The sequence below is a fragment of the Strigops habroptila genome, chromosome 8, assembly GCF_004027225.2.
Source record: "Strigops habroptila isolate Jane chromosome 8, bStrHab1.2.pri, whole genome shotgun sequence".
NCBI lineage: Eukaryota > Metazoa > Chordata > Aves > Psittaciformes > Psittacidae > Strigops > Strigops habroptila.
Genome location: NC_044284.2, coordinates 37,483,774 through 37,555,862, shown reverse-complemented (window position 1 = coordinate 37,555,862; position 72,089 = coordinate 37,483,774). Strand labels below are relative to the sequence as shown.

General features: G+C 44.8%; 1 protein-coding gene across 8 annotated transcripts; it reads right to left on the bottom strand.

Annotated features, from left to right (window-relative positions):
- Nucleotides 1-14,260: 14,260 nt before the first annotated feature.
- Nucleotides 14,261-63,753, bottom strand: IL1RAP (interleukin 1 receptor accessory protein). Of its 8 annotated transcripts, none has more exons than XM_030495344.1 (12): nucleotides 63,568-63,753; nucleotides 63,341-63,487; nucleotides 47,262-47,329; nucleotides 34,906-35,191; nucleotides 33,958-34,150; nucleotides 31,961-32,126; nucleotides 30,909-30,980; nucleotides 29,627-29,756; nucleotides 28,518-28,666; nucleotides 26,071-26,220; nucleotides 24,988-25,131; nucleotides 14,261-15,521 (listed from the first exon to the last, which is right to left on the bottom strand). In XM_030495344.1, exons 3-12 carry the CDS (start codon nucleotides 47,326-47,328, stop codon nucleotides 14,797-14,799), a joined length of 2,082 nt encoding a protein of 693 aa, XP_030351204.1. In that variant the 5' UTR covers nucleotide 47,329; nucleotides 63,341-63,487; nucleotides 63,568-63,753; the 3' UTR covers nucleotides 14,261-14,796. The 8 variants fall into 8 exon arrangements, with proteins under 8 accessions (XP_030351204.1, XP_030351207.1, XP_030351210.1 ...); XM_030495347.1 differs by having other exon boundaries at nucleotides 63,341-63,403; XM_030495350.1 differs by having other exon boundaries at nucleotides 14,261-22,262; nucleotides 63,341-63,753.
- Nucleotides 63,754-72,089: the final 8,336 nt, after the last annotated feature.

The window sequence follows — 72,089 nt, the reverse complement described above, 5'->3', positions numbered from 1 at the left end:
TGTTTCCGACACATATACTGCTACTCAGAAACTTCCAGCCAAATTGGTTGGAAAAAAAAAAAAAAAAGGAAAAAAAGGGCCTTCAGGTCTGTGAAGAACAACAAAAGGCTTTTTAAAGCATTTCACTAATAAATGGAACACTTTGGATTGAAGTTTCTTTTGGTCAGCAGATCTTGAAGTCTACCATTTATTTTAGAAACACCTGAACATTTCTACTCCTAATTTCAGGAGCCATAATATTCATCCAGATGCCAAGAATCAGGAAGTTCAGCAACAAATCTCAGGTTTACAGAGTCAGGGCTTCTTGCTACCTAAGCACTCTCCAAAGGCATTTTAGTAGCCACTAACATGCAAACAGCTTCCTCTGGGGACAATATCAACAGATTTTACCCCTACACATGACACACTTGAGGTTTCATTGGCACCTTTTATTATCCTGGCTTAGGGGCACTCTCTCAATATGCTGAGGACACAGCCATGAGAAGAAAAATGTTCTGTTGCCCTGCAGGTGTCATCTCTAAGTTTCATTCTCTCAACGTCTCCTTCTGCCTTCTCAGACAATTTTTCCCTGGTTAGCTTCATAGTGAATTCAAGGGGTGATTCCTGATCTACCATGCAGGATGAATTACTTAATAAGTGTCCAAACCACTGCATACATTAGGCATTTTCACCCCAGAAGAAGGGGGTGTGTGAAAATAAAAGCAAGAACATGGCAGAGCTACTAAAGTCACAGTGGGCTTGTCAAGGATGTAAAGGTGGCTTCAGTTTGCAGCCTCTGGAATCTGCTTGGGGGGACATGGTATGAAGCAACCCAGCAGTGTGTTTGAGGGAGATAAAAGGAGGTATTTTTTCCTTGCAATGCCCAAATAAACTCTCGGCCTTCTGAGCAAGAGCACTGCAGATCCGTAAGAGCTACTGGGATGCAAAAAGCAATCAGAAATTCAAGAAAATTACATATTATCTACAAAGGTCTGAGCTCTGCATCCTGAACTATCTGATCCACAGTTGACTGGAAGGATATTCTGGGGAGAACAGGTCAATGTATTCTTCTCTTGGCATCTCCCAGCAGCAAGATGCATGACTGGATGGATTCTGGACTACAAGAACCCTAACCTTATAAGATGCTCTTATATAAGCAAAACAACATCAAAGATTCCAACATTGTGTTCCAAAAGCAGAAATACATGAGAATAGCTGTCTCTGGGCAAACTTGACTACGTCCCAAACCTGGTAAATCAGCAGTCAGGCTGTGACTGTCAGCTTTATCGCTGCAGACAGGACTCCACACCAGATCCTCAGGAGCCAAAGGCAAGAGAAAGGTAACCTCCCTTTGGGCTGCACGATTGTCTTACGGAGACTTGCTTTGCCCTCTAGTGACTATGAAGCATAAAACAGGGAATATTGCACCATCTATTCCATTCAGTAAAAATCCAGTCCTGCTGTATTTGCTGGCTGGTAGACCAGCAGTGGGGTTGTTCTGACTTTGTTTGACCTAATTGAGCATATCCCTCTCCTGGTCACCGCTGTCTCGGAGGCATGTGGGATGGAGTAAGGGAAGGAGATACTATTCTGAAAAGTTGAGAACAGACACCCTAAATTGGGGGATCAATGTCTGAGTGAATTGTAAAGGAAAATCCTCTCCAGGGCTGATGCTATTTCTAGTCGGCACATGCCTTGGAACTGAAAAGAGGCTATTTGGGGGAAAAAGGAATAGATGAATAATGGAAGCAAAAATAGATGCTCCACATTCCTTTCCAAAGCTGTGTTGCCTACAAACTCTTTGGAAACAATCAACGATTCATCAGAATATGAGCTCATATTTTGTGATCTATGGGGCCATAGACTTTGTGATCTATGGTCTGTGTAAGTGACTATTAAAAGAGCTCTTGGTTGGAAAAATAATAACAACACAGATCTTTGTTTAAACAGTAGCAAGGGAACAGAGATATCTAGATATTTGCAATTGCTGAGCTGTATGGAAAGAAAATCCTTTGAAAACACTGTATAGAATTTTTTTTCCTTTAGGCTTAAGAAAAAATACAAATATTTTATGGTTCTAAAATGCTAGTCCATCTTTGCTAAATTAGAGAGACTTTTGCTACAATCCAAGATAATCCAAGAAAGCAAATGGAACTAGATTCCTTAGTACCACAGAAGTGAAATCAAATTTCCATTTGGAAACTCTCATACAGTCAACTTTTGTGGTCAGAAAATAGGGTTATGATCAAGTGGTAGAAAAATTCTTTTTGTGGTTTTATATATAGAGTATTTTACAGAAATTCAAAATCCATCTAGATGTTTTGATAAGTATTAGCATTTTCTCAAATACTCAGAAAAGAACATTAAGACAGACAGTTTGAATAGTAATGTTAACTAAATTGGAACCATAAATGAATTTTAAAGGAAAACTGAAGCCCATAAATAGTCTTGAGCATCTGTGCAAAGATTAACAAAAAATGTTCCAGGCAGGCTGGAAGCCACTCTTTCACACCACTGAGTAGAATGAGTAAAAACCACAACACACAAAACACAACAACATGCAAAACAAACAAACAAAAGTCCATCCCAACTGATTTGTGGAAGATGCGAGACTGCATTAAAGGCCTTGCTCAGTTGCTGGTTTCAAAACTTATTTTATTTGGATATTCCAATACCTACAACTGCATCTAAGAACTCAGTCTTCATCAGGATTTTCCTCAAATCAGTGTCATTAGTTGGGATACTGTTGGTAGGGAGGGAAGTTTGGCTCTGGTTGTTAAATCACCTATACCTACTGCAGAAGGATTTGGAAGAAACTGGGGAAGACATGAAGTCTGTAAGCATGTTTGAAACTGCTCTCTGGCTGCCAGCTCCATATCCATGCTGGATATCGACAGCTAATTAGCACCTGTTTTTTTAAGGATGCTTCTTTTCTGTTTTTTCCACAGAAAATTCACTTTCAGAAATTGTTTCCTACTGGGCTTTTCTAGGCTACAGCTGGCCAAACTGCTGAGCCATGTCTGTGCTGGGCTCTTCCATGGATTCAGTGGCTTGATTAATGGCAGCAGATGATTAGGTGTGGTCTTACCTGATTTTTAACTTTATGACTCTAAGAATAACCATTACTTGCAGTGTGTACATCCCAAAAGATGGGTTCTTGTATAAATTTTGTGCTCTTATCTAAGAGCTTCTGCCCCAAGCAGCCACTAGAGACAGTATGCAGCAAGGTGAGACAGAGGCAGTTCAGCTTGAGCATGGCCCTGCTCTTGCTAAGTTAAAGAAAGGTAGGTACAACCAGAAGGTATCTATAAAACATGGGCTGCTCTTATATGAGTAAACTCTATTTACCTGCATTCACTGTCAATTACAGTGCATATGGATGTCTATCCACACTTCACTTTACCATCCCACGGACTATAAACTAATGCAGACAGGTCTTCCAAAATCAGGTCGGCTAAAACTATGATTTTGAGGCTTTTAAAACATCTTCCTGCTTTTTTGACCCTTTAGAGACATAGAAGTGTCTGTTCCATAACAACGTGTTCAGTGTCTTGCTTCTGATAATAATCAAGTGCTATTGCTGGGCAGACCCAGCTATGCAGGGCTGCAGGATAGGCTCGGACACAACTGGGGAAGCATGAGGCTACTCTGACTCTTTGGTGGGAGTTCCACAAATGCTGTTCTCCTCAGCCTGGGGGACCCAGATAACATAGAGACAGGTTTGGTTGAACACTGCTGTAATCTACCCAACGCAGATCTAACAGTACTAAAAATAGCAAGCGCATAACAGCACACAAGCTTCCTTTGGAGTTGTCCACCTGCACCCAAGTGCTGCTGACAAAGTCCCGGAGTCACATGAAGATTTTTCCAAGAGCAGACAGGTGTTAGCATGTACATCCCACCTGATTCTCCATCCCTGAAGGTTTCTTTTGTGTCCTTTTTTCTATAGGGAGTCCTGAGGAGGCAGCGCTTTGGCCTGGCCATCGACAGGAAGGGAGGTGGAAGTGCGAGACAAAGAGGAACCGGCTGTGACAAAAGATGTTACCAGCATCTTAATGGGGAAAAGAACCAACAAGGGAGAGAGAGGAGAAAAAACCCCACCCAAACAAAACCAACCAAAAAAACCCCCAAACCACCAAAAAACCAAAAAACAACCAAAACAAACAAACCAACCCTCCAACCCCAAACATGACAAAGCTAAAGTACTCAAAATTAATTTTGTTCTATTTTTCAGAAACGAGTAAATTCTAATCAAGCAATTAAGATGGTTAACTGTATTAAGGGAATAGGTTACTCTGAAGGAGCATAGTGGAAGAATGATTTACAGAAACATCCAGAGTTAGAAAACCCATGTACTCAAGCTGGCAAGGGCTGCTGCAATTCCCTTTAGAGTGCTTAAAGAATTAGCTGAACTAAACCTCTGAACCATTAGTGATCACATTCAAGGAAGCAAAGAAAACAGCAGAGTCCTGAAGGAGTGGGAAAGGACACAGTATCTTAAAAAGAGGGCAGAGAGGTGCTCTGGGGACTAGCCTTTCCAGAAGCCAGGACATGCAAGTGGTTATAGAGTACCCCATCATTAGTACAAAACATAATGAAATGATAAGGACCTGCCAACAGGGATTTGATGAAAACAAGGGTGTCAAACCAATCTGAATTCTTTGAGAAGGCAAGTGGCCTGACAAAGAAAGGGAAACCCATGTATGCAATCCTAGCTTGAGATCAGTAAGGCTTTCAATGCTTTTTCCTCTCTGCCATCTCATAAGCAAACTGAGGAATTATGTTCTAACCACCACTGACTCATGGGCACTGGTACTGAGCAGCTGGGCAGGGAAGTGCTAATATTCCTGTCATTCCTCTAGCACATTTGCATCCCACCAGTGTCATTACATTGAGAGTATCTTCTGCTTTCTTACCTGCATAAGCTCACTTCTTATGTCCTTACCATAATAGGTAAGGCTGGAGATTTTAGTACAGACCTTTAAAGATCAGCACCCATGAGGCCACTGCAGGCCATAAATGTAATCAAACAAGCTATATGAAGGTGAAGATGGTCCAGAACAAAAGGCTGGATCTCCCTTGCACTCAATTTTGAAGGGGTTTTTTTGTTTTGTTTTGTTTTTTAGTAATGGTTTTATAGACTTTCCATACCTTATTAGCTTGAGCCAAAAGTCACCTAGACTAGATACGCACTCCAGCAGTGAAGTGCATTTGTGACCTGAATCAGATTTCTGTGTCCAGCATGAGCCCAGTGGTAAGTCTCCTTCCCCTTCCACAGACTATCGCAATGCTTTCTACAACATGTAGATAGAGAAAATAATCCTAACCTTGAACTGAATTCCAGCTAGGAAGATGTGCTTTGCCTACCCCCTGCTTTCTGGGAGAAAAGTGCACTACTCACGCCTTGGAGTAGTGCAACATTTTCTGGTCCTCTCTAGTAGAGTCCCCTTTGAATTGGAAGGCTTGAGAAAGCAGCTTGGCAGAGCCTGCTTGACAAGTTTTGACATCTAAAATGAATGTCCAGGCACCAAATTCATTGGATTTGATTGAAAAGTCAATAGGATTGCCTCTTGGTAGCTTGTGGGCTGTAAAGATGGGTGTGTGCTCCTCCAGATAAGGGCTTTTTTGTGTGGCGTTGTGTAACGGCTGCCACAGGGTTGATGTGGGCCAGGCCATAAATAACTTCTGCATAAATATTTTTAGCAAATACTTTCCACTCTCTTGAGATACACTGGACAGCTTGAAGTGTATGCATCTGCATGTGAAGTAGGTGGGGGAAGCTAGAAGAGCTCCCATCCTGAACATAGAGCAAATATCACAGCACTCCTGATACGCACATTAACACAATAGGAGCCGACGCCTCTATGCAGGAGCATCCAGGGCAAGCAAGATATCTCAAAAGAACTGCCTTATTGGGATGGCAGAGTGTGTTGCCCTGTGGTAGAAATGTGAATGAACCCAGTGCCCATGAGAGGTGGATGCCAGCAGAAGTGCTTTGAGCAGGACAATCCACGGCCAAGCCCCATGCTGCCATCCTACCTGAAGGGCATCTACTGACCTTTTTGGCATGTGCTTAATGCAGAGAGAAGTGCAAACTGCTGGTTGCATTTCCTGTGAGGATAACCTGCCTTTTAGGCTGCACCTGAAGGGCACTGTCTGACTCCATCTACAGAAAACACCACTAGTCTCTGTAGATGATTGTCCAGCCTTGGAAACACAGCAAGGGCTAACAGGGAAGCACAGTTGCTAGAAGGGTCCAGCTAAAAGGGAAAAAAATGGACCCTTCACCCTCATATATGAAGCTATATATTAGAAGCCCAAGCATCTCTGAAAATACAGATCAGGACAAAATAGCCTGCTCACATTCCTTCCCCCCATGCTGCCCTCCTACACACACACTCCACAGGTGCTCCGGAAAGGTGTGATCCACTCCCAGTTTGTGAATCAACCAGTACTAGCTACAGCTGATTGCACAGTGGGAAAGGTACAGACTGGCTGTGGATTTCACATATATTTATCATTACTGATTATCCAACTACTTCTGCACAGAGGAAGTCATGAACACAGTGTCAGGCATTTGAAAGATTCTGTGTGCATCTCTTCAAAACCAAATGGGCCAGCAGAGAAGGAGCAGTGAACAGTCAGGGAAAAGGAAAAAAAACATAACATTAAGAGGAAAAAAAATATGGTGTGGGTTGAAAAAGACTGAAATTGTCCAGAATAGCCTGTGCATTGCAATAGCTAGTCTAGGGGAGCTTCATAAAAAGCGTCAACTTCACAAAAACGTGGAAAGGGAGAGTGAACACTAAAGACTACCGAGCTCACTAGTTAAAACATCCATTTGGCATGTAACGGGACACAAAGATACATAGGAGAGAGCAATCTTGTCTAGTCAGCTTTGCAAGTACTGGGAATCTGGATTCCCAAAACCTAAAGGAGCTAATTTTGAAAACAGCAGGGAAGCAGCAGCACATTTCCTTTCAGTTTTTCCATAGAGACAATGCAGAATCTGTATTTCAACTAAGCAGACTAAGCCTAATGGTGGCAAAATTTATCTCTCTGCTCTATAATGAAGTCTCTGTGTAACCAGGGGCAATTATCTAGAGTAAGATATCCGGAAGCACTCACATGTCCACTTCTCATTGTGTTTCCTGAAGCAAGAGCTTCTGACTATCCCTAGTTAAGGGGAAGGAGGTTACAGCATTTGGTATTTAAAAAGAAAGGCCAAACACCAACCTGAGAGGAAAGAAATGAAAATCAAATAATGCAGTAGTTGCTCCAGTTGAGTGATAAAGGTGGCAGCAGCTAATAGTGAATGCTTCTAAGGTGTCAGCCAGGTAGCTGTGGATTCTCAACAATAGTCCTTGCTTTCGGATAAGTTGCTCTCTTATTTTAGTGTTTCTGTAAAAGCTTGGCTAAACAGAGAAAAATAAAGGTCTTTAGTCTGTGAAATGAGTGGCCACAGTTTCACTTTGTAGTACTATAATGGAAAGCTGCTATTTGCCTGCCAAGTACTGTATTCATCTCCCCCTCAAAAAAAGTTAACTCTATCATAAAGTTCAATTGAAAATGCCAGGATGAATACATTTTTTTATTGCAATCATGTAATCTATTTTCTCCGCCGCATCTTTCCTTGTTCCATCTCTTTTCATAACATCACCTACTAGAGACTAAATATACCCACCAAACTGAAAGAGTCGGTGACAGGAAGTGACACCCTGCAGGCTGCTCGGATCTGGATGCTCCAGCGTTACACTGGTAACTGGCGGACGGGCATCTGTACACAGATTTTGACCATGCTTGCTGATGAAGTCACTGCTCAAAAGCATCTGTTGTGTTGACCCCTTCACTGTATGCAGGGCCAAACTGGGGAGACTTAGGGTACCTTCAGGAAGTTTACTGTCAGGCTATCTATGGCAGCCAGGATCATACAATATAAGCATAGAGCCTCTTTAGAGCAAAAGGTGTTTCCTGACATCTGTGTAGCACCTGGCACACGCTTCCTTACCCATGGAGGATGGAGAGGAAGAATATGCTGGAAACAGAGTTGTCCAGATACTGTTATAGCAGAGGGGTATAAGGGCAGGAGTTAAGCTGCTGTATTTTAGTGAGGAATAAATGAGAGAATGAAAGCAAGCAGGTAGGCTGGAGTACAGCCAGATGGTGAGTCCCAATCACCTGCCAAGTCTGTCTCCCTCTAATAAGCTGGTGTGCAGAGCAGCTGGAACTATTTGGATGCTGATTGTGTGCAAGACAATACACAGATACAGACCAGCAAGAAAGAAGGGTATCTAAATTAGAAATGAGGATAGGAGGCTAAATCATCTTGATGTAGTTTACCTTGGGTCATTCATGCAAGAGGAGTTGCAAGCAGTTAAGCCATTCTGGGCAAAGCATTAGGTTTGAAGTGACCTCTGGGCATCTTCCCAGTGAAATCTGTGTGTAAGAGTGAGAGGGAGCATGTGGAAGAAGTCTGGCTTACTCATAAGAGCAAAGCAAAACAGAGGTGTGAGGTGTCCCCAGGGAAAAGGTAACTTAGCCTTGGGTCTATTTCTATACATCCCAAAAGAAGCAATAATAAATACTTAAAATTACAGTGATATGAATGGATTCTGCTGACATTATTGGCATTTATTAAACTATATCCTTAAGGACCTCAAGGGGAAAGGGAGCATGAAGCCAAGCAAGCAGAAAACTAGCACCCAGTATTAATAGAGCAGCCCTATATGGGCTCTGATGGTTATTTGAGGAGCTGGGTGGTAACTAGATGTTGACATAACCCAGCTGCCTTCACTTTTTCCTATTCGGGTCCAGCTTTGTGCCCCAATGCTGGGCAAAAGTAGACCAACTGAGCATTTATAGTTGTTTGGGTGAACCAGAACTCTGGCAGGATTGCGCTGGTGAAGTGGACGAAACCAGCCATAATAGATGTGGATGTGAGGGGACAATAGGCAGATACTTGTTTTGTGGGGTTTGGGGTTTTTGGTTTTGTTTTATGTGTGCCAGTCTGAAGGATATAATGACTGAGTTTGAAATACTGTCTGACTCCATTAGGATGTTAAATGCAGGTAAATGAACATGTGCCGGTGAGGCTGACACTGAATGGAGTGTCATCACGAGTGGAGCAGATGCTTTCAAGGCAAAATTGTGAAACAAAATGATAGATGTTACTCTTGCCTGCCTCCAGAAAGGAGCATGCGATTAAAATGTAAGTGTGAATGGAGCAGAAATTTCTTTCACTGGCAACAGTGTGCATCAAAAGAGCATGAGCAAAGCAAAAGGCATGGATTATTGTCTTCAGAGACATTTGTGTTGGCAACATATAGGAGGAAAGAGGTAGCAAGGCATTATCCACAACCAAGTTCTGGGTCCTGATACACAAATATGAGTAAGATTTGAGGAGCTGATATGATCTGATATGCAAACATGTGGATTTTTTCCAGCTAGCCGTTGGAGGATTTTCAATTGCTAGAGGGCTGGTTGAGGAGCTCATGGCATCACTGACCTGATTCTTTAATAAATCTTAGAAGACTGGGAAACTGCAAATACTGAAAACTGAGAGTGCTGGACCAATATGCAGAAACTAGCAAGCCTGATAACCAATGCAGATCTGATGGTGTCTTTAAAATGAAAGCTGCTTTTCAAAGGAAAACACTGTTTTCATTTAAGTTGAAAAGTTATAGAAGGGACTAGTCTTAACAAAGCATGTTGTAAGCAAAACAGGAGTTAAATACCAACATGTTTTTGACACTTTTGGTATAGCACATTTTGAGCTTTGTTTAAAAACTTTTCAAAACCTGTTTAAGTTGAAGAAAATAGAAGCTAAAATGAGAATCAAATGTTTTCCATTTGCTAAGGATATAGATTGCTAAGAAAATTCCATAGAAAATTTTGATGTCATCTTGTGCTGTTTGTGTTCTGTTTGACAACAAGAGAGGAGAAAAAACAAAACAAACCAAAACAAAACAAAAAGCAAAACAAAACAATGTGCTTTCTTGTGAATGAGAAACTCAGGTTCTTTGTGAATCTGTATGGGTTACTGCAGGCTCATTTCCAGATGGGTCAATATGGAATTGCCCACATGTGGAATTTCAAGGTGCCAGTGTAATTAATTAGTAGCTAGTGAACATGGCTTGATGGGAGCAGATATTCCCAAATGACCTTTTTCCATCAATAGTAACTGTGGGTATATGGATGTACTAGTGTTTTGTAAGCACTCCATTGTGCACATCAGCAGCAGGGTTTTGGTTCTTCATCCATTCACCTATAGATCTCAAAAGATGAGAACGTGTCATTGAATGTGTTTCTAGTGGGAGTCAGTGTTTTCATGGCTGATCTGGAGATAAATAAAACATCATTAGCTAACAACTGTGGCAGATGGCACAAAGATTGTCTGTCATCGCTATTTCCCGCTTCACCAAGCATGCAACGTGATCTGGATTGCTTGATGAACTGGCCCCAAGCAGATACACTGCAGCGTAACAAAAAAATTCATCTCTAAGATTATGCCAGTAGAGTGCTGGGGGGCACCTCAGTCATAACACCTCCTTGGAAAAGGTGTTGGAGCGGATGAGCAATGAAGTCTGGTTTCACCTGAGATGTGGTGGCATGAAGGAAAGTCAGTGGGAAGCAGTGAACAACCATGGGTCAGGGACTTCCCCTCCTTGTGCATCCCAGGCAGCAGGAGAGACATTTCTGCCACCCACAGTCTGAAAATGACAGCAAAGGAAAGGAAAAGAACCTTTTGGAAAACTTGAGAACAAACCTATCATATGCAATGGATTGCCACATGATTTGGCAACAGTGTGCAAATGCCCCCATGGACATCAAAATACATGAAAAGTCTCTTTGCTGCAGCAGAGAAAGGTAGAACAAGAACTCTATCTGGAAGCAAAAGCCAGGCAAAACAACAATCAGGCATGAAATTAAGGGCGAGGCTGATTATTCACTTGAACAAATAGTGATGAGTGGGAAAACCCTTTGATGTTTCCAAGCCAAATAATTTTGTGGCAGATATGTTTTAGTAAGGTACAAATCGTTAGCCTGATTACTGGCATATCAGTGTAAATGTAGTGTCGCCTGATGTCTGGCCATTACCGTGTCTGTTATTATGAAGAATTAAAGTCATATTACTCTACAAACCGTTCTGCAACATTTATGTGTCTCATTAACATCTTTGCAAAAGGGCCTGAGTGGTGCAGTTATTATGCCTTTTTAAAGCTGCAGCCTCTCCCCAGCATAATCTGTAATGGTATATAACATGACCAAGAGTCAAACCTTGCTGCTTTCACATGGATTTGAGTAGGCAGCTATGGGGTCATTCACTAGTGTTTCTCCTCACTTCTGCCACAGTGGTTTAACTCATGCATTTCCAGAACAGCAACACGTTTTTCTGGATGCCAGGTGAAGCCAAGTGGTGATGAGCAGGCTTATGTTCCCCAGGCTGTGGCTCTGTGCTGTGGGTGTACTCTCTTGCATACACTTGCCTGCTTGATGTGGCTCTGGGTAATACTCTTACACTGAGTATGTCACACTGGGCAGACACCATCCTAGAGGTGTTGCAACACTTCAAAGGTATTATGGTGAATCAACCATAGGGGGAAAAAAAAATATACAAATGTGGAACAAGGATTAAAGGTCTGAAACATTTTTTCCCTGTTTCTGGAATCTGTTGATTTCTTCACAATCTTGACATTATTTGGGAAAATGTCTGTTATACATACTCTTAGATCGGATGCTCTAAGATCAGCATCTAGTGTAATAGATGAGAATAAAGATCTTCTTGATGTTAGGAAGAAAATTTTATTAAGTTCTTGCAGGTTAGTGATTCATCCAACATTTAAGATGTGAGGAGCAGCCCATTATTGGCATGTCCAGCGGAACTTGCTAGGGAGAGACCTCCTGGCTGCCAGAGCTTTGCAGTCACTGAAGTAAAGACAGACTGATGTTGAGATGGACTAACTTGCCTGTGTTCCCTAACTGCCTAGCTAGCTCTGTTCAGTGTCTCCATGACACCACCAGCCTTCCACAGATTAAAAACTTCTAGGTAACAGTGGAAATATTGCACAAATTGCTGTGCACATTATGACCTGGTTGTCTTGTACATGCCATAAGTAGAATATACAGAGTTGTATCAATGTTTTTGTATTAGGATAGAGTAGAATTTCTCCATATATACTAACTCTGCTCCCATCTGAACAGTTCTCTTGAGAGGTCTGCGTGGGGTGAAGGGGATTATAGTATTGTTCTGACTGTTAACTTTGGAGATGATTGCATTTTTATATATACAACTGGCAAATACATGTGTACCGGAGAAGAAAGCAGTAACTACAGACCATCTGCAGCAGTTAGTGTCAGATGGGACATGAACAAGTTTTAACTGATTTTCAGAGAACAGAATTCAACTCTGTGAAGAGTTTGTTCTAGTCTTAAAGCAGGAGCTCATGCTGGCATTTGTGGGTATTTCTAAGCAATGTGCTTAGGATGAGAGACAAATACAATGGAAATTGGTTCTAAGATTTGGTCCCTGTGTCCTTGCTGAGACATCTCATCCAGTACAGTGTGCCTTTGGGCTCTGGGACCTTGGCCTCAGGGGGCAAAGTCTCTGCACGCACTGAAATCCACCATGTCTCAGTATTTGTTAGGAGAGCAACCAAAGCCCTGGGTCCATCTGGTATGTAGGAAACGAGTAGTAAAATTGTACTAGCTCTGTTGAAGCAACAGGAGAAGCAATGGTCCTTACCAGTTTACATTTGTTCTTTCATGAAGAGATGACAGTTTGCCCCAAAAGGCTGGATTTGGGCATTCTGTATATCTGTTAGAAGCTCCAGCTGTTGCTTCCTGCATCTTTGGATTACTGTAGTTGACTGAGACAACACCATAGTCAAATAAGGGCAAAGTCTAGATAAAAGCTGTTTAAATGCCAACGAATAACACATATGCTGACTCTGGAGGCTGGCTGATTGCAAAGTATTTATGTTTTGTAGATTGTGTTTTCAGCTCTACCAGACTCAGTGAGTGCCATCCCATGTCTAGTTGTAAGCAACTGGAACCATTTAACCATTTAATGGTATTTTGATTACTTCTCACAAAGCATTCTGCAATTTATCAGCTTACTTCCTAAATATCTCATTTCTGCTTCTCTTTGATCACTGAGAATGGCCACATATGGGCAAAACTTTTCTCAGCAATTTACAATGTGACTGCTTAAAATTACAGAGAAATACACTCCTGGAGAGTTCTCTAAAGTCTAAATTTCTAATTCCTATAACCTGGTAGGGGGGTTTTACCCTGATTTTATCTAGAGTGACTCAGCACCAGTTTTTTTGGTTCCTGTTTTCTTGGTCTGTTGCAGCACAGGAGAGCCATCAGCTGTGCTTGATCTCAGAAGGAAAGCACCAAAAAAGTCTGGGCAATACTAGGGAAAAGGGGCTGCTGCGGGAAGAAAAGTAATGCATGAATTATAACTGGGCTTCAGCAATATTAAAATGGGCGAGATGTCCAACAGATTCACTAGGGCTGCACCTAAGGGACATCAGGTAAGGGTCTGTCCTGGAGACCACAAACCCTGTACCCCAAGGGCTCAGTTCATATTTCCAAGGCAGAAGAAAAATAGTTACTTGCCAACCTGAGAGGCAACAACTAGACTGACCATAATGGTGAAGGAGATCCTTTTTCGTCTCAGGAAAAGAAAACACATGCAGTGTACTACCCTGTCTGGCATGTCTGATCATCAACAAAGGTGAGTGGCTGACTCCCAGGATTAGGACACCCTTCCTTGATGGGGAGAGAAGTCATTGTACAAAGCAGAACAAGGCAAATGAAGTTTTCATTGCATCAGTGGGAAACACTGATGACAGCCATCTCAGTGGGCTGATGAAACAGCAGCCCCAGGGAGACTGTTCAAAGGCTCTTCCGGTTATTTAATGAAGTGTGGTTGAGTTTTGACCCCCTCAGCTTCAGCCCCTCAGGTCTTCCGTGAGCGTTTGAGGTCTTGCTCCTATCCCTGAGCTCATTGACTGCTTCGAGGTTTTTTTAAAATCACATTTCCCTGGATTTTTAATGGTTTTCTTTCTTGCTGCTTGAAAGGTCATGCAACTGACAGAACAAATTCATCATATGGTGAAGCTGGGAGAGGGACCAAGCCCAGGAGCCCATTGCAAGCACTGGGAACAGGAGGGGACCTCAGCCACCTTGGGCAAACCAGCTCCCCGGGCATCACCTGATGAAACAGGTTCCAGCATTTAACAGTTCTGATGGTACTCATAACAACAGCAAGTTAAAGAAATCAGTTTTATTTAGAGAGAAGGGACTTGTCTTAAAACTTTTGACCAAGTTGTTTTAAACCACAGTGCATAACACACCATACTGCACAGTGCACTCCTGCCCTCATTAGCAAAGTTTTATCCTTTGCAAAATGCACTCCCTTCTCCAGAGGTTAATTCCAGGAGCACAGCTTCTCTCATCTCCCTCCCTCCCAACCCCTGGCTGGGGACCTGCCCTCCCACAGCCAACCCCAGCAGCAGTCTTGGGGCAAACACAACCACAGATGAGGAAAAGCAATGCCAGAGAAACACATTTTCAGCTCCACTTTACAATTTAAATTAAGGAGAGGGACCCAGGCAGGCAGCCCCTAGCCACTGCTCTGTGTGTGGCTGCATGTCCCTGGCTCACATCACCAGCACCGGTGATATTGCTGCAGTCCTTGTGCTGACATGGGATGGATGGTGAGAAACACCATGTCATAAAAGTATCTTTGCTGAGGCTGCAGTGAGTTCCTTTTGCTGCCCAGCACCTGTGGTACCATCAGCCACTTGGCTAAAGTACATAGAAGTCATTGTTGTTTGACAGGTCACTGTAATGGCATAGGGCAAGACCAGGAGCCGGTGCCGATGGGGGCTCAGGTCGACTTCTGCCCTGAACCCCCTGCGCTGTGGGCCTGCCTGAGCCCGGCTTGCAGAGTTGAGTGTCCCACCTGTGCCCAGCCACAGCCCGATGCTTGTGCTTGAGTCTGCTGCCACCATTGCAATAGGTCCCACAACACCGGCATGTCAAGAAGTGCTTGGCTCGATGTTTGGCCTTTGACTTGGGGGCTGCGGCTGCCCCTCTGGGAGCAAGAGTCCCTGCTGAGGCACCCCGTGGGTTAGGCTGACCTTTCAACCGGCTCCTTTTCCTCTGGATGGGGTCCAGGCTGATGTCCGACTGGGAGGAGCAGCTCTCGTTCCAGCCAGTGCCAGCATTCAGGCTGCGCAGCGGCAGGGCGAGCCGCAATGCCTTCCAGAACTGGGAGCCGGAACGCTTAGACTTCTCTCCCTTCCAGGTGACAAAGGAGACAGACTCCTTCAGCTGGAGGATACTGGGGTGGGTGCACTGCAGTGGCCTGTACTCCACCACGATAAGCTTGGTGGCGATGGCATTCTGGCACATGATGCCCAGCTTGAACTCCAAGAGGCTGATGCTCTTCTCTGTCAGGTAATCGGGACTCAGGACCACGATCATCCTGCGGCTCCTCTGGATGAAGTCAAACACCGCTTCAGTGGTATCTAAAATTGCAAGGGCAGAGGAATTGGGGTGCACAAGGGGAAGGAGCAGGAAGAGAAAAGCTGAAGGAAGGTTTTTGGTGGCATACCTGCACAGATCCCCCCTTCCCACAGAGGGAAATCTGGCGCAAGTCCAGTGACTTTCAACTTGCCTGTGATCCTGCTGGCAGGGACTGCAGGAGTAATAGCAGCATTTTTGCTTTGCAGTGGGTTTTTGAGAAGGCTGAAGTGGTAAATAAGAAGCAAGGATGGCAGGATATGCCAAGACATACTCTTGACTTCTGCCCTGCACAGCATCACTCCTGCCCAGTGAAGTGCAGGCATTTTGATAAAGGGCAGGTCTTGTTTGGGAACCACCTGCCCACAGCTCTAGCAGCCCTTTGTATGGGGGCAACTAAGTGAAGCAATCACGTCATCATGCCACAGCTTGCACTGCTGAGTCCCACCACTCTCCCTCTCATGCTCTCTCATCCAGAAATGGAAGCCTCCAAACTTAGAAAGCAAAAGTCAGCCGTAAGCCTCTCCATCAGTTCCCCTAGCCATCATGGGGAGTGAAAATACCATCCTTCAAAAGCATTTCTTGGGATTAATTGTAGTTTGTAAAGCTCAGCAAGATGCTTAGCTGGAACGATGCCAGGCAAGGGCAGCATCTCTTTCATTATGAATGTTGAAAAGCAGCAAACCTGAAGGATGACCTTGGACTTCTATCTATGGCTTGGGCTGCGGTAAGCATATTGAAGATGTTATGGCTAATGGGTGAGCAATGGAAAGGATGTGAATTAATAGGGCTGTGGGGTTTAGCAAATTAACCCAAGCTGATTAACAGAACCATAAAAACTTAAAAACCCCACCCACTTAGTGAGTGGGGTGCCTGAGATGGAGGGGACTTGAGGACAAGGTGGTTCAACCAAGACAGGGATCATTGGAGTAAGAGCTCTTGCACACTCAGAGAGAAAAAACTCCCTGTAGAATGTCTTGCAAAAAGCTGTCCTAGGGAGAAGGGCTACCTGCTGCTTCCATTGCCTTTCACACTAAATGCTAAAGCCTTGAGTCCTCTATCTGGATACTCATTTCCCTCCCTGCCAGTGGAACAATGGTCTTTTGTATCAATAAAAAATATTGCTCCTTCCCTACAATGGCAATGCCCCTTATTCTTCCAACACTTGACTGTCTCTTTCCTTATCTCATAGCAGAAGGTGCACTGTGTTGCAGCTGGATGCATCTTATTTTAATACTATAAAGAACAATACTTTTTTTTTTTTAAATTATTTTCAAAGACATATGACTAGCTGTAAAACTCACTGTCACTAGATTGTGTGGGGACCAAGAACTTGCAATAGGAAAAATGGCTGTACAGTTATATCCTGGGAGATGGATGGTGAGTGGCAGTGGAATAGAGAAAGTAAGGCACTGTCTGGTTCTTTAACGTAATGCTGGAAATTAAATCAAGCTATTTGGAGCATTTTCTCTTGTACACAAGGTTTGGCCGGATTTCCTTCGACACACACATGAAAACACTGATTCATTGAAACCAAAAGTAGATGATAAAGTCAGTTCTGTCAGAATTGTCACTTAACGCCGTGAATCATTCTTAACACCCTATTTCAAAGGCACAAAGAATTGGCAGCAATCTCCTAATTTACTGAGTCCAGACCTCATTCAAACCTTTCTATAACTGGTTGAGATCTATTTTGAAATCAGCCAAGCTTCAATGTTTTGTGAAAGAAAAAGCTTCTTTCCTGGCTTGAAAGGTTTCTTTTTGAAACTGGAATCATAGAAATCACAGTGAAACGTAGGCAGGAGCAGCCCCTGGGAGGTCACCTATTGTACCTGCCTGCTCAAAAAGCACAAGTTCAATTAATGCAAATGATCCCAACACTGCTGAAATTAAATGTTTTGATTGAGCTGACAGTGACAGTTTTCTTTCATCAATTTTGAATTTGCAACACTTTCTGAGACTTGACATTTTTTTGGCAGGGAAAATGCTCAAATTCCCGAAGATAAATTTTATGTCTGAGAATGGGATGCATTTAGACTTGGCTGACCAGGATAGCTTGAGATGTTCAGTTTACACTGTAATTCCAGCTCATGAAAAATCCTGAGTGGCCACTTCACAGTGCGCAGGGAGGATGGCCCCTCTCGGACACACCAACAGCACAAGATGGAACAGGCAGCAGTAACACTGGGGATTTGGGTACCAGTGGAGCTTGGAATTTGATACTCTTGGATATCTGTTTATACTGAAAAACTCCCATGTTTACTACATGGTTACAAAGGACACTGCATATTTTTTTCTGTTTACTTGTGTCTTGCCTAATGCACCCCAGAGATGTAACAAAAGACTATAAAAGCCATACTTTCGATCCAGCCCAATAAAAGCTGGGGGCTCATAAGTCCCATACACATATCCCGTAGACCCCAGATCCATAGATTATCTCAAGTATTCATTTTGCTAGAGGTCTGGAAGTGCTAGGCTCTCTTTCAACGTACCTGCTAGCATACAAACAGGGAAAAATACCAGCAAGTGGCTTGGATGAGAAAATACAAAGCTGAATGAACCTTTTCTACCCAATTATCTGGAAGGTGATGGGCAAAGCAGACGAAGAGTGAGTTTGATTCCTGTGGTTAGGGCAGTTTTCCAACATTCTGGCTTGGTCTCTCAAGCCAAGGGATGATGTCTCCTTCCCATCTTTCTATCTTGTGATCACCAAGTGAGTGCTCTTTGGGTCAGTGGCTTTCTGTGTGTGCATGTCTGCCACTGGATGACACTTGAATGCTGTGTGTCACTGTGTTTCCGCTTGCATGGCCCTGGTAGCAGTGGCGGTGCCTCAGGATAGCTGCAGGCACACCATGACACAGACAAAAACATGCCCCATTGCTAAGGAGGTGTCCCCAAATGATCCTGATGCTTGGACTACACAGCCATCTTTCTTTAATGGCCTTTTGCAGACATAATGGGGAGGAAAATTATGCTTATGAGAAATGCACAAGGACTGAAATGCAAAAGTGGAAATGTTTTATTGAAAAGCAAAATAAAATAATACTGACACTTCACAGACCAAATAACAAAAAGGCAAAAACATACAGAAAAAAGAAGGGAAAATTCTGGAACAGCTGTACAACATCAAATGGCATGGGGAAGGTATTTTTTGCAATTTATGCCACACTGCTTCCCCATGAAATAACAATGAGGAACTTTGTATGAGCTGCATATTGATAAATGTTAGATTAGAGCACAGAAACTCGAATGAATCAACTGAAATAAACATGCTGTGACAGAATCCCACAATGGAAACCACACATGGCATACAATGAAATGGCAGGCATATATGAGGTGCTCTGCAGATCTGCACTACAGCTAGGACTGGGCTATACCCCTGGCCTGACAGCTCCCAGCAAAGCCAGAGGTAAAGCTTCCAAGGGAGTGGAGCCTGCTCCAGCAGTATTCCTTCCACGCTGCTCCCTCTGGACCTCTTAGGCTCCCTTAAGACCATCACACCTTTTGCCTTGTGAGTGCTCTGCTGATGTATCTCAGTAATTCTGTTCTGGGGTTGCAATGGCACCAAGGATATAGCAATGTATGCTGGAGAAAATCCTGGTCTATCATTTATTTGGAAAACCCTTTGAATAAAATCAGCAAAACAAATGAGGTGGATTTAACCTCATTTAAAATTATTTCATTTATTTATTTTATTTAAAATAATCAGACTTACTAAAACATCAGCAGTTCTCTTGGTACCTCAGCCAAAAATGAGATGTGATGTGGTGAGGTCTGGGATGTTAATTGAATTTACGTGTATTTTTGAGTTATTTTTTTAAAAATCAAACTGGAATCTAACACAGTTCTGCTTTGGCCTCAGGGCCTTCCCTCTGCCTGCAGATTGGGCAGCTGATCACAGAGATGCTGAAAACACAAACAAAAAGGTGAAGCTGGGCAAAATGACATGGTTGCAAGGGATTCACAAAACTGAGCATGGTTTTGGGTGTTATCTAATACAAATGAAGCTTTCTATAGTGTGGGAGGCATCTCTTTCCCTCCACAGATACAGTAGAAAAGCTTGTAACAGCAAAGCTTTTAAGCACCTCTGAGTATCTTCAGTGAAGCTAACTGCAGTTTTACCTACTTAAAGCGAAGCTTACTTGGGGTGGGGAGGATGAAGAGGGTGAGAAAGAAGCTCTATGTGTTCCATATTTGTACAGTACCTGCCCAATGCCAGCTCCCCACTGCCCTGGAATAACATTATTAATCATAGGATGCTAAGAGCAAGAGGCTTCACTGATGCCAGGATCCAGCCCCACACCTTTAAGACTGTGCTGTTTACTGGGATGCCCTCAAACCTTCCTGCTCAGCTGGGTGAATAATCTGTAGACTGCAAATCATAGTGCTTTTTAATGCCGTTATGAATGGATATGCTTCACCTGATGGACATCAACCGAGTGAAAGCGTGAGTCAAAGGTAACTCAGGAGCAAGCATTATCAATAAAAAATAAGCATGCACTTAGTGTGCATAATACTGAATTCCACAGTTAAGTGGGCAGGACCTTGCACTGGGAGCTGTAGGAGTATGGAGACACCCCCAGAGCTTGTAGTTTTATATAAAAATATTGTCAACAACAATACCAGTCAATGCCAGGGTCCCGCTGTGCTTTGGTCTGTCCTACAAGGGAAGGGACACTTCCCTCCTTGGTCTTGCAGGGGTTAACTCACCAGATCTTCTCCTGTGCCTGCTGCCTCCCACTGAAGCAAGGACTGGTACTCAGTGGTTTTTATATTTACATTTTGTGCAAAGGTTGATGAACCTGAGATACATCCCCTATTCTGCAACTCTGGGCTTGAAATAAGACAGGTGGAGATTTGCTTTGTAAGGCTAAGTATAGATTAAACCTGAGCCCTGCATTATGAATGGTGACGTTTTACACACACAGGCAGAGAGCACTGAATCTTCATAGCATCATAAAATAGGTTGGGTTGGAAGAGACCTTCAAAGGTCATCTAGTCCTACCACCCTACAATGAGCAGGGATAACTAGACCACTGGATTGCTCAGAGTACCATCCAACCTGATCTTGAATGTTTCCTGGGATGGGGCATCTACTACCTCTCTGGGCAACCCATGCCAGTGTTTTACCACCCTCACTGTAAAATTTTCTTCCTTAAATCTTGTCTGAATCTCCCTTTTTTTAGTTTAAACCCTTACTCCTTGTCCTATTGCAACAGGCCCTACTAAAAAGTCTGTGCCCATCTATCTTATAAGCCCCGTTTAAGTACTGAAAGACTACAATAAGGTCTCTGGCCCTCTCCAGGCTGAATAACCCCAGCTCTCTCAGCTTTTCCTCATAGTCTTACACAGCTGGATAGAGCTAGTGTAGTTTTTAGTAAGTTCAAACAAGTTTTTAGGGTCTCCTGGGGTGTTGGACACACATCCAAGTGTCATTCCAGAGGCCTTGGCAGCACCTTGCATGATGTTTTCCCCCAGCCAGCAGCACAGAGACAGCGGGCAGGTTCAGTAGTAAACTGGGGTTCCTTGCAGTACTTGTGAAGTCCCTGAGTTTAGTCTACAAAGGCACACCTCTCAGACATGCTCCATGGCCTGTACTAACGAGAGATTTCCCCTGGATTACAAGTGTTATAGCCCTGAAAGATCTGAGATACTTGGGAGACTGTGGAGTCCCAGAGACTGGCCACTTATTAGTAGAAATGCTATAACACAAATAGAGCTTTTTTTGGGGTTTGCTTTTTTTTGGGTTTTGGGGGTTTTTTTTAATGCTTTTGTAACAGTCATTTCAGATTGCCAAACCATCTGAATGCACCTGCTCCTTCAGAAATGTGGGGAGCAAAGATGAGGAGACTCGAGAGTCTGCAATCCTCCCACTGAAGCAGAACTGTGATCTTACGCTAATCAGGACTACGTATAGCTGGGACATGTATGAAGGGCTCTGTACTGGAGCCATCTTTCAAACTGTTCCCCCCAGCCTCTGCAACAGGGACCAAAGACCAGGAAGGAGTGAAGCCACTTCAGAGAGAAAAGGAGTTCTGTGCTGGAAGCTAATGAAGGTCCCATAGGACTTGGATCTAGGAGTATACTGGCCTATACAAATACCATGCTACCACAAGGTACCGGCTGCATCCCACCTGGGTAGCCCAAATTTCAACCTTGAGCCCAGGTTTTTCATGGTTAATGACAAGGACATGCATTTGCAGAGAGGAGGTGTATGCATCTGTGGTGTCTCTACTGCCAGGGCAGTAGAAGAGCAGGAGGGAGGCATGACTATCCTCTGAAATGCTTCGGGGCAGTCCTTCATGGCAAAAAGTCTGAGTTCCTTCCCACTCCCTGGCCTAACTTGTGGATTTCTGGGGTTTGTTTTGTTTTGATTTCTGATGGTGTTAAACATTTTTCAGGGATATGTATGAGCCCATCAAGGCTCAGACTCCTGTTAATTTTTTTCACTGGCATTTCCACCCGCAACTGGTTCCAGAACCTGCCCTTTGGGAATTTGGATTTCTCGCCTTTCCATTTAATGACAGTCAAGGCAGCCTTGGCCTGCTTCAGCTCCTTCAGTTTGCTCTTCTGGATGGCTTTGTACTGCGCTAGAATGACTTTGATGTTGCCCTTGGAGGCCATATTCTCCAGACCAGCCTTGAGCTCCAGCAGGGCCTGTGTTCCCTGCAAGACGTAGTTGGGGCTCAGGACAACAAGGAGACGTTGACTTTTCTGGATGAAGCTCAGGGTTTCGTCTGTGACAACTGGGAGAAAGAAACATTGAGGTGGTTAGTGATGGCTGAGAACATGCTGCTGAGTTCCTAGTGTGACCCCAGTTGTCTCTTGAAGAGGACAATCAAATCCCTTGGAGGCACTCTCTAGAGACTATACTGGTGTTTCCCAGCCCTGCAAGTGATTCCAGGTAGGGCCTCCTACACCATCACTGGTACTCACTGCCCCATACAGTGACATCTTCAGTGACATCTTCTACTCCCAGCCCCAGGCTGCCTGCATATGTGTTTCTTCCCCGCCATGCCACACAGATGCTTGAGGTAGCTACATTTAAAAGGCACTGCACTATGTGTCAGTGGCACCACCCAACGCTACATGAACACTATGGGGCCAAGAGGGCTGCTCTGGTAGGCTCAGATTTAGCTTCCTTGTAGTGAGAGTGGAAAAAGAGGCTCTGGAGCAAAACAGAAAAATTGCCAGCTGGAAAAGTCTCGGCCTGAAGAGGTGTCAGGAAACCCAAATGCCTACTTACATCCTCCTCTGGCAGATGTCCAGAATGACTCTGGGTTCTCCCTTCACTCATCTTGCCTCAGTTTCCCTACACCAAACACTAAGTATTCACACCCTCCCTGAGTGTCTTCATGGGTTAAATTGCTTTGGAAATACTACCTTCCTAACTCCTGTTACCCATCCAGCTATTCCTGTTTCTATCATTAATGAAAGCAGATTTGAGTGTTTCTAGAAGTGACAAGTAAACTGCTCTGAGGACTTTTAATGAAGTGTCCCAAAAGTGACACCCTTCGAGCTGGAGACGTCATGGTTACTGTGAATCCTCTTGGATTTTCTAACATCAGCAGGTAGACTGTCCTTAGGCACCTTCCCATAATTAATGTGAAAATTCCTTGCAAGCGCGAATCCTCTTTGCACTTTTTGCTGGAGGATCTCCCACACTTCATTGACAAGAGAACGCTCTTGGCTGGTTAGAAAATAGAATGATGCTGACAGGCAACTTCATTTAGCTGTCAAGCAAGTTTGATTAGTTCCCATTAGCAAACTTGCAGGATAATCCATTTCACACTGTTTCTTCATCAATGACAACATAACTCTCTTCCTGTGACACAGATGCACACTCTGGGGACATGACACCAGCTGCCAAAAGCTATTTCCTGGCCCACCATGCTTCCCCAAGAAAATGAGTCAAATTCTAGGCTAAGAAGCAATGGGGAAGCCCCAGCAGTGTTGCAAATGGCAGTGCAATGACAAGCCACCCCAGCAGCGCCCTAGAGGACTGGTGCTGGATGGAGGCTGGTAGTCACTGCCACAGTGAGGAGGGGTGGGAGCGCTCCAGGGGTGAGACTGAAGGGCAAGGAGGCCAGGAGTGTTGCACTGGGAGGAAAACAAGACCCTACAAAGAGAAAAGGGAAGGATGACAAGAAGTTGGGGGTTGGAACTAGATGATCTCAAGGTCCTTTCCAACCCTAACTATTCTATGGTAAGTGGCAAAGGGAACAGGAAGGAGATGTATGTCTTGAGGAGCAACTGGTGAGAACAGCTCATCTGCTCTGAGCCTGACACTGGCATCAAGAAAATAGAGCCTGGAGGGTGCCCTGCCATGTCATCCAGGCTCTCGCTAGAAGGACCACCACCAGGACTGCAGCTGTCTCCTTGTCCCCTGAGGCACATATATTTATTTGCCTTCAAACTTAGAGGTGCTGTGTCCAGGCAACAGTCTAGGAGATAAAGATAACAGATCCCAGGCTGATTCTGCTCCCTCTGTCATGCAGCCAGGCTGAGACCACAGCAGTTCCCCCTGTCCTACCCAAAAGGGACCCCAATGGACTATCAGCACAGGTTCTGTCATCAGTGGGGTCCTGACTCAAAGCCCATGAATTCAAAGTATGGCAGTCTGCACCGGCAAAAGTTCAGGTTTTGAACTTTTAGTAGGCATCAGGGATTATACAGCCAGGACACTGGAAATTGAGAGACTTGGCTAGATTTGTGCCCTTGCTGTGGCAGCTGTGTAACTGTATGCATATCTGGAGAGTTTTCACAAACTTCCATTCTTGGTGATTCCCTGAAGCCCTTGAGGAGATGCCGTGTCCAGAACCTTGTATGATTTAGCTTGAAACAGTGAAAAAAAATCTACATCTTAGCGAAGAGATGAGTCTCACTACCTGCAACAAAGTACTCGTAATCATAGCAACTCAATTGTATGCCACGTTAAGATTTAGACTCTCTAATGAAGTTGAGTGGGAGGCCTTCTGGGAGGGCACTTTATCTTCTCACTGACGTTGGCACAGTGCTTTCTGCACCTCCCTGAAGCAGACATTCCTAGTTTTTGCAGGCACCCTGTGAGCTACCAGTCTGGTCAGTATCACACTGCCTCTGCCTCCTTTCTAGCCTTGACCTTATTCCCTTTTTTTAAGGCAGCTCAGAGGGTTTGCATGAAGGTCAGTGGTCCGGTTCCCTTATGTTGATAGATCAATCACTCCTGCACATCACTGCTGGGGAGAGCAACTGAAATAACCAACCACCACCACTTGCCCACCACAGCCTTTTTGGTAGTCTGGAGCATCTGCAACATTGTCATGTGAAGCGTAAACATTAGAAGATATCAAAAAGAGATCATTAACAGAGATGGGGAAAAAACCAAAGGATAAAGTTAATCTGGATAGGCCAATTCCTACCAGTTTTCAGCACCTCAAAGAACAATAAAGAGAGGGTGTGCATGGAGCGCAGCCCCTGTGAAATACTCACTTCCCCCGGGGAGGCTGTCTCTGTCAAAGATACACAGCTTGTACCCAAACTCATTCTCCAAGACTCCCCGCAGCGTCAGCAGCACAAATTCCTCCTCCTCCGCGTTGCGTGCGTAAGACACGTACACATCATACTCCTTCCCATCTGGGCATTGGAAGTGCAGAGAAACACAAATGACAGAAGAGACACCTGTGATACTGCACATGCTAAGCCTTTGACTTGTTTCACAGGAAAAGCACTGAAGGCTCGCTATATGAAGGCTCACTTTAAGCCTGGGCACCATACATTAAGACACATAGTTACAAGACAGCAGCACTGCCTCTTTAACTACCCACCATGAACATGCAGGCACTCAGACTCTGCTGGGTCACTGAAGCCATGAGACCACAGCAAGATGACCAACACATTCTGTTCAGGGTCCTTTTGTCTTTTGACATCTCTGACATTGCTTCCTCTCACTGCTGTCTATCCACATGCAAGTCCACCAGACAGAGACTTGAACCCTGCCTACACCCTTCAAGCACCCCCTTGGCAGGTTCACACCACAAGCTGCAAGGACTTGAACACCCTCCTCATCCTACAGAGGCAGAAGTCTCAGCTCTGAGTCCTAAGAGATGAACTCCCAGCAACACAAGGAAGCTGTGGAAGAACTGAGGACAGAAAGGTGACTCCAGATCCATCCCTTTGGATGCCTTCCCACATTTTAAAGCAAATCCTGGATTTCAATGAATCTTTTCATCAGAGAAACCAGGGACTTACTGAAACTTGGCAACTTATTTTGACCTTCTAGACCAGATGAAACAGATAGCTATCAGCACGGCAGTGCCCCAGGGAGCCTGATACATCCATGCTTTACCACTGCAGAGAATACAGAGGACTTCTCTCTCCTTTCCCCTGACCCAAACCTGACTTCTCTTGCTCTAAAATGACCCACACAACTGAATGCAGGTATAGAAATGGAAGGTCAAAATGTCATTATGCTATCAAGAGGGTTAAAAATAGCTTATATGAACACTGCTATATGAAAACAAAGTGTCTGACCTGTAGCAGGATAAAATAAACGTAAGCCCTTTAACTCCTTACCTAGGATGGTTTCGTCTGTTCCAAAATGAGCCCGATAGAAGAGGACCATTTCAAGCCAATAAACATGATAGACGACTATCAACACCACAATGAGCAGGATGGTTGCCCCCAGTCCACAGGCCAGCTCCACAGTGTATTTCGGTGCTACAACTGGGTTCAAAAAGAAATAGGGGGTATGGTTTACAGAGTGGGTTGAGCCTTCAGCTATGCAGGAACACGCTTATGTCACATGTAGCCAAACATCACAGAGGAACAGCCAGCAGCCAAGCTGGCCAACCCAAGACTTTTCTGGCAGGCCATGATGGATGGCCACGCTGGAGTCCCCATTCGCAGTTACTAGGTCTGGTTGGCCTGGCAGAACAAGTCAAAGCACAGGCTGGACTTCTGTCTCTGAGCAAGACCCTGGGAGCAGCCAGATGGTAGATTGATCTGTTGATGGAAACCACTTGCACAGCCCAAAGCCAGCATGTGAACATGACCTTCTTGGCAGTGCATGCAAACTCTTGGGACAACACTACAGTACGTACTTCTAGGAGAGCCAACTGAAGTTGACCTGCTGCAAAATAAAGGCAATGGCCACCATTTTCCCAGCCCATCAAAGCCACAAAGTTCTTGTGGCTTGTCTCAGACTGACAGCAAGGATGTAACTAGCCACAGCCTGATTGTTTTCTACCAGGAAAGATGAATCAGAGTTCTTTACAGAAAAGCTGAAATATTTAAAAACAAGTACGACAACCTGTGGACACCAAGCCAGAACATCACAGGCCCCCCTCCAACTCATACACTGTCTGTCACACCACTGCTGCTTCTTTGTTAAGGACAGAAAATAACTCTTCTAACTGTATCCCTGGGCAACTCTGTTTTTATGGCAATTCAGGTGGCAGCTGACATGCACACTGGCAAACTACATGATAAAAGAACAGCAGTGAGCAGAAACCACCAAATCCCAAGGTTTAACAAGTTTTATTAGGAACCTGATTACAAGAAAGAACATGGAAGAAATTTAACAACTTTCAACAGGTGATGAGCAACAGAAGTATATGAGAAAGAAAGGAAAGTCATCCAGAAAAAGCAGGAAACTTATATAACCTAATGTAATGAAAGAGTTGGAGCCAACATATATAGCTACTCGCTAAAACCCGGAAGACAAGTGCTGAGGGGTTAGGTTCTGGCATGCTTGATGTTCCTACGTGCTGTTGGGTGGTCTACAGTGAACTTAGCTTAAGGCTGCTCTGCCAGCAGTGGTTAGGGATCGTTCTTAGATTTTGCTGTGGAACAGAGCAGAAAGGAGGCATGGTGAGTAACCAGGTCTGCTCAGAGCAAATCCGCTCAACTGCCCAGGAGCAGACAGTGGAAGAAGAGAGAGTACAGATCAGTCCACTAGAAAACAGCATTTAGGCACTGCTGTATAGAGAAAGAATCTGAAGTTTTTAGATTCACTTCTGCTACATGTATAAACATCATTACGTTTGTAGGATGAATTACATTTGTAGCAGGAACATACTGGCAGATGGTTTCGGCCTCGGTTGTGTTTGCTCTATTGTTCCTTGCTAATGATCCAGAAAAGTTTTGTCTCAAAGGAATGGGACTAAAAAGGAAGAAGGACAAGTACCAAGAAGGAAGAGAAAGAGCTCTTCCAGTAAAGACCTTTGTAAGCCTTCCCATGTTAATAAGGCAGAGTCAGGGGAAGAAGGTGTCTGGCATGAGCTACACAAGGCCGTGCAGCATCCCTTATGGGAGAGGGGAAGTCCAACCTACAGTAAGCAAGTACTGAAGCTCTGATGAAGTTGATAAGGAAGTAGAAGTATCCACCTTAATCAGGAAACCTCACATACCTATAGTGAAGACTCAGTTTTTATCACTGAGAGGTGGGTCTGGTAAACAGGAACAAAATCTTTGATGAAAGAAAGATGGAGGAAAAACTCCACACTGAGTAGACCTGTACCAGTCCATACCATCCATGCTGAGATGACAGTATCTAGACTGGAGCATCATCATGGCAAAGAGTAAAATCAGAGCATCATGGTTAGACTGTCTCACTCCCTGAGCAACATCAATGAGTGCAGTCTGCCTTCTGGAGGATGCCAACTGGTAGCTGTTGTGTCACGCAAAACCCTCACACAATCAAGTAAACCAAAATAATTTCAAGCAGCCTGTCCCCTCAGATTTGCTTCAGTTGTGGTACATGGATGGGATAAGACAGGTCTATCCACCCCTCTCTCTTCCCAGGCACTTGACTGTGGCAGGGTATATGTGACATGCATCCTTGGCTCCCTGCCTCCAAGAACTGGTGCAGTATGACAGCAGTGCACACAGCACAGTGTGTTGGGGAAAAAGGCCTGATGGAATTATTTGTTCCCCTGCAGTCCTGCAGGGTAAGGCTCAAGGCAGCACCAACAGTCATTGAGCATGCTTCATTTCACACCCATGCTCTGCAAGTATTTTACCTTTCATGCGCACTATGGCCTGGCTACGGTCCTCGCCTTTGGCGTTTCTGGCATAACAAGTATAATTCCGTTTCAAGTCCTCCGGTGTGGCTTTTGTGACTGTTAGAGTCCTTATGATAGTTTTGTCTTCAAAATCTCTAGTAATTTCACTGTAAGAGAAAAACTAGAGCATTACATATGTGAAAGTGCAGCATGTTCTTAGTGACAAAGACTCCTTTCCCTGATATAACCCAACTCTTTCTTAAAAAACAAACCACCTAAACTGATATTTATAAATCGACACACACTTCAGATTTTAACAGAGCTGCAGCTGTTCCTTTATCTGATTTTCCTCAATATTTATTTTGCCGCTCAATTTTCTCCTTGCTGCTGTGTCACATTGCATTTTAGAGAAAGAAGGTTCTTGCCTGCAAAGCAACAAGGTCCTGTGAACTCAGGATTCAGAGCTCACGTCACATTCCCTGTGCAATCCTGGATGAGTCAGTTTGTGTCTCTCTGCCTGAACTGATCATCTGCAAGATGGGGATAATAGTATTTACTTTTGCCTTTCCTTTTTCTACGTAGGTTTGCAAACCTATTGGCGCAAAAACTTCCTTCCGCGTGTAATTCAGCACCCAGCAAATGGGATTATGAACCTCGTTTGGGTTCTTCATATAACTGAATCCCTATTCCTTCTAATCAATACTATCTATAATACTACATTTCTGTTTTCAGCCTCTGTTTTTTGAAACCTTTTTATCATTAAAGCTATTTAGGAACATTCCTCTAAATAAAATAGTGCCTGCTCCTGTTTTAGCAGTCCCACAATAGCACCAGCTGTTGGCACCACTACCAGGACCTGAACAAGGAATGATGTGAACTGGTAAACGAAGTTCCCTCAAATCCTTCTGTAAGACAAGACACTGTCCAAGTCTGCAGGCCTCCTCCCTGGAGCTCCTGGTGTTCGTCATGTCACAGTGCGAGCCCAGGGGTTTCTGATTAACAGGGAAGTGGGGGACCCCACAGTCCCTTGCAAGGGAAAATGGGACTGTCACATGTCCGTGCCCACACCCCCGTGCAGGACCCAAGAGAGGTTTAGATACAAATGAAGGCTCACATTACTGTGTTACCTTTGTGTGACTTTTATCTTGGGGTCTGTGATGTCACCTGTGTTTTTCCCATCTATAGTCCACCACACTTCAGTCTGGGATTCCTTCAGGAAGGTGAAGAAGACCTCACAGGACAGAACAAGGTCATCTCCTGGGAGGAAAGGACAACGGTGTGATGTTGCAAAGCAGGAACAATGTCACCCTGACTTTTGTGGTTTCCAATGATCCTACCATCCTGAGCTCTGCCTCCCTTCACGAGGGAATAAGGCTGGCATCCACCGTCAGACATCTGATAAATCAACATGTAGAGGGTGTTAACTGTTATGACAGACAAATAAACAGGAGATAATATCCTGCCTTCTCAAATGCGTTACAAATTCCTTGACTGCACCAAGAGACACATCTGAAGGGAGATGCTCCATGCCAACCACTTCCTTTGAAAGCCAGGCAGTGTTAATCATCCCCACTGCACAGGAGACAGATGCCATAAAGCAAAGGATCCAGCTCCACAAAAGCATTTTGGTATGGGAACACTTGTTCAGCCATTTAACTTTTCTTCAAGATCAGGCTTGGGAGCATGAATATCTTTGAGATCAGCCCATAAGTGGTTTTATCTTACAGAATGACTATGGAAGAAGTCTGACCTTCTCAGCCAAAAAAGCTGTGCTTTAAAGTGAAGACTGCTGCTAATCATCATTGGCACCACATTTATTACAGCAGTGTAATGGGACACAATCCATTCAATATAGGGAATTGCTCCAAAGAGCTATCAGTCTAAACAGATGGGGTGGGGGAAGTGGTGGTGTACCCCATTACGCAATGCTGTGAGGCCAGCAAAAGGAGAGCTGTCATTAATTAGTAAGTAATTGGCTGAAAAGGGAGAGGAGATGAGCAAGATGCGGCCAGTACGCTGGAGCCACTGGGGGACTGAATGAGGGAGGGTTGGAGCAAAGCACAGCCAGGGACAGGGCTGAAACATGGACCTACAGGAATTTCTTTAAGCAGCTGAGGGTCCCCATTTCATCTGCTTCTGCAGCTGCTGTCCTGCATCTCTCCATGGCTGAATATTTATGCTTATTTGTGCTTGCTTATAAACTTGTTTATAAACTTATAAAGCTCTCCTATTCTGGCATTGAGAACTGGCACCCCACACTGTCTGCCAGGCATCATGTGCTCTGCAAAGCAAAAACATTGGGGATGCAGTGGAAGGGGAGAGCTTCTGTGCCTGGTGGGGTCTCCCCATCCTGTCCCAGCAGGCAGGCTGCCAGGGCAGCAACAGAAGGCATCGAGCATTGTAATCTACCTGCTTCCTGTTCGTAGACAACTTTCTCATTTGGAGAGATGAATTGTGGTGGCAAGGCCTTGTTTGGAGATCCTGCAGGAGAGAACAGAGAGCCCCCCATGGGGACCCAGACTTCATGAGAACCTAGTGTCCTTGCAGCCTCACTCATGATGTCCTTGCACCCCACTGCCATGCCCCAATCCAGCTTGTGATACCATCCTGCTGCAGAGTTCCATGCAAAGAGAAATCTAACCCTAGTCCCCAAACTCAGGGCCAGACCCACATTTTGAGGCTCCACCAAATTTTAGGTAAGTCTATATACAAGTTTTTGTGCCTCTCACATCAGAAGAGCTCCATACCCGTCTCATCTCCCACTCAACATCTCCCACAAGGCACAACCTGTATCAGTTTCTTTTTACTGGTGCTTCTGAAAACAAAATAAAAGCATCACTTCCTGTTGCAAGTATTTAATTTAGCTCTTAAAGCAGCAGCTGCCATGGGACTCAGCAGGTGCTTTACTGTTCCCTAGGTTTTTAAGTTCTGCCTACAATGCCCTGGCAGGTCAACTGGGCCCTTGTGCCTGGAACGGATTTGTCCAAGCACTGGTCTGGGTAACTAGAGCCCTGCCTGAACAATTTACAATCTCAGCCTCAGCAAACAAAGCTTTGAGATTCCAAGAAAACCAAGGCAAGTTGGCTATAATGGGACAATCTCACAAATAATAATGAGAAAAGGGCACTGGAGACAAAAACGAGCAAGAATGCCTGGGTTATGCTTTCATATGCCAGCAGAGGGTATCCCTGGCCATCTCATGGGCTGTACCTCACCAGCCTAAGCCTGGTCACGAGCTGTGTCGCCTGGGGCTTTTGACATGGTGGTGGGTAGGACCTCCAGTGCAACATTTTATGGGCAGTCACACAAGGCTGACTCCAGCAAACAAAAATATATCAGGTCAGTTGGGTAATGCAGATTGAGCACAACCACAAATCGATCCTGTCACAGATTCTTCTAGCAGTTTTCACCACTTCTGCAGTTACCCACATGCATTTTACACATTATAAAATCATTCTTACCCACCACCTTCATGTTTATGGTTCTGGTGAGATTATAGGTTCTTCCGTGGTCCTTGAATGTCACAATACAAGTGTAATTCCCTTTATACACACTGCGGACAATGCCAATGACAAGCCCGGGCTCTTGGAGGTATCGCTCATAGAAGCCATCCACCAAGCTGCAGTTCTGGAGTCAGATAGGAAAACACTTGAGTTTTAGGATTCAGAAGTAAAGATATTGGCTTAAACACTACTACAAAGATTTTTTTTAAACTATGAATATGATACTTGGGATTGTGTTGCAGGTCAGACCTAAACACGATGAACTTTGGGCATGTTGGAATACAAACTGGTATTCACCTTGAAAATGAGGTGATGAAACAGATGACCCTAATAGTTTTATCCCACCTTAAACACAGACAATTTTATAAAAGAGAGATCTCTGATCCATAAGTACATTTGCAGTCAAGGTGAGCACCTCAGCAGAATGAAAGCAAGAAGAGACAGGAAGAAAATGATGATGTATTCACAAATGGATACTAAGACTAAAAGACATGTCCCCTGTTGATGTCAGTCTTTCGGGACTAATCAAGCTACCCTGACTGACTTCAGCGGAGGCTGAGGCCCAAAAATTGGCAACTGGCAAATGAGAATCTGTAGTACAGAAACTTTAATAACTCTTCTCTTTCTGTCAGGTGAGGCAGGAAAGCTCTGCCAGATACGAAGCTAGAGATCCCTTTTCAGAAGGGGGTTACGCAGATGACATCTTGATTGTCATAAAACCCAAAGATGTGCATATTTTATAAGAGATTATTTCTGAATGGTACATTTCTAAATCAGATACATCCTAATGGGGCAGTTTAAGACAGAGGTCATATGCCATTTTTAATGATTTTTATTAGGCATGGGATAACTTCCTGCCTGAAAAATTACTTCCTTGGGGCTTTTTGTTTCATTCTGCTAATTGATTGCTGAGATGTGAATTTCAATTAATGGGATGAGTAAAGGATTTCAACTACTGGAGTGAAACTGCTCCACTTGGATACAAAAGTAACTTTTTCCTGAAAGGTTTTAGAGTTGTTTAATTCTTTTGGGGTGGTTGGGGTTTTTTGTTTGTTTGGTTTGTTGTGTTTTGTTGGTGGTTTTGTTTGTTTGGTTTGGTTTTTTTGTGGGGGTTTTTTTTTTTTTTTTTAAATCAGCAGATATACCTGTTGCCAACTTCCTTTATTATCAAATTCACTCATACAGAACCTTCTATCTAGAAACCCAGAAGCTCTTTATGAATGGATAGAAAATTCAGTCCCATAACCCTCTGGCTGCACATCCCCTGAGAATTCTTATTCTCTCTTGACTTAGAGATCCATCTAGGTCATGGATCCACCTAGAGAAAAACACTGAAGTCAAAATTTAGTAACATTGAGCAGTGATTCTTTAGGCAAGAGCCTAAGGATGACTGGAGACAGCCTAATTACCAGAGCAGTATGGAGGGTGGGCTAGGGATGTCTCCTAGACATCCTGACTTCTTTCAGAAAAGAGGTTTGCTGAATTGTGTCAAATAGGCACCCATGGTCCTTGCAGCACACTGATGTACGACTTCGTTTCCTGACCTCAGGGAATTTTGGAAAGGATGCTATTTTCATTAGCAGGTGACTAGTTTTGTTTTTTTACAGAAAAAGGAATATGAATCACAATGTCCTTTACAGGGATAGTGACTGGCTCATACAACAGGTCAGATATACTGCCCACAGCTGAACTGAGGTTTCTAAATTCCTGCAATTTTCCACTCGCACAAGCTGGTCAAAAAGGTTTCAGCGCTAGCTCCCAACTCCTCTCCAAGAGCAGTTTTACCCTTCAACTCAATAGAAAAAAAAGTTCTTAGAATTACAAAAGCTTCATTAACAGCTTCATCACTGTGGAGGCTCTAAAACATAGCTCCACGATTCTCATGCCAGTCTCATGTATCTGTTTTTCCAAACACAACACTGCATTCCCCAACTGACCAAGTAAGTCTTTCTTACCAAGTACCACTTGATCGTTGGTGTTACACTAGCAGGGTAAAACCCATCGATATCTGGACATATGATCTTCTCATTGGCATGCTCCAAGTAGAACATCTCCTCAATGGGTTTTATTGTATGGCTCACACAAGAGTGTTGGTCTTTCGGAACAACTTCCAAGGGAAACGCAACTTTGCTGCAGTAGGTTGTATTTCTAAGGACCGAGGAGGATAGGACTGATGATTAGTTAAAACTTGTTTACTTCTATAGCAGTTCAATGAAATAAAAATCACATCTTTAATAATGAGCATCATAGTGCTGATGAGGTATATACAGCCTCAGTTGACTCATTTATAAATGGGAAAGAAAACACCATCAGAGGTGGCCACACATCTCCGAAAAGCCTATAAAGATGACTAACAAGCAACACTCCTGCTTGGTAAAGCAGATAATAAGGTCAAAGACACAATGAACAAGAGATAACATGAGGAAGATCAAAAAGAGCTTTTGTGCTCAGTTTCATAACAGATGCTATGTTCATTTTTTACCACACTTAGAGACACTTAATTTCCTAGAAGTCTGAATCTCATGAATCTTAGCCAAATTAGCATGCAGTCAAAACATTACCCCTGCATCTGAAGCTATTTTTACTCTAGACATACAGATCACTTCTTAAGGGTGAGTGCCTGTGGATTTTGCCATGAGCTCAGCAATAATATTTTCATGAACACTTGCAGCTAGCAAGGAGAGGAATGCTCATTAATGTTTGCAAAGCTCCAAGCATTATTACAATGTAAATTGGCTCAACACTGAGCAGTCTCATAATTGTAACATTCTTTCCCCATTAATGCTTTTGTAAATGGTCTTCTCCCTACAGAAAGATCTGGTGCTAACAGCATAATTTTCCTGCTTCCATGAAAGTCCTTCAATTACGCTGGAGACTTATAGAAGCTGCACCATACAACCTACCTGAGCATGCACGTATAATTCCCAGTGTCATTGAGAAGAGCAGGCCAGAACCAAAGGGTGTCTTTCTCCTTACTGATGTGATTGTCTGGGAGACGAAAATTAATGGGCTCCTCCAGATCCCGGTCCTGTGCAATCCTGTACCAGATCAGGGTTAAGCCCGCAGAACGGGCTGTACTGTAGTTGTACTTTAAGAAGGTCTCAAAAAGTGGGCATTTGATCTTGGCAGGTTCCCCTTCATAAATCTGGATCTGCTTCATGGTGTCCACACCCCAGTCATCGCAGCGTTCTGCAGCCAGAAAGAAGGTGGTAACTTAGCCTGCAAGTCTGCAGGAGAAAATAAGTTCTGCGCCTGTTCCCCACAGCCCTTGGTCCTGTCCCCATTAAAATCAGAGGAAAAAAACCAGTGTTTTCAGTGGAGGCAAACTGTAGTTTTATAAAGCAGGGCAAGAATACTATCAATACTATATACATTTCTAGAGAACCTGCAAACTTATGCTTTCATTTGTACACCTACATTTCTTCCAAGCTATTTATCTCCCATTAGGCCAATAGGATACGATATTCCTGCATAACACCAGGCTTCCTAGAGAGCTCCAAGAAAATTCAACCCTTAAATCTTGTGTGGGAAGATACAATTTGGATGAAAACACTGCTATAGGTGCATGTGCATCCACACACAGTGACAAGGAAGATGGAGAGAGAGGTGTTTAAATAAGAGATAAAAAAAATAACAATGCAAACATCAACCCTCCCTTAGAGCTACAGACTATTGCCACTGCCAGAAGCAGCTGGACTGTGGGTTCTAGGAAGCGAGGACTGTCTTTGCTGTGATGGATTCATGCATCACCTGTGCAGAGGCATGATAACACAAAGAGTACAAGCAGTAATAATTGATGCACAGTGACTGTTTACAGTGAAGTTGGGGAAGGGAGGCTGAGGGGCAGAAGAGACAGTATGAAAGGGGCGGCAGCAGGAGGTTCTCTTGGGGATCCCTGGGCAGCTCCCAGGTGCAATCCCCAAGTACAGTCAACAGGCTCAGAGTGACTTACGGCACACTCAGGCTGACACAGAAACTGGGCTGTGTGAAAAAAGCTATGCAGTGCCTTGTGCTCCTTTTTTTTTTTTTTTTTTTAAATTTATTCTTGTCATTAGTGAATAGTTTCAGTACAAAGAGCACAGTCAAAACCCATTTTCCTTCCCAGTGCTACTTTCCACTCCATTCCTCCTACCATCAAGATGCCCAGTCACGAAGGGGCTTGGTGCTAGCAAAGCACGGTACCAGCATGTCAGCAAACATAAGAGCAACCTGCGTTGCCAGTGCTAGCTGAGACATACAGAGAAGCCACTGTCACTGCATCTCCCGTCTCCCCACACTGACAAGGCAGTGTGGCACAGCACACTTCCCAGCACATCTCTTGTAGCTGCCGGGAGGCATTAGCTAGGGCAGCCTGATGTCCAAGAGCCCAAAATGGGTTGAACAGGAGAAGGGTATGCTGCCTGCAGCGGTCCCCAGGAGCAGTGTCTCAGCATACCACAGCACACCAGAGACAACACTGCAAAGCCTCTCCAGTCTGCAGATATTAAAGAACTCAGACCGAAAGGAAAAACAGAATACAATATGCTCTTTGAGACCAGTTCTTCTGACCCGACTTCACAAACCCAAAGCAGGATTTCTGGCATTTTATCTTCCTTAAATAGACAGTGGGATGTAGCGTGGCCCCGAATTCATACTTAATTAGAAAAAGCAAAGAGATAGACCTTTGAGAAAATGGGCCGACAACACTTAAAGGCAGCAATGCTAAATCCTGTGGCTTGGCAATACTTAGCCACACTGAGGAGGCATCTGAGCCATTAAGAATAAAAATGTTTTCTGGTGGATTTACACATAAATGTAAACACAAACTGCACTGTTCCTCCTGTGGTATGCCAAACACCCATATGACAGTGCTGCTTCTGGAGGAGGAGAATGAACTGGGCTAGGAAGAGACAGTGAAGCTACTCAGAGTACAAGTATTTGCTAGTAAGAACCCTAAATCCAAATGGCTGGAGAGTGTTGTCGCTTGTCATCTAAGAAATGTACAGATACTTCTTTCAAAACTGCATCATCCAGTACAGCTCCCACCACAGTCAGCTCCAAGGCTCATTTTGAAAGACCAAACCACTATTGGAAGCCTTATACCATGTGAAGGTGCATAGTTACCAGTCAGCACCATGGTCAAGGCCAACTGGAACAAGTATGCTGCTTTATGCTGGTGGGGTCAAGCTACTGGCATGGTCAAATTTCCATGGAGTGGTAAATGAGACAAATGAGCCTACCAGACACTACTCGCTATTTGAATGATAAAACATGGATTACTATTCATGGAAGGTGGGGGCATTATTATTTATTTTTTTTATAAAGAAAGGCTTTTCCTCCAGAAGAGCAGACCTGGGTCTGTAAATCAGGACATCTGAGTTCTCTTCCCAGTACCTGACTTTGCAGTCTCCTCTTGGGCTGCATAAAGGCAAACTGTCCTTATTACTTCATATGGAAGGACTGGAGGGAAGAAAACTCTTCTGCAATAAAGCATTGCAGTACTGAAATTCTTGGAGTCAAGATAGATTAAATTTGCCATCATAAACAGCTCTTGCATTTTGCAACAGCTCATAAATCAACACTAAAACTACTTACCCATTCTACCTGAATGAGTTATTGAAAATAAATACAATTATTTTTTTTCTTCCTAGATTAACCAAAAGCAATGTCTGGATCTTGTCTTGACCAGGGAAGAGAAGACTGCTACTGTTTTTTTCACTATAACAGCTATACCTAGAGATTTTGCTCAGAGCTGGCTAATTCACCTGTCTTCAGGAACACTGTCACACTGAACAGCTAGTCCTAAGGCTTCCTGTGTGCGACCTGTCTTGGGGTGCTGTGTGCTCTGAGCTGAACCCCAAACACAGCACACAACCATGCTGCGTAATGAGCAGCTACACTGCAGGAGAAGGCATGCAGCTTGAGATTGAAGGTTGTGCTTGCCAACCTGCTGGCAAAAACTCCTCCAGGCTGCCAGGGCAAAGCCAGCCCAGCATGGGTCCGAGGGCTCAGGGATCAAAGCCACAACCCATTGCTCACAGCAGAGATGACAGAAACACCACAGGCTGTAGTGAAACCTCCTTTATGCATAAAATACCGGGCACAGAAGTTGTGGTGCTTCATGCAACTTCCCTTCTCCCTATGCCATGCTGAGAGTAGTACTGTTATTTCTATTTTTTGGAGTGTTTTATGCCCAAGATAGCTGGGCTCTGCCTGACACAGCATGTGAGGGGACTGCAGGGCATCATTCACACACACCTTTGGGAGCTTCTTCCTCCTTGGATGTGATGAGGCTCTTCTCCCTGTGCTAACAGCAGTGGCCCTTTCACCACAGACCCCAGCAGACAGATCAAGTCCAGACAGCTGCTGCACTCCCCACATGCGTGTAAACCAGACGGGATGCTTACATTATAATTGCTATAATTTCATTTGCATCCAGCAGCTCCCTACAACATTTTTGTGCCATTTACAGTATTTTAACCTTTACTGGATATTCAGAGCCTATTTGCTGTTAACAGCAGCATGCAGCTACTTGGACATCAATCTAAACTGGAGATAACCTGAAAAAAAAGTGGCATGACTCCACACTGAACCTCACTGGCATAAAGCAACTCCCACCATAAAAAAAAAAAGTACACACGTATATTAATATATCCTGACTCCAGCAACAATATTTGAGGGGGCATTTCAGAAAGAAGATTTAAGGACTTAGTTTGAATTGTGAGAAACAGCACTAACTTCCGCTATGCTGCCCATTTGCAGCAAATCACACTTGTTTTCACTGGCTAAGCCTAGGAAGTGAGTTTCTTCTGTTGAAATGTTTCCTGCACAAACCAGCTGTTGGAGTTTAGAGCAGCTCCTGAATAAATTGAGTGGAATCAGTATTCATGCTCTGACTTCAGAGGTTCAGCAACAAACAGAAACCACTGAAGAGATGGGGGAGCTATATGCAACTCCAGTGTCCCTTCCATGATGCAGCAAATGGAGCACCATACACAACTGAGGTATACAATAAAAATCCCTAAAAATCCACCATCCCACAAATGCATCTTCCTAGAAATGCCTCTGAAAAACACTTTTGAAAGAATTCATCTTTTTCTCATAACAAAGGAGGTGCACTGCAAATGCCTCAATTGACCCGTCTTACTGCTGGGTACTCTGTAATCACACAGCAAGACAATCTGTGACCCATAATACCTACCCACGACTGACAATGCAGGAAAAAGGCAGGAAACAGCCCTGTTTCCAGAGCCCTGCTTGGGAAAAGGGATTATACAGGCTGGAGAGAGGCTGCATGGTAGAAGGAGGCAGCCACTTCCAGCACTGGAATAGAAAGCATAAACAGAAAGGTCAGGGTACGGATGTCCATCTTCATTTCACGTGCCTTGAGATAAAGATATGAGCGGGCTGCTGCCCTACTGCTCCTCCTTGATGCACACTGGGAACTAAGTGAACTGGCAAAGTTATCTTCAAATGTCTTCAGTGCTTGGACTGTATGTTGCAATCTGTTCACAGGGATATTTTCTACTGATACAAGGGACAGAAACATCTTCTATTACAGAAATAGGTCTGTCCCATTTCTGAATCTGGTGCTACAATGCCCTTAAACACCAGGTTTAAGGTGTTTAAAACAGATTCCTCAGGAGCCAAAGCAAGCTGAAGAAAGTGGCTTCTATAGATGCAAAGTAGAAAATTAAAGGAGAGGGGAAAAAAATTAGTTACGTGGTTCAGTTGCATAGACATGAAGCCAGGCATTTCTGGAAACCTTTCCTAACCTTTCACTTCTTGCACTGATTTACCTCCTTTTGAACAGAGTTCTGAATACACACATCTGTAATGCTCCTGAGATGCATCTGAAACACCCATTACAAGCACCCACACAGCCGAAACAGAGATTAAATTGGTGCAATTATTTGAATTTTTCAAGAAGAGACAAACTGCTTAACGCATGGATCAAAAAAGAAAACCAGAGTAGGCCACATTAAGAAATGCCATTCCATTTTGTCTAGAGTTTGGCATTTCTGTGTAGTTATTTTAAATACCTCCATTTAAAGAAAAATAATATCTCAAGCTCCAGAACTCTACCAGTTCCACACCGCCTCCAGCCCTTCCCTCCCCTGGGGCTACAAACAAAGGCTTCCCCTCATTGAAATTTCCATGAAGAAATAATGAAAAGCCACCCTTATGGGAGGCCATCTATCATGCTGGCACAAATTACCCCACTGTTTGCCAAACTGATGTGCCCTTCTTAATTGTCTCTAATTTTGGGAGGGGGCCTGCCTTGCACGCAGGCTGAGACCATGCAGGTAAAGGAGACACAAAGCCACCAATGCTGGTGGTTGAATGACATGGCAGAGCCCTCTTCCCCACTCACTTTCAGCAGCAGCATCAGATGGGGCTGCACAATCTCAACAGCCTCCTACTTTCTTTGGCCATCCCTGCTTCATTATCTTATAGCAAAGCCGATACAAGTCAGCCCCCACCCAGGAAGTGCAGATAGGCCAGCGGTTAGCTTGATGCAAGAATTAGCATCAATAAGGCAGAAAAAGCTGGTCATGCAAAGTGATTAAGTGAGAATTAATCATTACTACCTTAAAAAAAATTTCCTCCCATCCTCTTTTGAGCTCACAGCAGTCAGTGAGAAGGAAGTAGAGGAAGCTGGGCTGAATAGAGGAGTTGCACTGTGAGCATGGGAGGTACCATCTGTGGCCAGCAGCCACACATAGATTCCCACTAATGACAGTTCCAGGAGCACCCGCTTTTTCACTGCGTCTGCGTTTTTGCTTTCACACATGCATCTTGCACAAGACTACCCCGTGCTCTGAGGCTGTGTACTTTACTCAGCAGAGCAAGGAAGTGGTTCCCATACAGTCTGTATCCCATTTGACTGTACAACATAGCAGAGGGAGGGTAGCATGGAACAAAACAAACGAGAACATCTTCCCTGAACTGGGAGAAGAGGCACAGATGCAGATGCACTGAAATTGGTGGGAATGACAGAGAACTTGGGTTAGCCTTAGCTAAGATCAGCTAGCTGTCACTATTTGCTACCACTGTCTCCACAGCAGTGACAGCAGTCAGAGAATGCCTAAAAACTGGTCGTAGCTCAGTGCTGCCTTGGAAGCTCAGTCTGGAAGCTGTGTGAACTCTGCAGGAATTTATAATCTTACTTCCAGTGGAACCATATCAAAAAACCCCTGTCATACTCTCATTGCCTTCCTCCCAGCAAAGCAAGTAAATAGAAGCGGTCCCGGCGCAAACCTCCCTGTGACCAGCTCTGACATACAGCACACAGCCCAGCCCTATTCACATGGCTCTGCTGCAACGGCACTGGCAACGCGGTTTCACGCTTCTTCCAAGTCTCACCATATTCATCCTGTGTTGCCACTGAGCTGTGATGCTCCCATGGAAGCAGCTCCACTGGCTGCTGTACATGAGGACGGAGTGTCTGTCTCACTCTCTTCGATTACTTTTGTCATTTAAGTAGACAGGACAGCCAAGAAAGGAAGAAGAAAAAGAACTTCCTGTTGCAGAACTGCTCATCGTTTCCAAAAGCACTTACACATGGTGGTTGTTTAACTTCAGATCCTAAAGGTCTGGTTTAAACAAGTGTGATGGTCTGCCTCTCTGCCAAATTCATGAAAAACAAGCTGACTGTGTAAACTTCTGTTGACTTCAGAAGCAGTAGCCAAGGCACAACGTCCAAAAATGATGACTCTGTAATGGAGCCCATGGCTCCTGACTCCAAGTTTCATTATCTAATCAAGCACAGCCTGTAACATAGGAAGGGGTAGCTGTTGTTTGTGTTTTTTAAAACTCCACAGTGAGCTCCATGCCTTCACTCTCTATCTGTGTGTAAAGCTGTCTACTGTATGTGGCACAGAGCATTTTGGTTCCCTCCAGCAACTGAGCCAAAAAAAAAATTATTTGGTTTTCTCTAGCAAGCTTGACATGTTTGCCTGGAGGTTTTTTTGTTTGTTTTCTTTTTTTTAATTGAGATCACAACAATAAAGGTAGGGGTATGAACTGCTTCAAAGCCTGAAGAAGAAAAGGAGCAAACAGATGCTTTCCATCCCACTTCACTGAGGAAACTGCTGCGTGAAGCAAAGCAGACCAGCACAGGAAGAGGAGAGAGAGGGACAGAAAACGGAACAGCCCATTGCAAAATCATCTGTAGGAGAGGCAGTACGAAAAGGAGTTTTACCTGACTAACACCAGCGCAGACCTGTGCTCAAGCTGGCAGGGTGTCTTCTGTGTGTCTAAGACATCACACTGGGACTTGACAGGGCCCAGACACAACTCCTGGCTCTGCCACAGGCTTGCTTAGTTAAACCCCTGCAGCCTAGTTATTGTACTGAGGCAGGGCCTCTGTTGCCTGCTTTAAAATACAGTCAACAATTCTGCGCTACCCACCACAAGCATCCACAGGGATGTCTGCATACAAAAAACAAAATAAACAAGAAAACAACAACAGAAAAAAAACCCCAAAAAACCAAAAACCCAAACAAACTAACAAACCAAACACTGCAGCAGTGTCAGATGAGGACAGGAACTGAAAAAAACACAGCAAGCAGTAAAATGCCCCATAAGGGTCTACAAGCCTGCAAGCCCGGTAGCAATCACTTGTGTGCAAAAAAACATACGAGACTGAGCGCACAAATGTGCAGCAGCAGGTGCAGCAGCGAGACGTGATGGATAAGGAAGGTAGGAGACACATCCCCAGTGTCCCCTGACCTCCTATGTGATACACACAGACGAGCAAAAGCGACCATCCAATATCACATCATCAACACACTCAAAACGAGCTGCTTTCCTCCACACGTTTCTGCACTTCAGTGCAGATGGGTCACATCACATTGACGCCTGCACAAAACTCACCTCTCACAACCTATTTCCTCAGCTGACAAGAAGCAGACATGAGGTCTTACCTCCTCGGTGTGCACAACTCTGGCTGGTGCAGACGGACACTGGTGGCTGTGGTTACACATTTGCGCCCAGGCCAACTCTGCTCTGCTGGTTTTATTGCCATCTGCTTCAGGGCTACGCACCTTTCAGCACCCTCAGTGTTGAGTGACTTCATGCCCCCAAGCACCATAAACTTCTACAACCACAGTAACTCACAGGTGGGTAAGGATGGTTATAAAATCATGTCCTAAATTAGGACAGCAGGGACCTGAGATTGGAAGAGTAGGAAGAAGCCAGGAAACCCCAGGAGAAGATGATGGGGGAGGAATTTAGTCTCTTCAGAAAACAATAATGCAGTTTAATCTATTTTTCTTTTGACTTTACACACTAAAATAAGCTTCTGAGCTTCTGGAGCTGTCACAAACCATAAGGAAAATAAGGCCGCTGGAACCCCATCAGTAGAATAAGAGCTATATAGTAATAATGCTGAGGAGCTGTGCAGCGCTTTCCGTCTTCAAAGTGTTTTACGGACAGTAACTTATTAATCTGCAAATTTCCCCTGGCCATAAGCAACTGTTCTGCCTCTCTGCTAAGCACGAGACACATGCAGCTCAGATCGGCACTTGGGAGAGATGGTGCTGGCAGTAGCTCTGACATCCAGAGTCGGACCTCAGTTTCTGACTCACTGTGGTCAGAGCTTCATAGCTTCAGCCACCACCTGAATCCAGAAGCACTGGTGACATCTGGCACTTTGGAGCCAACTTCAATGGGGACAAAACCAGTGCCTGAGAGACTCTGGTACAGGGGAGTGTAAGAGACATGCTTACAATCCAGCAACTAACAGCAAAGGCTGAAATAAAACTCCCAGGACAAAGGCTCCTGGCTGCCTTACAGACACTGCCTGCCATGCTTGGGGTGTCACTCTGGGCAGAAGCTGGCCCCAGTCCCAGGCTCATCCTACAGCCTGTCTGATAGCCCCCAAGGGAGCTGTCAGAGGAGTTTCCTATGCAAACATGATGCTGCCTCCCACCAAAGGGCTATTTATGCACAGCAGTTACCTGTTCACACTAGGTAGGTCCTTTAGATAATCAGCATGAGGCTGCTCCTCCTCTCCCGGCAGCAATATCTTTCTGCTTTTCTAATTCCCCAAGACAATACTCCCCCCAGCACTCACCCTGCAAAAGCTGGAACTCTTGCACCATGAGAGAGAAGCCTGCTTAGCAGACAGAGAAAAATGGAACAAGGTGCACAACTACAGCTACATCTTCTAAATGAGTTGGTATCTAACATAGGCCAGCTTTATTTGGAAACAAGAAGATAACATTATAATGTTATGGGTTTTTTTGTCTGACTGGTTTTTAATCTCTTTTAAGTCAGTGTATATTTATACGACTTCAGTAGTGCCAAAGAAATCATTGTAAGACCAAACCTGGGTTCATCAGGCCTTGCTGTCCCTCTCTGGATATCAGAACAGCTGGGTTGATTAAGCATCCTACAAGTGCAGAGACTTAGGCTTTATCTTCCATCTTAAGGATGGCTTAGCTGAGGCAAGGAAAGCAGAAGACCCTAAGTACCATTGCAAACAATGTCCTAAAGGTCATGAGCAGCCCAGCTGCAGATCATGTATATTCTCAAGACTAGAAAAGATTTGGCCTCACATATAGAATAAGTGAGTAGCAGACTCAGCCACAAATTCAATCTCAGGTCTCTTACTCTACACTAGTCAGATCACATTTCTTTCTTCTTCAAACTTGTGGCTCCCTTTCAGCAAATGATTTTGTTTCAGCACCAGCCTCCATAGACAGCAGAGGCCAAAGAACAGATGTTTAGAGTCACAGTGCTGTTGGCAAAATCGGGGGGCAGGGGGGGATAAAGTTTGCAGATTTGTCTCTACAGTAAGAAGAAATAGGGTGAAGTACAATGCTGAAGCTTGCTGACACACTGCCAGGGAGACTGTCACACTGGCTGAACTGGAGGGAAAGGCCATCTGCGCTATAGCCAGAGCAGTGCTGGTATTTTATAGCTCAAATTTATGGAGTATTGGCTCCTCATTCCCTCTGTAAGCTCTGACTGCTCGGGACTCAGCAGAGCCACCCCTGGCTTGGGTGGTCCCTGGTCAGTGTTGCTGACCATGCTGCTCCCCTGGGAAGGGCTGCAGGGGCAGGCAAGAAAAGCAACAGCAAACCATGACAGGTCTCCTGCCCCTGGCTCCAGCCTTCCACAGCCCCCTGCCAGCCTGGGCTGAAGAGAGAGTTGGTCCTGACAACACAGCATTAGATGTCTATTATAGCAAAGCACAGAAAAAGACCCAGCTGAAATGACAAATCCCTACCAAGTTATCTTTAATATCCCAGGAGCCAGGTTCCCTAGTGAGAGCTACCCATACCCATTGCCTCACTCAGTGTTAGGAGACCACTGGAGCAGCTGCAGACTGTGTACATTAACTCCACATAACCTCTGTTCTGCTTCCTCCACCTTCACTCCCTGCTCCAAGAAGAAAAAGCAAGTTATGTTACAAGTGCTGTAACGTTATCAGAGCGTGCCCAGTCTCCCACACAGCTCTGTATTTACGGTTTTGCAAGGGTGAAACGAGCTGCAGTTGCCTTTTGGTGCCAGTCTCAGGAAACCCTGCAGTGTAACAGAGGGCTGCACAGACGGTTGCCCCTCCATCCAAGTACAAACAGCCATCCAAGCCCATCATGATTAACAAAAGACATTTCGGCAGTCCAAAGTGGTTTATGATGTCCACGGAACAAAAAAGGAGCTCTGAAAAGTGGGTTTGTCGCCCACAGACCTGCAGAAATTAAATGCATACGCTAGAGCGGATTTGCAGAAGAAATGAACTTTAACTCATCACATGTCTCACATGCCACACTTCGACACTTATGTTCTTGGGGCACTCTACAAGGGCTCTAACCATCTTTCACAGAAGAACTCTGCTAAAGGAGGGATATTTTAAAAGCATTAAATACCTCACAAAAATGCATGGATGGTTCTACCTGATCACTTGCAATGAGCCGGTGTGACCCAAACACCAGAGTTCACATTTCACAGCTCCCAGCTGACAGACTCAGCTTTTAGAGTTGCTCTAACATTTCCTGGGCAATTCTGATTCAATCGCTCCTACCTCCCATTTCTGAAAAAGTCCAAGAGGACTGAAAGTGGGGTGTCGTAACAGTGCCTCAGCAGGAGGAGGATATTGTGTTGGTGGAGAGCAGAACAGCACATCCAGAGACACACGCAAAGCAGGGATTTTCCCAGTGATTAACAGCAAGAACTCCTACTACCTAGAGCTTAGTGAAGGAGACCTGGCCTTTGCTGTATCCCCATTGCTCACTACTTCCACCAGGCCCCTTTCAGACACGATGGGACATCCCCTACTGAAGGCTACAGCCTACCGTGAATCCCTTGAGCATTCCGCAGCCCTTGGGCAACCCAAGGAGAAAAGACTCCCAGCCTTAAGTCTCTGCCATGAGCCCTGCACTGAGATGAACCTTGCTGAAGTGCATGTTGTGAATCTGGCCCAAATATTCAGTGTGGTCCAAGAGATAATGACACAAGAGCTGTTCATCTGCTCAGGGTATTAAAACTGCTTGTTTGCCAGCACTGCAGAGGGGCAAAGGCTCACGGGGGAACTTGCCAATCTCCTGCGCACGCCTTATTTCTGGACATTTCCCCCTATAAAGCCTGCTTCTGTTCTTTCCTCCTTCCCCCTTTCCACTCGCCTCCTGCAAATCATGCTGTCTCTTTCCACCCCCAAATAGGAAGTCCGGAGCAGAGACACACACAATCTGCCTCTTTACAAGAGCTGGGCTGAATTTGTGCCAGAGGAGCTGCAAGCATGACAACACATTTCCTGTCAGGAAAGTGACTCAGTGAGACGGGTATGAGAGCTCCTCTTACTCGAGAAGTTCCCCTCTCCCCTTGCGTGGCTGAGGCATGAGTCAGAATCCAAGAGCCAGAATCTCAATCCCCTCCAGATCTAACCAGGAATACCAGAATTCAGGTTCAAACCCAGGTCCAGTGACAAGGCAGTACCAGTGACAAGCCCTGGTTTCACCCCTCACAGGAGGGGAATAACAACACTGACCAAGTGGGCAGCTTGAATTTGCAAAGTACTTTTAGGACAAGGTGGTGCTTACTGCTACTTGGTAATGTACCCGTTTACACCATGCTTCTATATGGGAGCATTATACAATACCCACACAGAATTAACATTGTGTTCATGCACTTTGCTGAAGTGCTTTACACATGAACATTTCATCCAGGAATACTCTAAATGCTAAAAAATCACTGTAGCCAGTTTTCTTTCTTTGGACTCGGATCAGCTCTTCCCATGGTAAGTGAACAGACCCATCGCATGTCAGGTCCTTACCAGAGCCGCTGCCAAGGGTGACCATCCACAGCCAGAGTGCAACCAGCAGGGCACTGGCCATCTTCATCCTGCTGAGACAAAGCACACAGTGTCAAGTAACCAGAACTTCTATTTCATCATTGCAGACAATTTTTTAACTTTGAGTGTATCTGTTTATTCCTCCGCCCAGCAATCCTTTAATTCTGGTATGTTCTTTTTTTATTTCATTAATATTCCTTAAGAACAGCGTCTGTATGGCAGCGTCACACTGCCTGCAGGCAGCTGCATGAGCTCTACAGTCCTGGGAGGCAGAGGCTCAGAAAGAACCAGTTAATCAACCTAAGTCACCGGAATAGTCTATATCCATGAGCACAAGAAGTAAGGTAGATGCTTGTGGGTTAGAAATCCCAAGCTTTGGCTCCCAAAACACTAAGGTCCTTTGCCAAGACCTCATTCTGCTCATTTCTAAGAAGGAGTGCAGAAAGCATGTGCGATGGCGAGTGGCAGCTGAAGAACATTTGCACTAACACACATCTGACAGTTCAGCATGACAACTGTGCCGGTACAGTCTGAATTTACAAGGTCTGCTGCTGGTGACCTGCTGCCAGAGTCCTGACTGCTTCACCCCATTCCTGCAGACAGGACAAGGCTCCACCGGCTCTTTCCAGGCAAACCCTCCTTCAAACAGCCACCTTACAGGAGTAAAGAATTGCCAGGTTTGTATGCCTTTTGGAAATGATGTGAACAAAAGTTTGTGCTTTCAAAGTGGCACTGATAGACAAGAAGCAATCCCAGGCTTCTCTATTCCCACTACAGAGCACAGTTGTCTGAAATTCGGGATAAATGAACACTGCCAGAGTTTCACTTGCCACCCACTCTGGTACCTGGCATTCAGCTCTCATAGCCATTCATGCACCGGAATTAAATTTTCCTGTGTTTCTAGGTTTTCCAGGATGCAACTTATAAGCCGATCATCATGAAAGCTGACATTTACTAGATGTTCTCATTATTGGGGTGAAGGTTGCATTTCATATTCCTGGGTGCTGTCAGATCACAAATGGAGAAGAGGTGGTTAAAAGGCTGAACTTCATCAAAGCATCTCAGCTCTGCCAGGCAGATGCAATAATGAGCATGGTGATACTGTCAGGAGCACACTCATGAGCTGACAGGGAAATCTGCTCTACCAGGAGAAAGAAGCCACAGAGCTCCCTTAAATATGTCCCTCATAATATAATGTCCCTGTCCATAATATATGCATTACATAGAAGGGCTTTGAGCATAAGCAGAGAGCACCTAAGACTGCACAGATTGCAGAGATTAGCAAGAATGGGACATGTGAACTGCACTACTAAAAATCCAGCAGCGGATATTGAATCCTTCCTTTTCAGTGCTTGCTTCTGAAAAGCCTTTGTATGATGCTTTCCCTCTGCTGGGCTCATCTCAAAGAGACAAAGGAAATCCGGATCAAGCCTGCTCTTCCCTGCACAGGCCACGCAAAGGGCTGCAGATTGCCTCGGAAGCCATCGCCCTTCAGAAATGGGCAAGAAGCCAGGAAGAAGGTGAGTTTTCTTCCCTGCGGTGCAGCTGAAAGGACTGGTTGTCCCCTACCTGCTTCATCCAAACCAAAGTGCCAGCTGCCAATCAAACCTTTCTCTATTGCTATCTACAACCGGCTCCCAATATCACTGAATATAACTTCATAGGGAGGTAATAAAATTAGTTTGTTTTAGTACTCCTACACTCTGAAAATGCTGAAGGTAGATCTCTATGCCATCAGATTGGACAGAGAGAACCAACATGCTGCACTTCTGGTAAGGATTTAGAAGCTTCTGGGAATTCATATGCTGGAATAGAGGGAGTGTAAACATAAAAATCCCTCATGGTTCCCTCTTCATTTGTCATTAGATAAATGCACAGTATGTCCTAACTCACCCTTATTTTCCAGTCATTCTCTCCTGCATTTTGCACAGATCAGAGTGAATTCAGTCCTGAAGCAAGCAGGAACAACTACTGACTTTGGATGAGTTTCTCTCGATTAGACCAAGGCCATTTACATGGCCCCAGGCCAAAATAAACTACTATGCTTTACTCAGTGATACATGAACTCTGCAGTGAGCTAATATTTACAACCATTAACTATGCTTGTAGGAATATGCTCCTTTCAACTGTCTCAAAGAGCAACCAGGTTTCTGTTCCCACGAGCAAGGTATCCAAGAGTTCCATGCTTTGCCTGCTAGTAGGAATATTCTTGTTTCTTCTCTACCCAGCTATGAAATCAAAAGCCCTACACAGTGTGATTCACTTCTGGTTCATTCCAGGCTCTCCAGAGATGTTATCTGTGGAGCTAGACAGGCACAGAGGCTGTCAGGTTACAGCAATTTCTCTGTTATGGGAATGGGACTCAGCTGACCACAGCTATACAAAATACAAGGGGCTGTGGAAGACACATTGCACAGAGTCAAGGGCTGGACAAGGGGGGCCATCACAACATCCTGGATGCCCTGACCATGCCAAAATTTGCCAGATGAGGTGAAGGAAGATGATTTTCCCCCTTGGGTAAAGAAAGGGAGAGGCTGTACACTCAATGAAGGAGATAAAGGGGACTACAGGATGGCTTCTGCAGGACGACTTCTGCAGTCCAGCTCTGTTCCTGTAGCACATGGTTATTCAAAAAACAAATCAATCAATGCCACAAGATCTGATGGTTTGTACCACTAACACAGCACAGGGACCAATTCTTACGCACTAGTGCTGCTACCACTATGAAGCTTTGCTTTAAATGGCCCAAAAATCTGTGATATACCCCCCAAAAGAAAGGTCTTTCCACAGCAGCCCTGTGGCCACATAATGTCATCATTTCTCCTAAGGAGAATTACATGACTCTGCCAGTGACACCAGGAAAAGAGCACTGCATCCATTCAGCCACAGAGAGATGGGGTGGGTTTTGCAAGGCGGGTAAGAACCTGATGCCACAAGACTACAGTCCACCCCGGTCTTGCCAGGAACAGAAGAGTTTTCTCAACCTTTTCCAGTAACCCGCTTCTTTGTTTGTGACATCAGAAAGCATTTTGCCTGTACATGATGCAATTCATGTGGTGTCCAATTAGCTTCCTGCACAAGTCAGTATCCCTGCACTGAAACACCAGCATCTCTGGCTGCAACCAAAGGAGCCAGAAGAGGTCAGAGAGTGCAAACCCCAATCTGGAGCAGAGGGGTTCACCCAACTGCATCCACCCAAAAAGGTCACAGACCTCACCTCTATTTGCTTGCTAGTACACAAGCAAATAAGATAAAAAGCAAACACTAAAGGGAACCAGGAATAAAATCAATGAGAAGAGGAGCATAGCAGCTCAGAAATCACACCACAGCTAAAAAGCAGGTAATCGGAGCAGCCAGAAGGCGGCTGGAGAGCTCCGATACATCCTCAGCACTCCAGAAATTTCTCACGAGACCAGTATACTCCGAGGTGCTCTTAATGTCTCCATAAATTAACATTTTAATAATAATTCATAGACCAGTTGGGAAAAACAATCCATCACTGTTCTTGTGCTGTTGCTAGAATTTTTTCTAAGGAACTTATTTGAAACAGTTTTTGTTGTTTCTTGGGTGGTGGGGTTTTTTATTTTGTGGGGTTTGTTTTTGTTTTTTGGGGGTTTTTTATTGTTTGGTTTTTGGTTTTTTGAGGGTTTTTTTGGGGGGAAAGACTTTTTTGCTTGGCTTTTTTTCCCTCATATCAGAAATTGTTTTCTTTTCATTCCTGAGCATTTTCTGCTTCAAACTTTCACCTTCTGTCTACTGGTGAGCAAAGAAAAGCAGGGTGGAGGGAAACACAGTCATGGGAGTGTCTCATGTTCTTAAAAGCAGAGGTTGTGGAAAGGTTTGGGCTTTCATTTGATCCTGGCCAGAAGTGGCCTTTATGTCAGAAAAGGCCATGAGCATTTTCATAAAAAACATCTTTTAATAAGACACCCTTCCCAAACAGACCTAGGCAAGGAATCGTTCACTCCTGCCTTCAGCAGCATGGACCCCACAAAGCACTTTCCAAGCAATTACAAAACCCAAGATGTCAAATAAATAATGAGGAGAGCTGCACTCAAAGTAACTACTGTATGCCTGTTCTCAAAGACACTGTACCAATTCTAGAGAACACTGCTGCATTTTCCAAGAAAATGCCTTTGTCCCTCCTAAGCACCAACACCTAGCGAGAGCTGACAGGTTTTTTGCTTTTCACTGGGAACTCATGCTACAGAACGCAGAACAAGAGCCCCCTTCAAAACCTTGCCAGTAAGTACTCTGGCTGAAAGGACATTTAAAATAAAGCAGTTTCAGAAAAAGGGAAAAAATAACACCAGCCAGAGCTGGGTTTACATATCTTTTTCTTTATGTAATTCTGTCCCAAACCCTCTGAGTCAAAAGCATTTAAGAGCAGAGGACTGGCCTCAGGAAAAGAGATGCAGACACAGGAAGGTTAGCAGAAAGCAGGGTGGGCTAGCTTTACAAATGCTTTGCTTCAGTGCCACATGGACTCAGAGCTGAAGGGCTGTAGAGTGGGGCTATTGCTCAAGAAAGGATCACAGCTCCTTTACTCCCGTATTGCTGCATGTCCACGAGCCCTGGGTTCCTGCATCATCACACAGCAGCATTGGAGAAGGCTGCTCAGTGAGTTTGCTGGGTTTTATTAAGAAGAAAATAGATGTACAGTCCAAGTAAATTCAAAGAATCCAAAAGGCAGACAAAGAGCAGCCTGCAAAAGCAGCTGCAGAAAAGTAACAGCAAAAACACTAATGGAAAGTGGGAAAAGGCCCTTCAGCCCTCCAGGAAACACGTTTGCTTTTCAGTATGTGCAGAAGTAATTCAGACAAAAGAAGGAATTACTGTAGCGTAAACCATCTTGGTGGCACTTAGCCAGGATTTGCGCGGCTTCTCTCTGACCTGCCTCTCCCCCGGAGGCCGTGTGGGTACCACATGGCGCTGCTCTTCACTACAGCCTCAGCATTTCTACTTGCACCCCTGCCTGAAGCAGGACCACCCCTGCAGCAAGCTGGCCAGTCCTGCAGACAGCCCTCCCAAGCAACACGTTACACCAAAATCCCTGGGGACAGGGCAGAAAGACAGGCGAGGATTTTCAGAAGTCCAGCCTTTTCTCCCCAGGAGGAATTAGCACATTCATTAAAAATGTCCTTCCCAGATAGCTTCCAGAACAGAATGGGGAGGAAACCAGGGACAGTTTGATGATGAACGCCATAAGCAGCTCAGAGCACTTTCGCTGCTGTAGTGCACGCCATGCCATGCTTGCCACTTCAAATGCAGGCACACTGACCAACCGAGGGTCCCCAGTGCTGTCCTTGGAAAAACACTCGCACCTCTCCTAAGGGCAGGGAGCCCAATTTGTCTTGGCAGCAGCTCCCTAACAGCCAGGCACATTTCAGCAGGAATCAGCCAGGGCTGAAGCCTGGCCTGTAATCAGGGATATCACAGGAGCTGTGATTGCGACCCAATCAGCACATCTAATGGTGACACAACCAAGGCATGGATCTGCGAGATTGATGCTCAAGTCCCACTTTTGCCAGCGTGGCTGCACTCACCAAGCTGTCTCATGCTCAACAACAGAGCAGGCTGAAAAATATTTTGTTCTGAAATGTTTCTATTGTAAAAGTAATTTATATCATCAGAATCAAAGGAAACATTTAGATTTGAGCAGATTGAAACTTTTTCACCATCTAGAGTCACAGCATATATTAAACACTTTCTTTTGTAGAGGCTGGAATTAAACTAGTGGGAGTCAGATAGAAAGCTGGCCTGATGAGAGGTCTTCCCCATCACTTAGAACATCTTCTGTCTTCTTTTGTCATAGCTGGCCACCATTACACAGGACCTGAAAGCACTGGCTCCAGGCACGGGGGAGTTACAGTGCTCTTGCACAGCTTTACACCCAGCTTTACCAAGTATCCAGAAGAGGGAAGGAAGAATAATACAAAAAATGGAATAAGAAAATCTGGATAGAGTTTTCTCAGCCAGCTCTTTGCCAGCTGAGGACATGATACCAGGTATCTGAGGTAGCTCCATTTGCCTGTCACCCACCACTGCCCTTCCCTGGCCTCCTGCACTGCATATCCAGGCCAAGTACTGCAGTCTGCTGGTTTTTTAAAAACTACTTTACCAAGTCCCCAGCATGAGCCTTGGGCAACATGGTTTAGTGCAAGGTGTCCCTGCCCATGGCAGGGGGGTTGGAACTACATGATCTTTCCAACCCTAACTATTTTATGATTCTATGAGGATGAACTAACTCAGCAGTGTGTCACTCTTGGGTCACCCCAGGAGGTGATCCCAAGCTATTTCTCCTACAGCAGCACAAACTGTAGGAGCAAGGCTGCCCTTCAAAGAGCACCAAGAGCTTCCATGGGCAGAGCAGGCAGCAGCCCCACCTTGAGCTGAGAGGTTTAGGGAAAAGTGGAGAGACGTTAATTTACAGTGAGTCATTTCTGGGAGCTTCCTCCGTAGTGCGAGATTTGCCTCTGCTGGTGCCAATGTTTGGGACACGGAGGTGACCGCCAGCCACAGAGTTTGTGATCCGCTATTGGCATTTAGGTTCTACCTCCTGGCATCCTTTTTCCTCAACAGATTTAACATTAACAATCAGAATTTAGAAGAAGCAGCTATTTTTTGCCCTTCTCAAGAGAAAACATAAAAGCACCATATAGACATGGGGAAAGAAGGGGACAGGGAGGAGCTTGAAAATATATCTGAAGAAAGTCAGTATGCCCTCTCCTTCCCTTTGCAGTTCTCCTGCAGTCTTCTCGGGGCTTGGCAAAGCAGAAATGCTACAGATCTTGCACACTGCTCCGCTGAAGCCCAGGGTACTGCTGATTATACTCTGGCAGCTGTTTAGCAGACAGAGCATGCTGCATTTCATACATTTAAAATAAACTAGCTCAATAATCTGTCACCTCTCCAAAATATACGCACACCTGAACAAGACAAATAAACTGCTGCAATTACCACCAAGAAATCTGTGGAGTGGGCTGAAGAGGGGCAGGTAGAGCCACAGCTGAGAAATCGAACAGCACAGATTACAAATGCATACAAGCTGGCCACCAAGCAGTTCAAACATCAGTCTACAAGAGCACTTCTGTGCTCAAGCAAAAGGTATCCAACCAAGATAGTCTATTTTTTAAGTCTGAATAAGCCAGGGAATGAAAAGCTTCCAACAGAGCTTCAAAGAGAGCTGAGACCTTCCACGGAGCCAAACACAATGCTTCTATTTTGGATGGCAATGTTATAGTGAAAGAAGAGCTCTGAGAAATACTCACATATTGTGCTACCAGGAAATAAACTGACAAACTAATCTTTGCATTAAAAAAAAAAAAAAAAAAAAAAAAAAAAAAAGAAATCTGCAACCGACATGAATCAAAGACCTGAGGAGACTTAAGGAATCCAGAGCGAGATTCCTCCCTTACTGGAAGAGTTCTGATTAGCTTTCAATAGAGCACCTGGAGATATCTAAGAACAAGCATGTAATTCATACAGTCTGCCTCCCAATTTTAACTGCTTTTAGGTGTAAGCAACTTTACTGCCCTCCCTACGAGGTTATTCCACTGTCCCTGTGGACATATTAGCACATCCACATTGTGCAACAGATTGCACAGCAGCAATGTCAACCTAGATCAGCCCAAGTCACTAAATCCAGAGAATACAATGCAGACTCGAGCAGGGTTATGAGCTGGGCTTACTGCCTTTTGCAAGACCGGCCTGGGACTCTTAACCCCAGAGCAGCTTTCCCAGGAGAGGCATCTCCTCACAAGCCGAGCCTGGCACAGCCAGTGCTCTGCAGCCCCATTGCACATCCCCATTGTCACAAGGGCTGCACCCAGCCCTGCTGAGCACCAGCTGCTATAGGCTTTCAGCCCCAAAAAATGTTCCAAGCTTCTTTTCTTAAGTTCAAGCACTCGCTGTCAGCTACATACCTGCTCTTTCACTTCATCTCCTCCCCTTACAGCCCTCAGCACTTGCAGACATGGTTCCCAGGGTGGCTGCTCTGTATTCAGGCAACATATTCCCCTTCTTCTTCCCCCAGAGAGGGACGCAGCAGGCAAAAAGCCTCCAAGCACAATTGTGCTCCAAAGCACACCACCACTGTCTTTCACTCCCCTTTCCAAGCATTGCTTTTTACTGTGCCATTGCCACAAAACCCCCAGGCAGACTGCAATGTCTCCAGGCACCACTAGCAGGTTTACCCATGCTGCTGCCAAGTGGTGAAATCCTGATCCCCAACTCTGCTTGTGACACAAGAGGAGGATTTTCTCAAGTGACTCCAGGTATACTGGGATAAGCAACATATTCAGGGGTAAAAGCAAGTCGGCCAAGTTTTTCTTTTTCAAGTTAGGGCCACACAGTGTTTCCACACCTGGCAGTTTTATTAGTCATGTTAATTTAATCACATTTAGCCTTATAAGAAAAAGTAAACAAGAATAAGATGTGAGGATGCTTCATTCCCTCTCCTCCAGCTGAGGCTGCTCTCTAAGTGTGCTTTACACAACAATCCACAGCAAAATTTAAAGCAATTGAAGAAGGAACAGAAAAGGCACTGAAAGCCCAGGACAACACCCCGCCTACAAGCAGTTCTCTGGAGGTCCTTCCTGGTGACTATCAGAGCAATTTTCTTCTGCATGCCTGCCCCTTCCTGGTCAGCACAGTACAGTTGTGGTCTGCAAAGGCGACCAGAAAAAGCTGGGTACAAAGAGAGAAAAGGAAGAAAAGAGGAACAGAACGAGACAATCCTTCCCATGTCATGCATATCACATTTGCTCCCCACGTCTCTAACACTTCCTTCTGAAAATATTAGGTTGCACCACCACAGGGAACTTGCTCAGGCTCTGCCTGCACTGACCCCATCACTGCAGCTCTAAATTCAACCTTCAAAAAATGGCACCCTGAATTTTCAAGCCCGGGAGCCTCCTACAAGAAGGTCTGCTCTGTGACCCACAGCACCTACACAGTGGTAAGGTTGAGAAGGAGTTGCAGGCAGCAGTATGCTGTGACTGTCATCAATATTAATTATTTGGGGAGAATAAGACTGATCTCACGAGGGCAATGAATTCCTTTCTCCCGCTGAATGACAAACAAAAGGCAATATATGCACTGCTGACATTTCCAAAGGCTACAAGGAGCAGCGACCGGAGGAAACACCGCTGTGATAAAAACAAAGGGCCAAAAATCTGAAAAGTCTCAAAAATTTTCATTTCTGGGTACTTTCAATGCCAGGAAGCGGATGCCTTCATATTCTGAAATAGGCACTGACCCTAGCCTTGGGCTGGCTCACCTCTTTGCGTTAAGCAGCAGCAATCACCGAGTGTCTTTGGAAAGCTGGGTCGAGTTTCTCTCTTGCTCTTTGAAACTTCTTGTCACCAACTACAGAGTCATTACACCTGCAGACAAGGGCCAGGGAGGGGAGCTTAGAAAGGGGAAAACATTGCCTTCCTGGGTAGCCACAACCCAGGGCTATTCAGCAGCTAAGAAATGCTGAGATGCACATTCCCTGTGCAATGGGAAGAGGACACAATAAACATCGAGAAAAGCTTTTCCACCTCTCCATGGCCTTAGGTCAGGGGTATCTGTGTGTGTGCAACAGAGCCCACCTAAAGTCCACATAGCAACATGAGAGAGAACAATGAAGGTGGAGAAAGATAAATGCACTGAGGCTATGGCTATTTTTGCAGGAGAATGGATGAGGGCAAAAGACAACCCAGTCCATGGGGATGTTACTCCAGTGGAGTCCGAGTTGTGCAACATCTTTCAGTCACCTCAACACATCAGCCCTGTCCTGCTCAACTGCAACCAGCACAGTTTGCTAGAGCAACATCTTCTGGGATCCAACAGCACATCTGTGCTCATTCAAACAGGTTGGATACCCTACAAGACCTTCACAACCTGATGACATTATTGCACTGGGCAGCAACACATACATCCTCCTCCCGTTATCTGGATTCCTCCTTATAAACAAGGGCTGGGAGGTGTCTGTGCCTGAAGGAAGAGGGGGAGGCAGCTATTTGTCAACAGAACAAATCCACCTATTTGTATTAGGGTGCATTTGCACGGCTCTTACTGTCAGAATAAGTATTTAATAGATCTCAGAGCTCTGGATCAACAGATTGCTGATAAATCTATGTAGGTGGGGCCCTGGATGTTACTATGCTGGGAGGGATCCAAGATTGTTTTACCTTTGGTTCCCTGTGAGATTTGCTTTTTGCAACAAGGCTAACTTCTGCAAAAAAATAGCTACAAATTTGGGCTCCTGCCACTGCCATTTACTATGTTCCTATAAGTCTCTAAGGCTCAAGATTTTAAAACAGTGTAGTAGTTTAGGACAGCAACATGAGTTTCTGGTTAATCTACATGAAACCTATAGAGGCATCAATCACCAACAGTAGTGCATGAGAAACTGTAGTGCCACACTGATAATCAGGCATCAGAGAGCTTAGAAATGGCTGTCCCTTGAACTGAGCACATTAGTAGAGGCTTCTAAAATCTGTTTCCCCAGCCACATTTATAACAGCCCCTCTCCACCTCACACCACAGCTGTGCATCTTAATGTCTCTAAAGTGCTTGGAGATTCCAAGATGAAAGATAACATGAGTGCAAAGCATAGATTAATTCCCTGAGCTCAGCAGTCACTGGAGCTGATGGGGCTAAATGTACCACACACCCACCATGCAGAACTTCGGCTTTGAGCCTGTCTTAAATAGTAACTACTTAAGCAGCAGCTCCCTTGGAACAAGTCATTTTGGGGCTGGTTGGCTGGGCACATGGAGCCCCAGTGGCAGGAAACACGGAAATGCAATAAACTACTATGAAAAATAGATGCTTTTCCAGAACAAGGTCACAAACCTGTTCCTATAGAATCTGGTAGTGGGATTTCAACTCATTTCAGCAGGAATATGACAAAGCTGTTCAGGTTTTAGCAACCAGCATGTTAAGAACGTGGCCAAACATAATTTGAAAAGCTATTTCCATTTCTGTTTGTTTTTTAAATGATTGAAAATCCAGTTTAAATATTACCAAGGAAAACTTTAAATTGAGCAAGATAAGTTTTGGCTTCCTTCCGAGTAGAAGGCAAACCCCAAAATGCTACTGCAAATCTAACAGATGGGAGTTATTTTTCACTCTAAAAGATTTCACTCCTCTGCACTGAGATTAACTGTAATTAGCTCTTTATTTACATTTAGGACAAAGGTAAAATGATAAAGAAAGGCAACTATAACCACAAAACACAGGCAGGAAAAGGCAAAAAAAAAAAAAAAAAAAAAATCCCTCAGAGAGGAAAATGTCATGTCTTTCTCACCAAGCAGCATAATTGTTATAAATATATAGTTAAACAGCTCCACAGCATCCTGTCAGCACCAAGGATAAGGATTTAGGTCACAGTTTTGCCAGCTTTCATACACAAGTTGATCGAATATATAAGAATCACCCTCTGAACATCTGAAAATACCACATCCCTGGAAGTGGACAGCATCAGGCCCAAGAGAGTCAAGATATTCCATTACACTTTTATTTCAGTCATGCAAAGGATTAAGCAAAACCAGGAGAGGAGAAAAAAACCAAACAAAAACCTCACATAGCAGCCTTTCTAGTTAAAGAGGCAGAAAGGTACTAACACTTACTTTTTTTTTCTTTAAAGTCGTCTTCTAATTCTGATAACACCTTGTCTTAGTAAAGCTGAAGAGACTTCTTAAGTATGTGTGCAATTGCATGATTCATGTTGTATCTTTGCCTTTCAGTCACACAACAAAACAGTCCAAGGAGCTTCATGCAAAGCTAACAACCAGCCTTTAACTGTGGTATTTCCAGGCTGCAATGCAGAGCTCCCAGCTTGCGCCCAGACAACCCGCTGCCCCATGGCCACGCTGGCTGAAGCTGAAGGCCAGATCCAAAGCTGCAAAGGTTAAACAACAAAGCTTGCCCAGCGCTGTTTAAGCGAGCTGTTAGCAGTAAAGAAGAGTAAATGGGCTTGAGGGCAGCCTTAAATGCTTCTGAATCAACTAGACAGTCTCTCACACCAGCTCGGGGATCCCAATACCCATGATGGACATGCGATGCAAGCTCATGATCATCCAGTTCTCCTTCCAGGCATGACAATATGATCTTCTGTGGACACCTAGGGAGAGCTGGGAAGAGCTGGTAGCTCTTAATTGCACTGCTCTGGGTGGGTTTTCCAAGGTAATGGCTCTCTGGCTCTTCCCAGGAGAAGGAGCCTCCCTCTACTCCCCTGACTCAGCCCAGAATTCACAGCAATCGCTTATTCCCTGCCCAAAACAGAGCTTTTAAGTTAACAATCCAGTTTTGTTAACATATGTAAATCTAAAAAGACTCTGTAAGAATCAGTAAAACTTTTTCACATAAATATGGAGTCGGCATATAACAAAAAGAGAGAAAAAGCAGGAAAGCAAGAAGGTCGAAAGCCAACACCAGGGACCTTGACTCCACTCACTGCAAAACTTAAGGAGTGGTATAATTCTCCTTATTTTACTCTTATATGAGAAAGTAAAGCTCTCACTCTCTCTCACACTCCTTTCTTCTCTTTTCTCTACACTCTCAGAGACTTCTATCTTTAGCCAGTTCTCTTTGCTGTAATTATCTTACAATTGTAATTGGATAATCATCCAGACTCAGGGGAAACCGGTGTCAAGAAGAATCCCCGGGGATAAAGCCCTCATTTGATGAAACTGAGAGTCGCTAAATTAACAAAGGACTGACTAAAGACAATTCTTGGCTTGTAGTAGAAATCCTGTTTTACCAGCAACTATTTTTAGGAACCCTATAGCAAAACACATACACTTGTATATTCAGGTTCCTCCATTTTATTTTCTGTCAAATAAGACTCTGAATTTATGAATATAATGATCTGTGCATGTGTCTCATTGGGACCTCCGAGGTTGAAGGTAGCAAGTGCACTGGCTAAGATCAAAATTCTCAAAAGCATAGGCACCATTTGAACTAATTTCCCCAAATCAGTTTCCATTTTACACTCTCTGAGCATACATGTGGCTCTGTCACATGCAAAAGCCCTACACATAACATTGGGGCTGAGAAACGTGCTTTGTGAAAACATTGGGGTGTTGGGAGAAATCCTAAAATACCTCCCAGAAGAAGCAGCTATTTTGTTCCAGTTTAGCAATTACCAAATCTCAGCCATACATTCTGCTGATGGTGGAACAGAACAAAGCAGTTACAAACCCTGGAGGGAAAGAAACCTGCCTGCACATGGGCCCTTGAGCTACATCCAGACTGCAGAGCTGGTGCAAGAGAGGGGTCAGCTCAAGCACGGTAAACACGACAGCCAGCTTGGCCTTCCTTCTGCCTCTGCGTCTGGCCCACCTCACACAGCCAGAGGAGCGCCGGCTCTCACCCAGCAGGCACAGAGATGCTACCTGCCAGGCTGCATCAGCCTGGCACCATAGAAGAGATGGCTCTTGGCTTTGCTTTTGTGGGCAGTGAAATCCATGAGCTGTGTCAAGAGAAAGGCAGGGGAGGAAGGAGGAGAGCAGGCAACATCTGAACTGTGAGCTTCACTATGGAAAGCATTTCAGTTCCCAGACAACGTGGCGCTGTTCACAGTTTTCAGCTTATATAGGCTTTTCCACATATCTATTTTTATTCTTGAAGCATTCCGTGTTGCTGTATGATGAAAAGGAAGACCGGACAGCATGGATACTCACAGATATGTGAACGCATTCACATTACAAAACTGGTTATAATCCTTCTAACTGTCCACCTTGCTAATAAAACCTGTGCTCTGAGAGCCAAGGTGGAACACCTCTCCCACACAGCCAGCTGCAAGGGTTATCTTTGTGGCAAGTTGTGGCAAGTCAGAGTCTTCCTGAAATAGGAGGACATTTAACAAGAGTGGGGGACCCAGGACAGATGGCAAAAGGAATATGAATAACGTGCCTGCCAAAATAATCAATATAAAAATCCAAACATAACAATAAGTGAGAAGAAGGAATAAAAGAACATGTTCTGGACCCTTACTCTGAAAGAGTGAAAAGCTTCTTCCCTAGTGCCAGCAGCTGGCACATGCCGGCCTTGGAGGAATAAAGCTGGGACAAACTCCCTGACTCATCCTTCCCAAACACATATTTCAGAGCTTAAAATTACAGCACTAGGGACAGCAAGGAGGTGTTTCCCATACCTCCAGGTATCCAGGCACCATCCAACATGCTGCCACACCACTCTCTCAACCCTCTGAAGTCTCTTACCTATGTGTTCCTGCCAGACACTTTGAGGTAGCACTACCTGACCCAGGGTATGAGTTTTCTCAAGCCTGGACCAGCTCGGTGCTCATCCCTGATGCACACTAGCTAATGCTCAGATGCAGAATACCTGTGCAGAGTCCTGGGGGTCTGGAAGGAGAGCGCCCATAGATGTTCAGACCTAGCTTTCTTTCACGGACTCTGGAGGGACCAGGCAACCAGGTATAGGCAGGCTTGAGCAATCACACTTCTTCCTACTTCAACTGAAGCTACATCCAGAGACATGGGAAGAAAGGCTGTGTGGAGGTAAACCCGTCCTCTGCCTTGCACAGAAGCATTGTGTTTGAAACATAACCTCTCACACCACAGCCCCCTGCTGCACATCCATGCAGCAGCTCCCACTTTCCCAGCATCCCTTGTTATTCCTCATCCTTAACTGCTCCAACAGAGAAGGTGTTCCCAGTGGCAGCAACAACTTTGTACCTACTAAGGAAGAGGAGTGGGTGTTGGAGCTTAATCCTCTCTGCTTGCCCTCCCCTGCTCACCACAGGCAGGAGAAAGCAGGACCCTTCCCAGCACCAAGCCCTCCCAACAGAAAGCCCTTGGGCTGGAGTGATGCTTTCCAAGGAAATAGGAGAGGCTTTTCCTGCAAGGAACACAAGACAGCAAGTAAATCTTCTGGAGCTGTCAAAAGCAACCTATTATAAATGGCCCTCTAAGTTATGAGATATGGACTCTCCACAGTACAGTTAATAAATAATACCCCCTAATCCTTCTGTGTATGGAAGTTTAAGTTTAGTGACAGTTCTGCTTACCCAAGAGAGGCCATAGTTAAAAATGGAGTGTCAGGAAAATAGTACTTTTTAATTACATAGCAAATAATTTTTTACAAAAGATAAGGAGCTTGCTGCAATCTCCCAAATGCAGGAATAAAAAGCCTTTCCTAGGAACACAAAACTAAATACATGGATCAAAAGCATCATTTTATAAGAAAATAAGATCTGTACAGAAAAACAGAATTTTTATCCACACATTATAACCAGCTATTCACAAAACAGAGGCTGGGATGGAAAGAGAGTGTGTGTGTGAGTGTGTATTTATAACCCAGTTTACAGAAACATCCTAAGGCCCCGAGATGAAGATCCTGTTGTGCCAACCACTGCACAGACACACTCTGAGAACCAGCCTGGGCTGAGGAACAAGCACTGCCACTGTAATGAAGGGAAGTGACACTGGCACAGAAAAGGGCCACCTGAAGCACTGGAGCTCTGGTGGTCTCTTTTCTGTCCTTTCCCCTGCCCTTTTTTTTTTCCCGCCCAGTTTCCATCCAGATACCCCCCGCAAAATGCTTCGCATAAGGGGGCAGCTGTTCCCAACAAACACACATCAAAAGGCATCTTGCTGCCAGCTTCTAATCACTTTCAGCTGTTTTCTTGGATGCATCTCTTCCACTTTATTTTCTTGCTGTGGCTTAAGTCTGATCCCTTCCTCTCCCCTCTTCCATTTCAAAAACGTGTTTGACGGCGGAAGAGAACACGTATCAGAAGCTCACGCGTTTGCGATGCGGATGACAGTTAAAGTTGCATTCGTCAGTACACGTAGCGCTGTAGCTGGGAGCATCCAAATTTCCCTAGCCCGAAGGAGGGAATTTAAGCAAACCGCTCCGCATCCCGGGTGCGGAGGCACGGCGCGGGTGGGGTGCTGCACAAGCGGCGACACACGCATCCGCGGGGCTGCGGCTCGGACCTGCCTTCACACCGGCCGCGTCCTTCGCCGCGCGGCTCCGGGAGCAGCACAGGCACTCGTCCCGGCTCTCGCTCCCAACACCCCGGCCTTCACGTTCGCTCTTACCGTGCGGCGGCGCCTCTCTCTCTCTCTCTGCCCGAGGACGACGGGCTCTCCCAGGCTTCCTCCCTGCCGGCCGACGAGCGGAGGCTGCTGCCGGCTGCGCCCCGCCGAGGCTCGAACTCGCCGCCTCTACCGCCAGAAACTTTCCCTCTGCGTGAGGGGAAGTTCGCGGCGCGGGGCGGAGCGGAGCGGACCCCCCCGCCGCCCACACCTTACGGGAGCACCCTCACCTGAAGATGCGGGGAGCTCTGCACTCTCCTCTTCCTCCTTCTTCCTCGCCGCGGTCCGCGTCCCCCGACTCCGCCCCGCGCTCACCGGCCGCCCCTTATGCCCAGCGGAGAGGAGGCAGGGAGGGTCACTCCGGGGAACCGGCAGCAGCCGTGGCGGGGGGAGCCCGAGGCGACGGGCGGCGAGCACCGAGTGCGGGCGGGCGGGCGGGCGAGCGAGCAGGCAGAGGAGGGTTTGTAACGCGGAAGGGCTGCTGCGCCGTCCCTCCCGCAGCTCGCGGTGTCCTGCCGGGAGGAGGCGGGCTCCGCGCGCGGGCCACGGCTCCCTCTCCTGGCCCGAGCGGTCCTGCTGGCTCACAGCCGCTGGCGCTGAGCGGCGGGCGGGCCGATGCCTCAGGTCAGGGCGGCCAAGGGACACCCGGAGCCTTTGGAGCCTGTGTCAGTAAAGCGGGCTGGTGTCTGCAGCAGTAATGCTGCTGCAACCCCCGCGCTCTCCGGGGTCAGTTGCCCCCCGGGAAAGCAAAGTTTCCCCTCCGCGGTGGTCTGGGAGGGAAGGGCCTGCTGGAGAGAGCCCTGGCACCCACCAACCAGCAGCCTGGGCACTGCGGTGCTGCCTCGTCACAAAGTGGCACCTTTTTGCTGCATCCTTGCCACGGATGCAGCCCGGATGAGGCTGAATTTGTTGATGGATGAGGAGTGAGCACCTGAAAACAGACTGTGAGGGAAGCGATAGTGAGGCTGAGGGGTGGAAGAAGAACCTGCCTGAATGTCGGCTGGCACCTTCTCCTGGAGAACGTGGCCAGCGATAATCTGCACAGTCTCTGGTGCAGGAGTGCCCTTGCGCTTGTCAGAGATGAAAGCTCTCTCCGCTCTCAGGTTGGGCAGGCAGCTCTTCCATCCTGGCAGTAAGTGACCTGGCCCTGTTTGTGCTTTTGTCATCTCTTGGCAAAGTGATATGTCTGGACCCAAAGTACCAGGGGAAACTCCTGTTGGTTCGAAGTGCTACAGCACTTCTTAGCCCTACTGGCTACAACACTTGGACTGAGTTCAGTGTTTCAGTCGTTATCCCCAGGAGGTGGCTCCAGGGTATCTAGCTGACCAAATTTCACTCCACCCTGTCAAGCTGCTCTGCAGCAAACCTGTCCTGGAGACCAGGACCTGGCCAGGGCACCTGGCACAACCTCTCAGAGCCACTGCTAGCACACATCTCCCCATCTTGTCTGCAAGGCCATGGGAGGCACCACTGCATACACATTGCTGAGAAAGGGAGTCCTGGCCCTCATCAGCCTACCCCAGATCATCGAGGTGGGCACACCTGAAGTTCCCCCAGACCTCAAGGAAGGGTGGCCTGTCTGTGCCACAGGGTATGAAGGAACTGCAGTGGGAGGCCAGCACTGTTCCTGTGTCTCCAGCAGGAATAGCTTTTCCTCCTGCACCTTCCCTTCCCAGGGACTCTGGCACAGCAAAATTAGGTAAAAAGTTTCTTAACTCAGCAGCTTCCATGTCCTGGTGGTAAATGCCCTTGAAAATCTGCCTACTTGGCTTGTGCTTATAGTCAGCTCTACTCAAGCCATCTCTAACCCAAATTAATCCAAATATTAAAGCAACTTGTCAAGGCAGAGCTCTGTGTAGGCTAATTTATCCCAGTCTTGGGGCAGATGAGTCCATGTTTTGCTCCATGCTACCTGCACAGCTCTAGGATCCAAGCCATATTGTCTAGAGCTATATTAGGTATCCGTATACTTGGCTGCATTACTGAATATCGGCAAAACTGGAATAGCAAGGCACATTTTGTGAGCTGTATTTTTCATCATACTTATAGAGAAGTATGCACTTAAAATCTTCTGTTGAAACACGACAGTTCACTTTTCTCATAGAAGATGAAATAACAAAAGGATTGCATATTTTAGTCATGATATTTAATGCAGCTGTGGGAGTAGCTCAGCCGCTCCAGTGATTGTTACAAGAGTTAAATAATAATAATAATAATGATACCTTGTTCTATGTAATATCTGCCATCCATAGATATAGATCTGGGATAGGACGTCATTATTCTTGTTTGGGAGGATTCGGGCACTGTTGCAATACTGGTAATTCAGGTTAACAGTCATCAGCACATACACCTTGGGAAATTCGTACTGTTCCAAAATCCTAGCCTGACAGTGAAAATTCGGGTCTTTAGGCCACTGTCATTAATTTTCTCTGATTTTGATGGAAAACCAGAATTCAACTTTAGACTTCATTGAAAGGCTCATGAATGAAGGGTCAAGAACAAGTTTCCAGAGATAGTTTTAAGGCTACTGCTGATAGCAAAGCCCCAAACCACACCTGCTTATTGTGTTTTCACTGGAAAGGTTTCAAATTCTATTTGCTTATAGATGAAAAGAATCAGCAATTCCCTACTGTAAAATAAGGGTAATATTGCTCACTTGGGCTCAGTGCTGTCAGAAGGATTATTTTTGTATTGCTGTTTTTTCTCCCGTCCTCTCTCCACACTTGCGCATGCTATTTCTGTGGAGGTTAAAAAGCAACACAGTTACACTCCAGAGTGAATTATACTACAGTTTGAAGAGCAATTCAGTAAATAGAAAACATTTTTTAAGCACAAAAAACCCCAGCATTGTGCCACAATTTTTGGGCAGGGAGCAAAGAGTAGCATTACTAAGTGAAACCACGGGGGGGACTTAAATAGCAGAGGAATGTATTGGTGTTTAGCCAGGACACTGGAGCTACTGGCATTGCAACTGCTGTGAAAATATCCCACAGATCTCCAGTAACGAGTGGCCAAGGGCTTTGGTTTGCTGCTGTTCTATTCCAGTTAGGCAATTTAGAGCTAGAAGCACAGGAGGATCCTGGATTGCATAGCCCAGTTCTCTGCCATGTCAGGCACAATGTTGTTTATGGTTATTTTAATGAAAGGACTACGCTCCAACTTAAAACAAGGTTGTGTTTTCTGCCTGTTACTCCTTCTGGGAGAGTCTTCCAGACTGTCCATGACCCCGATAGTCAGGAACCTTCGTGTCATGTCCACCACCAGTTTATTCCCACATATTCTGGCACCAGCATCGGCTCTCATTTCTGTAGCTGTTTTGTTCACCGCTCCTTACTCAAGTATTTTTATGGAGCTGGTTCTTGTCTCTTTCTCCCCTCCCCCCAAGCTACACAGGACTGGCTTTTCAATCTTCTTTCCTAAATGACTCTCAATTCACCTCAGACCTCTTCCCTCCACCTGCTCTGGTTTCAATTAATCTTAAAGTGCATATGGATGACTGAAAGTAGTTATAATATTAAATGGGAAGAGGTCTCACTGATGCTTTATACAATGACATTAAAGTCCCTGTTTCTCACTGAAATATCTCACCTGGTAATCCCAAGATTGCATTTATCTTTCCACAAATAAGCTGTAGGGGTGACTTCATATTTCTCCTCCATTTTTGCTTGCAATTCTAAGTTTCCTGGCTGGATCAGAAATTTGTTACTATTCCTTTGTCAGTTCCCAATTCTCTTGTATTTGTCCCGACTCTCAGCCTGCAGGCAGTTTTCTGATTTGTTTGTTCTTAGCCAGCGTTTCTGATACTGGGAAATAAAGGTGGTTTCATAACCTCTAAAAGATATGTTCCTGCTTGTTACTTTACTCACACCCACCTAACCCATTTTTCCTCCTTTCTAGTTCAGGAAACAAGCCCTAGACTACACATAATTATAGTCTGTGTAGTTATAAATGAACGTGCCTTCTGTGTTTTACACCTACGTTTTAACTGGCATTGAGAAGAGCACGCCTGATAACCTAAGATACAGGACATAGAAGAAATTGGAGAATGACAGACATTTCTAACTTAGCAGCACATGGACCTCCCATCTGCTTCTGTCAAGGAAGCTTACCCACACATGGGTGTAAGGGCTGAATATTTTCTGCCCAGACCATTTTCCAGTGAGGAACCTATGCCTGTCTGAGCAGACACGCATGGCTTTCAGACAGGTATGCACTGCTCATTCTCCAAAATGCAGAAGGAGTTACAATTTTATCTGTGTCAGGTGAGTTTGATTAACACAGATCATGTATTCTTTGCCATATTGACATACTGCGTCCAAACTAGGTTTCAAATCATCTCACTCCCCAGTGAGGCATGTTGTGTAAACTTTTATAAAAACCCTGCATGAGGAAGGATTGGAAGCACAGCTTCACCATGAGTTCATCTACATTTATTCTTGAGGATGTAGCAAATAGCTGTTCCCCATGTTAATGTGCTAAATATCATTAGAGCCTCTTTCTCTGTGTTACCATGGTGGTAGGACAGCTAATGCAAATGGTTCTCAAATGGAAACTTGACCTTACATGACTTGTACCTAAGTCCATTCAAATCTCTGTCACAAATGTTTTGATACAGCCTAAGGCTTGAGATATTTTCCAGTCATATGAGTCTGTGTTTCATACAAGCTAAAACTATTTCAAATCAACAATGGAGAGGAATATCTTCTCATCCTGCTAAAGGCTTCAACTTTTGGTAGTTATCTGACCTACAAGTACATGTTGGACATGGTTCATGTTTAGGATACCTGGACATCCTTCTGCACAACACATTCAAATATACCGAATTATTGCCTGACCGTGGAGTTTGCAGGGACACTTAAACTGGGTTGGCATTTCAGTTGGGCAAGACCAGCATCTGTCTCAAAGAGTCTTTGAAGAAAGCATCTAGCCTGGGCATTAATTAGCTGCAGCTTACCTCGCTTGCTCACTAATCCCAGTGAGAAGTGGCAGGCTGTCAGCAAATTAATAAAGCTAGATAGTCTGAATACAGCCTTGGTTGTCTAGGCAATTCCCTACTGCTGGGTATTTCTACATGGAGTGGTCTCTGGAGTTGTTTTCTGGCTTCTCTTTCTTCTCTCGCTTCTCTGGCTGATTTTTTGCTGACACCACTGCAAAGGGGAAAAGGCACTGAAGGCACTGTCTTTCCTGGGTAAATGGAGCCAATTGAAAGATCTTAATAGTACAGGAAAAGCCTTAATACATCCTGGTTTTATCCTACCTAATTGTAAAAGCTCTTCCTGTATTGACATAAGTTTATACAGGTGGTTTGATGCTTTAATAGTTTTTCAGTAGTCTTTTTTTTCTGAACAAAATCCAGCTTTTCTAAGTAACTGTGAGATGATGAACTGCAATGGTTATGGAAAAAAGAGAGCATCATGTCAGCTGAATGAAAAAAATCCACTAGCACATACCAAAAGCTTATTATTCTAATCAATAACAGTTTACTTTTCCTCCTAAAAATGAAATATTATTTTGCAGAATGGCCTTTTAAATCTTTGATTTCACTTCAACAGTGATGAGGCAACACTGACCTTTAGACTCTTAGTTTATCTATGCATAAGTTAAGGTTTTCTTAAAGAAAATAATCCTTTTGTGTAAGTCTTCAAAGGTTACACAAGCAACAGAAGATACTAGGAGCAAACTCAAGAAACTGCAGAAAACCTTACACAATCCCTGGAGAGGACAGCTGCAGGTTAGCAAGGTTTTGATGTAGGGAGATCCTGTTACTTGCCAAGATCAGGAATTCCTCTGTAACAGGCTGGTGTGTTTTAACCAAAAGGCAGGACCCTCTGCTCCCGTTAATCAGTGCTACACTGATGGAGCTGTAGCAGTTCACACCGTTGGAGGTTTTTGGCAATGTTGAGCACTGTCATTAGACAGAATACCCATCTGCACAGAAAGTAATTCCTGGCATCCTTGCAGCTCGTTTCCCAGGTTAGTGTATTTCCAGGCATTTGAAAGTTCCTTTCTCTTAATAGCTGCTATCCATCATTGTAAAAATGGGCATAACAGACGAAACAGAATGGCCAGTTTTGCTCTAACTCCATTGACCTCACTAGATTTACATTAGAGAAGACTTTGGAGTAATAAATTTGCAGTTGCACAATTACTAGGAACATGCTGTAATTCCTTCCACCTAGACTGCTGTTGATTTCCTGGGTGCCAGATCAGTGCAATGCAGCCCCATGCAGCTGCAACAGACCAGTGCCAGTGGTGGGAGCAGGGGGACAAGCTGGCTTTGCTGGCACTGTGTCGCAGCAATGGTGCTGCTTGGACACGGGTGGCTTCTGGTAAAGGCCCAGCCCGCCCCTTTATCTTTACCTCCTGAAGCACCAAGAAGGAAAGTTTCTGGAGCAGCCTCCTGGCAGATGCAGGAAGGGTAAAGCAGCCTAACATATTGACCAATCTTTAAATGGAAATTAGATGATTATAAACGTCATCATGAGCTCTGTGAAAGCAGAGGGCAGGACTCAGGGATGTTACCGGTAACTTCTAGTCCTGGGTTTTCAAATCTATCTTCAAGAGAAAATCAGAAGCCTTTGAGACTATTTTCTTTCCTGTAGCAGGAAGAGGGATTGTGTGAAAATCAGCAAAGGTGCAATAAAGGTTGTTAGCCTCTTAGGGCTTAACAAGCTTGGACAAAGGTTTTTGAAGGAATGAGTGAGCTACAGGAATATTTCATTAATTGTGGATGGTATTCAGAGAACAGCTGTAAAGATCAGCAGAGGAAGTATTCAATTTGTATGAAGAATGGTGAAAGGATGCTGCCCGTGTGTGGGTACAATAGCCTACAGCTCTCACAGGAATGCAGGCACCTTGAGGAAAATGCTTTGGTTAGGGCAGGTAATTACTGCTATGTAATTTGACAAAAAGGCTGAATTAAGTCAACAGAAATTGGATAGATGTATAGGCAGCCTTAAGACACATGCCATGCTTATGAAAACTTTTGGTTTTTTTAAAGCAGATCACCCACCTGCCTCTTCTTATGAGATGAGAGATCTTAAAGATCACTGAAGAGGAGGGAATCAAGAGCAATGCATTTGTTAGCAAGTCATAAATTTGCAGGGAGAAAGCGAGGGGAGCAGAAAAAGAATGAACTTGAATTTCACAAGGGCGAGAGGCGCCCTCGAACCCCATCACTTGCTCGGCTCATGGCAGAGAGCCATCAACTGTCGATGCAAAGTCAAAAACCAGCATCTGACGATGAAGTTCACAAGTCATTAACCAGCAATGTAAAGATGTGCTTGACAGGCTGCAAGTTAAACTACCTCCCAGGTTTAACGTTTAGTCTTCATAATATGCCAGAGAAACTTCTGAAGAGAGTAATTGGCCAAAGGGAAATGAACAATAAACCCTCTGATGAAAGTCAATGCTCCTGGGAACGTCCGTTTTGATTTTTTTTTTCGTGGGTGGGGTTTTTTTGTTTTGTTTTGTTTTCCTGTTAAGTTTCTTTATTATTATTTCTCTGTGCATAGCATGGATGAAAGATCCTGGGTGAACTGAAGTCCTCTGCCCATCCTCAGAAAGCTGAAGTTAGAGGACGTTTCAAAGCAAGGTTGCTCATCCTGGTAAACATAAAATCTTCATCTGATCTGAAACAAAAGGTGTCCTTTCATGTTTAAGCCACTCGAATTTTATTAAAACCATTTAAAATACTTTCAATTTGCTTTTTTTTTTTCATTTTCTGTAAGATTTGACATCTATTTCAAGCACATTAAAATTCTCCCCTCCGCTCCTTTTTAGTCAAAACTCTTCACTGAATCCTTCTTCAGTTTATAAATAGTTTTGGTCCCTCTAAACCATCATTTTTATGACTTTCATTTTTCTTGAAAAAAGGCACTGCTATTATTAGTCACCTACAGTCTTCAAGATATTACCCAAAGTATTGTAAAACAATTTCTGTTCCACTATCACTGGGAGAGCACCCTATTAGATGGATGTTTTTCCTTTGACCTGTCCCTTCAGACAGGTTTCTCAACCCAGAGTTGTGTAATCAGTTAGCAAATTATTTTGAGGTTGAAAATACCCTTAGAGGAAATTTCTGGTTTGTTCTCACATGGTTGCATGCTCCCACCCACCTTTTTCTCTGCTGAGCCCAAATCACCATGCTCAGGTTCACCAAGGTTCACCTGTCCATAGAACATGGGATACGTGTGAGATCCCACCCTAACGGAAAAGTGTTTTGCATTGGGCCATATTAAGTGAGGAAAATGTTGTGTACCTGATGCTACAGTATAACATGGGGAATTGAATGTTTCTGATGTAAACATGGATTTATAGGGAGGGATCTGTTTGGACAAGAACTGTGACTCCCCATCACTTTCCAGGTGTACCTGTGCATAATGTCTGGCTGGTGCCTCACATTATCTCCACTTTCTTGCTCTTACCACACCTGAGGTATAATTACAACCTATGTCATCTGTACTGAAGTCAGGCTTAGAGTACAATTTTTAGCACATTCAAAAGCTAAATAAAAGTTCTCCCTTGCAATGGGTGATAGCAGAAAAGGTAACAGAAAACAAGTGTCTCCTAGAAAGCCACTTAAATAACTTGCAATCTGGACTTCCTCATGAGGACAAATATGAGGATGCAACTCTTCCCTTCCCCATGAACACTCTGCTCTGCTGGTGAAAAGAGATTTCCTTAAGCTTTTTATCTGGTGAAATCACCTAACCTATCATTTTCAGGCATGAAATTTTTCTGCTCACACACG

Coding starts and splice junctions, on each gene's coding strand:
- IL1RAP (XM_030495343.1), bottom strand. CDS start 47,328: ATGAAGATGGCCAGTGCCCTGCTGGTTGCACTCTGGCTGTGGATGGTC. Junction 29,757..30,908: donor TGTCTACGAACAGGAAGCAG/GTAGATTACAAT, acceptor CTTTCCTCCCAG/GAGATGACCTTGTTCTGTCC. Junction 25,132..26,070: donor AACAGACGAAACCATCCTAG/GTAAGGAGTTAA, acceptor TCCAATGCCCAG/ATGGGAAGGAGTATGATGTG.